Source organism: Amborella trichopoda, chromosome 6 (genome assembly GCF_054954075.1).
Source record: "Amborella trichopoda isolate Santa Cruz 75 chromosome 6, AtrichopodaSantaCruz75HAP2 v2.0, whole genome shotgun sequence".
NCBI classification, from domain to species: domain Eukaryota; kingdom Viridiplantae; phylum Streptophyta; class Magnoliopsida; order Amborellales; family Amborellaceae; genus Amborella; species Amborella trichopoda.
In genome coordinates this window covers 36,181,951-36,242,500 of record NC_142341.1, presented here as the reverse complement: position 1 = coordinate 36,242,500, position 60,550 = coordinate 36,181,951, and the positions used below count along the sequence as shown (strand labels likewise).

The 60,550-nt window shown below is 38.1% G+C and overlaps 1 protein-coding gene and 1 long non-coding RNA gene across 2 annotated transcripts; one reads left to right on the top strand and one right to left on the bottom strand.

Annotated features, from left to right (window-relative positions):
- Positions 1-3,693: 3,693 nt before the first annotated feature.
- LOC18435088 (putative carboxylesterase 11) lies at positions 3,694-30,531 on the bottom strand. The gene is made up of 2 exons (XM_006845141.4): positions 28,969-30,531; positions 3,694-4,607 (listed from the first exon to the last, which is right to left on the bottom strand). The coding sequence occupies exons 1-2, from the start codon at positions 29,967-29,969 to the stop codon at positions 4,070-4,072; spliced, it is 1,539 nt and encodes a 512-aa protein (XP_006845204.1). The 5' UTR covers positions 29,970-30,531; the 3' UTR covers positions 3,694-4,069.
- Positions 30,532-34,770: 4,239 nt separating this feature from the next.
- LOC148781726 (uncharacterized) lies at positions 34,771-35,539 on the top strand. Its single transcript, XR_016057009.1, has 3 exons — positions 34,771-34,939; positions 35,067-35,255; positions 35,344-35,539. It is a non-coding gene; the product is annotated as an uncharacterized LOC148781726 (long non-coding RNA).
- The last annotated feature ends 25,011 nt before the right edge of the window (positions 35,540-60,550 follow it).

The following is a 60,550-nucleotide window of genomic DNA, read 5'->3' as shown; positions in this document are numbered from 1 at the left end:
ATTGTGATTGAAACAATCTTAACCCTCCATTCAAAATAGGCGGTTGGATATAGGGAAATATATAAGTTTTATACCGTGAGGAAAGCATAGGAAGCTTGCCGTTCTTAAATTATCTCCGCGATTCTATTCTAAGGTGCTATCATTGGCCAATCCTCTTATACCGTACTATCATTGGCCAATTCTCTTATACCGTACTATCATTGACTTTGGTTATATTTAAAGTAGAAGTCCACCACACTACATGTAGCATGTTTCTTGTATAGTAAATTACACTATTTGTTCCATTGTCCAATCCAGCACCCCTCATCTCCACCGTCCATTCATAGAGGCAAGTAGTGGAGGTGGAGGCACAGTTCATCTCCGCGGTCTATCCATGTAAAAAGAAGCATGCAGGAGACACCAACATGTTGTGTAAAAATATTAGTAGTATACTATACGTAGCATTGTGGAAACCCCTAAAAAATAAGAGAGAATAGATGACCTGCTGGCCTTCTAAATTAACCATAGGAGTATGTAGCATTGTGGAACCCCTAAAAAACATGAAGTAGAGATAAGAGAATAGATAACCTGCTGGCCTTCTAAATTAACCAAAGGAGATGCCACCCATGTAAGATATTGAGAGGGAGGGAATCTCCTATCCTTATATATTGAATTATGGAGTGGTAGGGTTAGGGGGGAGTTGTTGAGTACATTGGTCGAGTCGATTTTTTAAATACCGTCTAACTCTTTTTTTTGTGAAAAAAGTGAGAGAGTTTGTGGATGAAGATGGCGATTCTGAGATTTGCGGGTATGATAGTAGTGGTGATGATGGCTTTGGCTTCTACTCTGGCCGTGGCTCACGATGAAATGGGGCCATCTCCCCACATGCACCACCCCGACTCCGGAGCTGAGCATCCACCCCTCGGCCTCACCATCTTATCTGCTCTCCTTTTCCTCTCGTTCTCCTCCCTATTCTGGGCTTGAGAGCCTCCTCTTTTAATGTTGTTTCTTGTCTTGTACTTGGCTTCCCTTGTTGCTGTCTTGTGGGTTCTAAATATCTGATTATTAGTTTGTCGCTTTACACAAGGATTTGTATGTTGTACAAGGGATGGGGTTCTTGAATAAATATGACACAGATTTGTGTGTTGTACCAGGGATGGGTTCTTTAATAAATATGAGTTTTTGGGATCTTTTCTAAGAAATTGGATTTCATCTCATCTCCTTAATCATCCAAATAAAGCTAGTACATGAATAAGAACCCCTTTGCTTTCCCGTCACAAATATAAGCAGCCCCACAAAAAGATCACATTGGCATTGCAATCCTTCTCTTAGAAAGCAAGAACTACATCTTTTTCGCAAATATTATAACACAATCCATCTGATATTCTTTATCCTCTTTGTCCAAATGCCTACAATTTGTGAAATGCATATCTTGAACTTGTAATTTTGGTCATGAGACCACCATATGCAGCGCCCATATACGTATAACCTCTGTAGTCTCTTCCTTTGCTTCTCTTGCATGCTTCATATTTTAACAATATCGATTTGCTTTTGAGAGTCCTGAAAAGTGCTTCCAGTGGCAGTAGGGTAGAGCTATGCCTTTTCATTTAACATTTGTGACCAATGTTTGAAATAAGGAATTGGTGACCCCGATCTACCATCCAGAAAACTGGTTTGGATCATAGTTACCAGGAGCGCCACCCTAGGGTAGCGCTCCTGCTTCGGAATATTGCTTTGGCGTTCCGGAGCAGGGATCTCGCATGGAACCCATTTCCATATTTTTGGGATCTTGCCCCAATTTTTAGGATTCTCGATCCTATTCACAACAGAGCCTGCTCCCGATACTGCACGGAACTTCGTTCCTTAAATTTTAGGATCTCGTTCTTGAATAAATTAGATATCTGCTCCCAGAATTTTAGGACTGCGATCCCTACATATCCGGAACTCCATCCCTATTTTCCCAAAACATCCTAAAAGAAAAATCTTAAATAAAATTAATTTTTAAAATAAAATAATTATATTTTAAGCCAACATAAAAGTGGAGTTCTGCAATGGGAGCGTGGACTAATCATGCACAGAATGGGATCCTTCCTTGAATGGAGCATGATCCTTTCCAAATAGGAATGCGGTCATTCTTAGATGGGGGCGCGATCCTGTTGTTGATAGGAGCACGATCATAATGAATATGGGAACACGATCCTATTTGACATGAAAAGCATTCCTGTTAAATAGGGATCTCGATCCCGATGTATTGGGAACGTGCTCCCTGTTCATACGAGATCTCAATCCGCTACTTTTACCCTCACCAGAACTCACTCCCCAAGATCCAGAGCTTTGGGCAGACGTCGTTCCGACACTCCCGCTCCCAGAAGCAGAGCCATTCCTGCTCCTGCTCCCAGTAACTATGGTTTGGATCAACGCATCAATGATCTGGATCAATGGAGTGGCCGCATCTCACCTTAAAAGAAAAATTTCAAACATCATTATAAAATGTTATTTGGGCTTTCAAGAAATAATTGGGATGATACATTATGAATTTTCATTTCGTTTCCTTTTTGAATGTTTGTTTATCAACATTCCGACCATGCTTTTGGGTATTATTTCATGAGGCTTTTCTCACTCTCTCTAGAGATACTAAGGGAGGAAATATTGGTTTTGAGGTGGGTCTAACCACTTTGCTCTTGTGATCTCAATTTCTATGTATTTCATGTTCTTTGCGATGTGATGATAGAGAAATTAATGTTATGAGGTAGGTATATGCGTATATGCCATTTGAATTTTGCAATAATAACATAGTGGCAAAAGATCTAGCCTACAATTTTTCGGTTTTAAAGGAAATAGAAAAATCTAGGTGATTTCCCTTTACTTTTTTTATAATTGGAATGTTGGTTTTGTTGTCCAAACTCTTGACAAAACTTACATCTTACTTGATTGTCTTTCTTAACTGTTGGTAGAGAGAGAGAGAATTATCTACGGAGAACAATTATATATGGACACCTGTTAAATCTAGGAATCTATAGAATAATATGTTGCATGTCAATTATTTATTGAACAATACATCGATAAGATATTGATGTTTGTCCATCAAAAATAGATTTTAAAGAGGTAATACATCTATAATAGGACTAAAAATGGGATGATTCAGATAAAAAATAATAATTTATTATTTCATCAAAAGATGTTAATAATAAGTTATTACCATATCACATTTGAGAAATTAGCGGAGCTATTTTATTTAATCGGTAACTTGATCAAACTCAGACGCAATGTCTCTCTCTCTTATGTAAAGATCACTTGAGAAAGAGAGCAAATATTCTAGGGAGACCAAAACAATGTGATTTAATTTAAAATAAAATAAAAAAATCAAAGTTTAAAAGCTTTTATACTTTGATTTAGTTTCACGTCTTAACCGTTTGTTTGGGAGAGGTGTCAATGCATGCCCAAAATTAGGCCTACTCTTGCAAATAATTTTCACGAAGGGAGCAGGAACTGATCCCCGACATAAATTAAACAAGGGAAAAGATATACCAAATAATACCCATGTTTTTAGTCCCACAGGGGGTTCAAAGAATAACTTGCAACCAAATGGACCGCTCTGCCAAAATGACACATACGGCTTTCGCGTTAGCCGTTGCTTCTTGCTTTTAAATAGCTATCAAACCAAATGATGGATCATTCCCGACGAGGCAATGTCCCAAATTAAGCAGAAAGAACTTAAGAATGTAAACGAATCAATATATTATTAATTGCCAGCTACCATATGAAAGGAATCAAAGAAATGGACACCTGGAAGAGTGTGAGAGAGAGACTACAATGAGCCCCATCCCATAAAGGAAGAGCGAGATAGAGGCTGAAAAGAGCCCCACCCCAAAAGGGAATTCCGAATATCAAATGAGTGTGATACGCAACTTCATCTCTTCTCTCCATATCATACAATGGAAACAAAAAAACAAACAAGAGCCTATAAACATTAAGTAAACTGTCCACCACCCATCCAACAACAACAAGAACATCTGCCCGTGAGCTAAATCTTAACTACCTCTTAACAGGATCAGGGTGGACGATAATAGAACTCAAAAGAGATTTCTTACTAGTAAGAGAACTCATGGCCCTTGATCGAAATATACTTCTTCGTCCATATAGCTATATCCTCGGCACAAGCCTGGGCTTGTGGTGACTTTACAAGCATGTCCAGGGTCGCAAACTCATGAACTGCATCCTTGTACTCAAGCACAGGAGCATCAATGTTCACTTTACGCAACTCCTCAGAGTAGGCAATTGCTCTATCCCTCATCCAATCGTGCTCCGCAACCACAGTGAGAGTTGGAGGCATGGACCTAAAGGGTGGCTCCCTTCCAGGCACCAAGGGATTGGCAGCTGGGTGGTCTAGACTGTACTCATCTTCTGGTAAGAAGAGTTTCCATGCTAGTATGCACATAGCCTTGTCGTAAAAATAGGAATTAGCAAGCTTAATCTCTGAATGCGTTGGTACACTCCCTATGAAGAAGGGATACAAGAGGACTTGAGCAACCACCTTGATGGGGTCCAACAGTTTCCCAGCCTCAACTGCCTTACGAGTGACGAAGTCTGCGATGTTTGCTCCACAGCTCACTCCAAGGAGAATGCACCTGTACAAGAATGACCCAGTTATACATCCATTTGAGAGAGAGAGAGAGAGAGAGAGAGAGAGAAGCACACATTATTTTTGCTCATAACAAAGAAAGATCAAAGATGGGAACAATTCATACATGATTTGTATAAGTGATTTTCCCAACCATTGAATAAATGTTGAATGTGCTATTTGAGATTTTGCAATGGCTTAAATGTTTCAGGTATTGAAAATTGCAGCACCAGTCCCAGGTTCAAATCCCACCACTAACCCATCGAGAAGAAGTAAACTAAACGTTGTACTTTTATAGGCCAACAAAGCCAATTCACACAGAATTTAAGTAAGCACCTGAATGCAACTTAAATAATTTTTTTCAGGTCAAATGAAGTGGAACCTTAAATAGGTAGTTAAGAGGGGAACTATCCTGCCTTAGCCTGCAAATAGTCTGACACAGAGCATAGTGTCATCTTAGTGCTGATAAAGTCAGATGCCTCAATCCTGGAAAACTGACTACTAAACTCGTGATCCTAACCCAGGGTAACTTGGTCCTTTTTCAATTTTTATCATTTTGAATGGTATGACATAAGGTATAAGGAAAAAGCAACAGCAAACACATCATGATCATGTTCAGAAAACAATTTACATGAAAATCAATCACCCCATGCCTCTTACACCATAGTGTAACCTACTACCATCTTAGGCTTGTTTATTTTTCATTCCATAGTCATCAGAGAGAACTTCACAAATTTCCAAATCAGTCTACTGGTTAGGGTGTATAGTGGATGCAGAGTTTGCCTAAATTGCAATACTCCCACATCAATGTTACATTGTTACGGCCTGTGTTCATGACAGCATAACAAACCTAACAGTTGTGTTTCGTCATCTACATGCTAAGAGTGAATGTGCAAAAGAAATTAACGCAGGATCATCAGTGTTTCATATGGAGTACCCAGTTTACAGAAGTGTAGCACATAACAATATTCAGAGATGATATAGGCAATCCCAACCACTGAATTACTTTACCCAGCTTTTTAAGATTATGAACTGTCCAGTAGGACCAGCTATATTGAACAAGCATCACACACTGTATAGCCCTCGGCAGGTGTGTAATGCACTCATTACAAATGTGAGTGCCTTTCAAGCCAAATCACCGCCTAGGCAGGTGCCTTGGCCTGCTCCTTAAAGGAGGAGAGAGAGAGAGCGAGAGCGAGAGCGAGAGCGAGAGAGAGAGAAGAATTCAATGATGTAAGAGAGAGAGTATTAATTCTACAAACCACAAAATACTGTCTAAATAATTTGAAAATAGAGGTGACAGTACTCATGGGAGTGTACTAGTTCAATTCGCCATCGAAATAAATAAATCAAGGAGCCCTAATTGTCTTAACAAGAGCATTTATTAATTCAAAAAACCCCAGTGTATGAGACCTAATTGTCTAAATGAAGGAGGGTCTTAACGCTATGAGCCCCTAAGTAGGACTCAAAAATTCGAAGTCTCACTGTAATATAATGAAACTACACTTCTAAAACACCATGTCTATGGCATTTGTATAACCCCAAATTTTGGGCACACTTTTTTATCCCAATAATCAATCTCAAAAAATTAAAATTCAATTTGCACCCTATATATGGTCAAAATAAGTCCCCTCTAATAATGAATCTAGACCATCCATGTGGTGAATTTCAAGATAAATGACTTTATCAATTCAAAATCAATTTTTTCTTTTTTAACATTGTTAATCTAACAAAAATAACGCATGTTAAAAAGGAAAAAGATCCTTCTAAGGCCCAAAACGAAGCATCTCACTAAAATGGATGGCCTATATTAATTGAGCTAAAAACCACTTTCTAAGTTGTGTTTTCAAATTTTGCTTTTTTGTGATTGTTCATTAGAATGAAAAGAATGCATATTTAAAATTTTGGGTTAAACAAGTGGCTCTAACATGTAATATAATGAAACTACACTTCTAAAAACACCATGTCTACGGTATTTGTATAACCCCAAATTTTGGACACTTTTTTATCCCAATAATCAATCTCAAAAAATTGAACTTCAATTTGCACCCTATATATAGTCAAAATGAGTCCCCTCTAATAATGAATCTAGAAGAACACACTCCTAAAATTTCAAGTGATTTGGATTTGTAGAAAAAAATTAAAATGTAAACATGAAATGAGGTCGTGACCATTAAATCGGCCCAGATTCAATCTGGGCCATTGGCGTTTACTGTAGCGGTCAGGGAGTGGACGTACAAAGTCCACTATATCTATATATATATATATATCGAAAGAGAGATTTTGAGAGAGAATTCCATTAGAGATTCTAGATAAAGAAAAAATATTTAGAGAGAGAACTAATTGCATTAGGCCCCTAATGCTAAGGTTTCAAATAAATCGAAGTGTAAGACTGTCTTTCTTTATGCAAAGTAGCAACACTCCTCTCTCTCTCTCTCTCTCTCTCTCTCTCTCTCTCACACACACACACACACACACCCATTTCTGCACTCTCTCATTATATATTCACCACAGATTCTCGACTGTCCTCCATCTCTCTACCACACCACACCACACCACAAACAAAAGAAGGGATTGTACAGTCATCACCCTTCTCGTCCTATACAAGTCCCCTCACTTACTCCAAAGCAGAGGAATAAGTTTTCGAGATAAAGAGAAGACAGGTAGAGACACAAGTAGAGAGAGAAGACGAAGACCTCTTGTGTTTTCTTTGCATGGTAGCCAACAATGTGTATGCATTCACTTTCTCTCTCTAAAGCCTTTCAACCGTATTGATTGAATGAGGCAAAGCAGCGTACATATGTGTCCACCTCTATTTATGCTTTCTTTGATCAGTTTATTGCCTGTTAACCCATAAAAAAGGCTTATGCATACAGTACTTTCTCCTAGTCTTTGACAATGTAGAAAATCTGGAGATTTTACAGGTTCATTCAAGCAAGCCCCAAACCCCCACCCCACTCCTTACTCTTTGGCCACCTAGGAAACTAGGCATCCACCTAGGCTGCCGAAATCAACATTTTTGAACATCGTATGCACCTATATCAACTTCATACATTCACTGGATTTGCTCATTGCCACCAAGAAAAAGAAATAGTGCATGTAAGGCAACGAGCAGAGTCCCCACTAGGAGAGAACTTATGATTCTTTTACACCATGTCACTTTTGACTATAGCAGAGGCAGCGAGGACACACCCTCACCTTGGAGCAAGTGCATGGAGAGAAACTCCCACATAGTAGTATCCCTATTCATGCATATGGTATTGTTATTCACATGGAAACAGTCGTCACTCACTAGGCCTGGACCTTGGAAAGATCACCGCATACTGATTGCAACATCACATTACTAGAGCCCGTAGGTCTGGTGGGGATTTACTTAATATCACATGCAGGTGGAGGAAAGGTGGCTAGGACAAAGGTAATATGGATGATCAAGGGATAGCTCGTAGGAGGGTAAATCTGTACAATCTCTCGTGGATGAAATTTCCTTTTCCCAATATCACCTACTGCTTTCAGACATCTCTTTAAATCTTCTAATATTTGTTCTATAACCCCCAATTTTAAAGATAATTCCTAGTCTTGGAAGGTTAGTTTTGAACTAACATGTTTCAAAGTGCCCTGTCTTTTAGAGAAGGATGGTCGGAGGAAATCTCAAATTTATAAGAGCTCATTTCCTAGTTCCTAGCTACTAATGCATTTTGTTGCCCAAATTCCACAATATACAAGTATGATAGAAAAGAACAACACATCAATAGTGTTTAAAAAAGCGGACCGCTCAGCGCCGAGGTGGTCCAGAAGGCCTGGGTGCATCGCCCAGGCCTAGGCGGCCAAACTGGGCGGCAGTCCCTGGGACCGCCTAGGCAGCCGCCCAGCGCCCAGCCCTGGCGGCCGCCTAGGGCCTGCACCCCGCCTATGGGCAGAACTATTTTTTTTTTTTCTTTTCTATTGATTGTTTTTTAAATATAAAGGGTTTCAAATGATGGGTTTTAGATTCATTTGAAACCTAAACCCACAAGAACCCTTTTTAGAGAGAAAGAAACCTCAAGAAAACATATGTTTCTGACTTTCATTGGATCGAAGTGTTTCTCAAAGTTATGAAAAATGGATCCAAAATCACCCAAGTAGATTTGATTTAGTTTTGGAGTTTTATAATCCTTATTAGAAGGTGTTTTTTATTATTTTAGCACCAGAAAACATCTCAGATGTGGAAGTTTGGAGTTCGAGCAATCAAAGTAACTTGTTTTATTTTGAGATTTTTTCAGGATCTAGTCGAAGTGGATATCCGGGTTGGAAATATGGATATAACCCGAATCCAAATGAAAAAAATTGCATTAGATGCAATTTTTATGAAAAAGATACAAAAGGGGGCATAAACCGGTTTAAGAAACATCTTGCCGGCATTAAGGGAAATGCTGCCCCTTGTAAAAATGTTCCTGAAGCTATCCAAGAGGAGATTAAGTAATATATGAGTTTTGTAAAACAAAAACAGGAACAAAATCCTTGTCATTTGAATAGATCTATTTTTGCAACTTCTAGAAGAAGTGATCCGGGTTGGAAGTATGGTTATAACCCAAAACCAAATGATAAAAATTGTATAAGGTGTAATTTTTGTGAAGAAGATACCAATAGGGATATTAACAGATTCAAGAAACACCATGATGGTATTAAAGGGAATGTTGCCTCTTGTACAAAGGTTGTTGAAGCTATTCGGGATGAGATTAGACAACTTTTGAATTATAAAGAACCAGAAAATATCATGAAAATGAGCCTTGTTCTATGGAAATATCTTCTCCAAGTTCTTCTAAAAGTGGTGATCCGGGTTGGAAGTATAGTTATAACCCAAATCCGAATGACAAAAATCGTATTAAATGTAATTATAGTGGAAGGATACTAATGAGGGCATTTACCGATTTAAAAACCACCTTGCCAGTATTAAAGGGGATATTGCCCCATGTAAAAATGTTCTTGACGCTACCAGGGAAGAAATTATACAATATTTGAGTTCAGGGAAGCACAAAAAGATAGAAAAGGGTAGAGCAGCCAAGACTCCTAAGGTCTCATCTGCACAGACTAGTAACAGGGAGGTAGAAGAAGAGGAGGAGGAAGAAACAGATTCAGAAGAAACAGAAGAGGACAAGCGTTATATTGAGGAGGGAGATGACTTTGATGATGATGGCCTCGATTCTTATGCATATGATGAAGCTTACCCTTTTCTTTCTGATGATGATGATGACTGAAGACTCTTAGTGTTGAGTATTGACTAATGTGTCATAGTCGCATAGACTGTATAGTTTTTGAATTTCCGTATATTTTCTCTTTCTTATTTTTTGTTTCTACTTTCTAGTTTCTAGTTCTACTATCTAATTTTTGTGTGTACAGTCTACAATGTATCAAACTATCAGTGTATGCTTGTATGGTTTTACTGTTTTAGCATTGTATAAAAATATGGATTATCAAAAATTCAAAATTCTCCTCACGACTTCAATCTTCTTTTTTTTAACTAAGATCATGGTCTTATGGATTATCAAAATTCTTATGAATCAATCATTATTAGTCATCAGTTTTTTTTTCAACTGGGCCTCAGCCCTCAGTTTGTTTTTTTTTTTTTTCAACTAGGCCGCCCAGGTTTTGGGCACCCGCCTATGCGGCTGCATAGGTGCTGGGCGGTCTGGACCCCATGGCCGCCTCGGTGCCGCCTAGCGCTTTTTGAAACACTGCATATCAATGTCGAATTCAAAAAGATAGTCTCATTGAAGCCACCTATCAAGCTATCACTAGCCATATCTCAACATAATCTAGTACACTAATGATAAGGACACCCATAATTTTAATAAATATTTACGAGTAACATCCATAAGAGTAACAGCTACATTAGATACTATCCAAATTAGAGTGCTATCTCCCCATGATATACAAGTTTATACTTAAGAATTTGGATTTTATATCACATTTGTATTAGTTTGTAAATGACCCCATCATCATAGAGAATACACAGCAATGGGAGGACTTGTTTTACAAGTGCTGCTGAACTCATGTTTAATAAGCTAACGTATAGAAGTCTTGGGCTTCAGCAATTCAAGTGTAGACCCATAAGTCCATATGGTGCATTGAGGAGTAATCAATGTAGTAAGTACTCAAAATTATTGGATAAACTCCAGGCCCCCATAGGGTTTTAGGATTGTTCATGGCAGTATTTGCAATACCACATCTCACAACGTTGCAATCCCCCATTCCAGCCGATTCCCAGAGTAACCTGATTCAGTCCTCATGCATGGGATTGTTTCTATATTTCTCATGCATTTTTAAACCAATCATCATCATCATCATCATCAAAGCCTTTTCCCAACTATTTAGGGTCGGCTACACAAATCCTGGTCCGCCATTCTGCTCTATTAAGGGCCATAACCTCAGTAAGGTCATGAGTCCCTATATATTTTCTCACTACTTCCAACCATGTCTTTTTGAGCCTACCCCTTGCCCTTTGTTAACCTTCCACTTGAACTAACTCACAGCTCCTAACAAGTGTTGTAATGAGTCGACACTGCACATGACCAGCCCACTTAAGTCTATTTTTCTCATCTTATGGCCTATTGGAGCCACACCTAAGTTCACTTGAATGTATTCATTTTGAATTATATCCCTTCTTATCTTGCCACCGGTTCTTCCTAAATCTTGCAACTTGCCCTTTGACCCTCATAACTGGATCCTGCATAATAAACCTCGGAGGCGTCGATATTCTCCTCTCTAAAAGTGTTTTACTCTATAACTTAAAGAAACAAAAAAAGAACTATTTCTAAAAATAGGAGAACTTGGTCTGAAATGGCAAATTCGGCTAGGTCAAAGCAGACCAACACCTTCGCAAGTTCAGCATTCAATCCATTGCTAATAACATTGACTGCCAGAACACCACAAACACGCCTCCAACCCCCATAGCTTACCCATTACAGCTCATCTCCCTATAGGTCTCTAACAATCATTAATGCCCCTGGCAACCACAGCTATTAGTTAAAGCTTCTTTGACAAACTAAAACTCTGAATAAGCTCTATGTGCCTTCATGAAGTTTTAAAAGTACTACTGCTTGTATGAGAGACCTCTCACAGCCTTCGATATCCAGAATTTGTCTTCACGGCTCTTCCTTCTTTCATCTCCTAACAACTCAGAGTTACCATCCACAACCCTACAGCATAGATCTTCAATCTGACAACCATCTACATTCAACCTAAAGGAAGACCCTAGTCCTCTGATCCTCACTTTTCCCACATCTCGATAATTTTGCCCACATTTCCTACCCCTATATGCCAAAGGTGAAAACCGGCACTATGCACCGTTCACTAGTTTCTCATGGCAACCACTTCCAAAGCATTTTATCAACTAATTCATATAATCTTCATTAACAAAACCCATGGCTACTGGATAAACCAGCTTCCCGTTCTCCCCAACCAATCTTTCTAGAAAAGATGTCACAAGATGGAATTTTCCTACCAAGCAGGGATATTTAGGCCTACCACAGTGCCATAATGGCTTCAAAATGCACTGGTAGAGAAACCATCTCCTCCAATCTCACAACCAGCACGCTTTAGTATCCATCTCATCTTCCAAGAATACCCTTATCCATGTGCCCAAAATCTAACCACTTCTGGGTATCCCACTCATTTTTCCATCTTGTACCTATTCTTAAACCTTCTCTTTCAAGAAGAGAATGCCCTTCCAATTTATCAACCTTTCCAAACATTTAATTGTATCGATGCACATTACCTCATCACCTGTGCACGCACAAACTCTTCATATTACAGAACTCCCTAACTCACGATCACATCTCACTCTTGATGCACACCTCCCATATTCTATGGCTGAATCCCTTACTTTTCTGCTTCTCCCTCTTAGCACATGCATTCTTCACAGTCACAGCTCTTTATACCACTCCCCCCCCCCCCCCCCCCCAAAAAAGCCCCAACCTCCTTCAACACTTAATGGTTAGGAGGTGCATGTGCTGGGGCCTAGCTGATCAGCATAATAGAGGCACCCATTCAAAACCTCATCGCATGTATACATTTGTTTCTGTAGTGTTGTTTCATCAAATTTTCCATCACAGAAATAAACAAGTTAATCAAATGATGTGTATGTCTTGGTTTAGCAATTTCTTGCAGCTATTCCATATAATATATTTTTAAAAAGAAAGAAAGAAATGGTGGGGTTAAATTCCCAAAGTTTACCGAATCTTAAACTATGAAAGTCATTGGAGAATTATTGCAATGTAGTCATTGATACCTTTTGAAACCCAAGATGGAGCTTCAATACCATAGTTGTTGGAGGCAGAAGTGGGTTCCGGAGTGGTATCGGTTCAAGGAACGCCGAACTGCTATAGGTTGGAAGCTCCCTAGGTTTAGGATCAATGTCCACACATTCAACAAGTTAAGAAGTTAGATCCTAGGATACCTAGGAGCGAGATCCACATGTCACTAGGTTCGAGGTTTTAACTTGGAGGAATATAAGCTCAAGTATACATAAAACGAGATCAATTTATAGTAATATACTATATGATAAAATTAGGACCGTGCCAACACCCACTCGAGCCACTAGCATATACCTTAGCTTATTACCAATGCCATAGCTATAGTACTCCAATTTACTACAATAATACAGTTTAATAATATCATAAATTCGCTTAAATGATATTAAACTGTAGTTTTTTAATACCATAATCCTAGTATACCACGATGTGACATGCACTACATTTTAACATAGGCTAAAGAAATAAAATTTATAATACTAAGGAGAGGAGCAGTAGTTCAATTAATATTATAGCTCCTCTCCTTGGAGAGATCCTACAAGCATGTAGACCTAGATACCATTTTATAGGGAGCGAGATCCCTATTTTTCTAAACCCAGCCCCCTCTAAGATCCCTTAGAGGAACCGCAGGATCGAATTCCTCAAGTGGGCCGTGGCCTTACCCCCAAGGTTCCTACAACTACGTTCAAGGCAACCTTGCATACTCTTGTCACTATCTAAATTACAAAAAGATAACATGAAGATAGAGAAAATCATATTTGACAGTGACAATCGTTTTCTTTTATATTTTTTTTTTTTTTATGTGTTAACATTGTATAGGAGTAAAAAGGAGTTACATCTTCCCAAAAAATTGGCTATCCACAAGCGGAATCCCCATATACAAAGAGCCCCCAAAGGCGGTTCAACAAGAAAACTGTATTTTTATTTTTGTTTCACTCTAAGGTGTTTGAAATAAAATACTCAGATCCTACTACTGTTCATTCTTTGTTTGAAGTTTTGAACAAATTCATAAAAAAGTAAATGCATGTGAATACTCATGAAGATGGTGGATGAGAGATCCGAGGAGAGAAAGATAATATATAGCAGATGAAGTGGTTTATTTCTTTAGTTTATATCTCCAAGTATGGAGCTTAAAAAATTGCTAATGTAAATCCAGACATTAAATAATGATTCGACGAGAGAAACTTATGTTAAAAAAAGCTCTTCAAGAAGGAAGAGTGAAACAAGATTCAATCAGATCAGGCAAGCTTAGGTCGACAACTTCTATGGCTTATAGTTTGCTTCCTACGGAGTTTTAGAATACTGATGCTGTCATGGATGTTCAAGGAATTCACAAATGGACTAGGATGATTCAATGAGTAAATGTTGTCAACATCACCATTCTTCCCAAAAGGGAGGAGAAGAGCAATAGAAAGGATTTTAAGGCCAGTAGTTTGGTGGTGGCTGGAAGCTCCACATAAAATGCATAGGTCAAAAGAATATTGATGTAGATCATGTCATCAATTATCTAACCAACCTACCCGAATCTCTCACCGAAGGCCGTGATTCCGATTCCGACAAGGAATCTTCACGGAACCCATTTCTGTGAAGTCCAGAATCTCTATTACTTATCTTACGAATCTCGATTCGAACACTTACATAAGCTCGTTTTCAATATTTACTAATTCTAGATTCTACAATTGGTGAATCTCGATTCTACACTCGTTGAAACTAGTATCCACCTATAGATACTCGATTCAGATATTTCGAATCTTGATTCCTGAACGACAAGTACCGTGTTTCATAGATGCAAGAAATAATGAACTAAACAAACATCGAATCTTGTTTCCACCCTCATAGAACCTTGATCTTTTTTCTTAAAATCGTAATACCACAAAATCAAATACCAATATTCTAGGTGCATAAATATGTCACTAATGAATTGGTCGACAACATCAGGGCTGTCGTGGGAGATGTATAAGAGCGTATGGATACTATGCTGGGCAAAATTGCAATTGCCCAAAATGATGATCCTATGTTATCAAAGAGCGAAGACTTCAGTTGTGGCTCGTTGGGATAGGTCGAATCTTCCACTGCATGGTTTGGGGTTCCTTCTCAATCCCTAGTACTATTCTCGAGAGTGGTTGGCAACACCAACCCCTAAGGGGGGAATGAGGATGAAGCCCCACTACGATCTAGAGGTTTCTACCTATTACCATGCAGCTCTTAATGTATTGATTCCAGAGGATGCAGATCGGGGTAGGGTGCGGCAGCAAATTAGTGAGTTTGTAGGCAAAAGAGGGGTTCTTTCTCCTAGCATCTATACTTGATCAAGGTACTATGGAAACTGTGTCCTGCTAGGACATGAATGATGGTAGTACTCCTGAATTACATGCACTTGTGGTAAAGGTGTTATCACAAAGTGTGATTTCTTTCTATGCGGAGAGACGTTGGAGCACATATTGAAATGAAGGCGGCTTAATGTGGAATGATCAAAGTCATTGGTATATGTTCATTACGATGACAGGCTATTGAGTAGATTAAGGGCAAACTATGAAGCCAGATACAAGGATTGGGACTCTATCCTAATGATGATCACCTTGAGGATGGCGTAGAGGCTTTGGCAGAATTGGCTGCACACCTCAAAGTTGATGATAATAGATGTATGCCCAACATCTTACCACCTTTAAGATCTATCACTCCGTCGAGTACTTCAAGAGAGGCACCAAGTACTCTAAGAGACGTCGATAAATTGGCAATTGAAACAAAACCATCACTGAGAGCGAACTAAGCCAACCTTTACCTAGACTTGCCCCTAGAGTGTCTCCATCTTATGCGCACGAACGAAGCTATCCTTCACCTAGACCTGGGCCCCCCTTCTGTCTCTGAGCAATATTCCCATTATTGTGTAATGAAAGTGGTGTATCTAAGAAATTGTATCTTCTATCTCTTAATTACACGCAATATGTAATTTTCAGCTATCATTTAATGTCAAAAAACTCAAAATCTTTGCTGACTTCTAAATCTGTCATTGTCTATCCATGCGTTTGCTTGACGCTTGAGTATAAGGGGGTTACAAATCTAGATTGCCAGATGGATCGAAACTCGAATTCAAACTACTATGAATCTTGATTCCAATCTGCTCAATTCCAAACTGGTATGAATCTCAATTCAAAATGCTTAGGAATCACAAATCCATCTACGTAGGGATCTAAATTCCTTTTTACTCAAATACGGATTCCTGTAAAATAGATATCTCATTTCCCACTATTCCTCTTGTATGGACACTGATTCCGAAAATAGGAATCTTCTAACCAGTCGCAATTCCGCAATTTCACGATTTTGATTCCTAAAATGATTTGGATTCGGAATCGTTTCCAACAACTATGGACCAAACTAGCGAAAGCTGCATGGGGGAAGTAAGTATTGGATGATGTTTTTGTAGCGCACAGGTTCCTAGCTAATATCCAACGTACATGAGTTCACTAACAAGACTAATTTAGGTAAGCTTGTCATCAGGTTAGCTAGAGTTTTTTGGAGTATATTTTCAAGCGTGTGGATATCACGAGCTTGGATTCAGTGGATGAGGGCTTTCATCATTGCTACCACTTCTTTAAAAACCAATATACACAGAGCTCCTTTGAAACCAATATAAACAAGATATATTAAAGGAGTTAGTCTTAAGCACTAGATGCCCAAGAGATCTTTATCTCCTTTCTTGTTCCAGCCGTATGACGAGGATAGCAGTATCCATAGGTTATTGTGGTACTCCCCAAAGGCAAGTATGTCTAAGATATCCCTATTTGCAATTCATGGATGATATAATCATTTCCAGTGAACTTCAATTAGTTAGAGCAATGCCCTAAGATTTGTAATGGTTATAAAAGTTCCTCTATGAAAAAATCAATAGGCAGTACATATGAAAGATAGGAGTATAAGGGATATTTCTGAAGCTGTTAGTGATATCATCGACAGCACCAGCAAACGTAGCTAGACATTCCTTTTGTATTCAAGCTTAATGAAGCTTATAAGGAAAGCAGTTAAGAAGAGGACTGCCCAAATTAAGGAACGTCTTCTAAAAGAGCGATAGCACCAGCAAACGCAGCCAGACATTTTACGAGTCTCCTTCTACAATCAAGGATTCCCCCCAATCCCCATTGTATTTTTTGATGCCTTCTAAAAGAGCGATAACTTCCACCATGGTTGAGTTAGTCATGCTTGTGACCTGAGTACTAAAGGAGGCTATCGCTTTCTTGGTTTCTGAACAGCCCTCCAAAACCTGCAGGACCGGGGTTGCCTACAAAGCAACCATCAAAATTGAGCTTAACTTGGTTGATTTTCAGTGATCTCCAAAGAGAGGAGGCGAGATACAGGCGGGTCTAGTGTCCAAGACACCTTGCAAATTGTTAAGGAAATAAGAGAACAACCTGCCTTTGAGGTGTTTGTGGCTTTGAGCCCACGGGATAATCATAGCTCTGGTACGGTCAATTATTGTGTTGGGGTTTGCGTCCAGGTACTCAAATATTCTCGCATTCCTCTTGGTCCACATGGTCCAAATTGTAGCTGCCAAAGATGTGCACCACATAAAAATAATCGCCGCAGGAAAAGGAGGCAAGTAGAAGGCTTGGTAAAGTTGGAGGATTGCTTGAGGGACCACCAAATGCCACCCAAAAACTATGAAGAACTGGAGACACAGCAAAGTGGCAACCTCACAATGGAGAAACAGGTGGGCATTAGTTTCTTTGGCAAACTTGCACATGGGGCACCTGTTAGGAATAGCAAACCCTCTGAGGGACCACCAAATGCCACCCAAAAACCATGAAGCACTTGATACCAGAGCAGTGTGGCGACCTCACAATGGAGAAACAGGTTGGCCTTAGCTTCTTTGGCAAACATGCACATAGGGCGCTTGTAAGGAATAGCTAACCCTCTGCTTTGTAATTTGTCCATTGTGAGAACTTTCATGAGAATAGCACACCAGCAAAAAGTATGGCTTTGCGATGGGATTGGGTTGAGCCAAGCTATTCTTGCCAGAGTTATAGGGGAGGGGGAAGAAGTGGTGGACTGATGTAGAAGGATAACGTAAAAGAAGAGACTAAGAGTTGGCCAAATGGGGTAGAAAGTAATTTTGGAGGAGAGCCAAAAGGAAGCCAAAGGTGACGAGTTCATGATCCTGTAGTGGCCTTTTGAAGAATGAACTCACAACTCTAGTTTCTCCCAACAGCTCAAAGCATTGATCAATGATGGCCTCTGGGCTTACTGCCAGTGGGAAGAGGGAGGGGAATTGGACTTGTAAGCTGGTATGGCCAATCCAGGGATAGGACCAAAATTTCACCCCCCTCCCCTCCCTGGCAATGAACCTTCTGTTATGCTTGAAGTGGTCGAAGCTGGTCCAGATGGCCCATCAAGCCCTTGAAGGTCTACTTGATGAATGCCAGGAAGGGAGCCATGCAGAGGGGCTCATTTGGAACTTTTGCCTCAAGACTGCCTGCCAAAGGTGGTTAGATTGGATGGAGAAATGCCACCACCACTTACCCAACTGGGCTAAATTTGCCAATTTGAGGTGTCTGATCCTGAGCACCCCAACCCCCCCCCCCCCCCCCCCCCCCCCCCGGCAAAACATTTGTATGGGTTGGGTAATCATAATCATATTCCAGGACACCAAGTGGTTTTCGCGGTGATCTTCCCCTCCTGTCCAAAGGAAATTCCTCATCCCTCATGAGTTTCTCTAGACGCTAAGCTATAGATGCTGGCATGGTGAATAGGGACATCTGATACACCGGCAGGTTGGAGAGGGTAGCCTTAATGAGGCAGATATGACCAACTCGAGAGAGGAATCAACCCTTCCAAGCCACGAGCTTGCGGTCGAATCTTTCAACTATCGGATGCCACTGATGCCTGCTGGGTTTAATGGTGCAAAGAGGGATGCCTAGGTATTCATTGGGAAGATTGTTAATACCACAGCCCATTCTGCTGGCTAGGACTAAAGCGGATTCATGAGTTGAGGCAATTGCCATTTGTTTAGCTTTCACAAGGTTTACATTGAAGCATGTTGCGAGTTCAAGACACCTGAGGGTGTCCATCTGCAGATCAGTACCCCCAATGAAGATGAGGGTATCATCTGCATATTGCAAGTGCGAGATCGACGAACCTTGACTACTAGCTTTGGAGCCCTCAAGTAATCCATTTTGATATAATCTATCTATGGACCTGCTGAATATGTCGGCCACTAAAGCAAACAAAACAGACGAGAATGGATCTCCTTGGCTGAGAGCCCTGGAAGAAGGGATGAGTCCTTTGAAGTGGCCATTAATAAGGACTGAGAAATAGGGTCCCGAATGTACCCTTTGATCCAATACCCCCATTTGGACCCGAAGCTCATCTTCAACATAACCTCATCAAGAATGGCCCAATCTATGTGGTCATAGGCTTTCTCAAAATCTAACTTAACCACAATCCATGTTACCTGGGCTGCGTGTCTAGAGTGTATACATTCATGCCCAACGAAGGCTCCATCAAGGATTTGCCAACCCAGTTCAAAACTTCTTTTAGACGAGAAGCAAGAACCTTAGCTAAGATTTTGTAGGAACTGTTCAAAAGACTCATGGGTCTGAAGTCTTTGAGCTACTCACCTCCACCCACTTTGGGGACCAAGGCTAGGAAGTTGGCATTCAAGGCCCTGTGGATTCTACCTCTCCCATAGAACTCATTGAAGATGCCAAGAAGTCTGGCCACAAGGTATCCCAACAGTCGCTAAAGAAGGCAACCAGGAAGCCATCAAGTCTGGGAGCTTTGTCTTAACCTAAGTCTTTAATAGCTTTCGAGGTATCCTATTCAAAGAAGGGCCATTCGAGCCATGGAGCCCTATATTGGGGTAGGAGAAGAAAACAGAGATCCGACATGGTAGGCCTAGATGCAGCCTTCACAGTTAAAGAATTTGATGATAGTGCTCTCAACCACTTTTGGCTAGGAGTAAGAGTGACCACCAACTATGATATGGGTTATTGCGCTCTCCCTAAGCCTGAGAATAGTTGTCATATGGAAGAATTTTGTATTTCAGTCTCCAAACTTCAACCTAGGGGTGGCGATCACATCGGGTTGACTTGGCAGGTCAACCCCAATGGGGTCCAGGTACAAGTTTTGGATCCAGCAAGACATGTAGAGGTCCAAATGACTTGGTGAGCCATGTCAGTCTGGATCAGGGCCCGACTTGGACCCTAACGGTTCGGGTCAGGTCAACCCGACCTGGCGTGGTATACATAAGTATAAAATACATAACTATATTGAAAGTAAGACTATGTGAACCGGGCAAGAATAAACCGATAAAAAACTTCTTTCTTTTTCCTTATTTTACCACACGGATCACTTACAAATATCCAAACACAATATATGAACCAATAAAAACACAATACATGCAAGGACTCAAACTTGCTTTCCATCAAAACAAATTTTCATTCAAAACATAAATCTACAAAATACATAGCACTTTGAATGAATTCAAGCAAGCATGAAATAAAACAATATTGCACACCTTGCCTCAGGTTACCCCCAAAGACTCTGCAAAACCCACACTGGGTCTCCTCCACCAATGGCACATAGGATCTCGGCCTAGCCTCGTCCCATAACTCGAGAAGCCTAGGCAAAACCTCTTGAGAGTATGACATGGGATAGGGCTTTGATCAAGGCTCAACACAAAAATAAATCTCAATGCACATAGGCTAGGGCGTGCAACCCTTGTGGTTGGGTGTGCCCCTTAGGGTTTCTACCTCCTACCAAAAATGAAACCCTAACTAGGATAGAGGAAATAAGAGAAAGAAAGAGAGGGCCAAATCAAGGTGTAGAGAATAGACCCGCATAGAGAGTATTTATACGATAGAGACTAGGGTTTTGGGGTCTAGAGTTTTGCCATCATTATGAGACTCAATCTTGACCTTTGATCATGGAAACCTGTGGGGTGAAGAGATCTCAACCATTCATTCACTAAATCAGTCATCATGATCAAAAGGAATGAGGTGGAACCATTATCCCTCAGTTTGCATAACTCTATTCCTATGAAAAATTGTGTAGCGAAAATATTATGTTTTTGAAAATAAATTTTCAATCAATCTCTACACTTGCTTATTTAAAATTAATCAAATCCATATCATAACACTTTCCTTTAATTTTAAAACAAGTGGGTGGCTTTCATCAAAAAAAGAGGGAAAGGGGCACCCCACACATGGAGGGCCATGTGGGCCCCATGCCCCTCTCTAGTAGGCTTATATATGGTGGGCCCAAAGCCCCAATGAGCCCCCATACCCAAAATTTAAATTTAAACTAATAAAAACAATTTTATAAAACCAGTAATTATTTTATTTTCCACTCTGAATTAAATAAATCCAGAAAATTGATTTTTTTACTTAAAAGTCCTTTTTCAACAAATTCAAATATCCAGAAAGGTCTAAAAAATCATTTTAATTATCTAAAATATAATTAAACATATTTCAAAAGATTTGATAGAACTTGGATCCAAAGAGTTAGGAATATAACAATATACTGAGGACTCCATCCTTTCTAAAAACCACACCTCACTGCATCTTCTCAAACTGACTCATAGTTCCCATGACCCACAGCCCTTCACATAGGTTCATGATTGGACTATCAAAGTCAGCCAATAAATGAAGGAGACACGAACCTAGTCCATGGATTACAGGTCCTTCCTTGAGGGCAAGTCCAGACCCCATTCTTAGCACGATACCACATGGGTCCTTGTCCTTCCAAGTTCCAACACAGTCTAGTCTTGCAGTAAGTCATCTGTTAGGCACATGTACAGAACAAACCCTCATCCAAAGGGCTTCTTCCTGAACGATTATCTATTGTACATGCCGTGTGATGGTAATTATGAGGATTTCGGCCCTTGTCTTATCCGACCAACCATCACACACAAGGGTCACACCCAATCCCCTGACCAACCACTCTAGGCACAACTCCAACCTCATCAAGAGATAACCCCACATCGAAACCCTTATCAGTTGTGCACAAATGCCTAAGGTTACAGGTTTTCGATATCAATTTGAGCCATAGCCAGCCAAAGCTCAGGTGAGTCAAGGCATTAGCAATGCCTAATTGTCCAAACTGGACCACACTCCCACTAGAGCCAACATTTTATTATAAATAATTTATGTACATGTTGTCATAAGGCCTTTAAATGGCCACAAATTTCCAATATCCATAAGTTAAATCATCAATATCAAAGCCTTTTTCCACCTATTTGGAGTCGATTATAACTATATAGTTAAAGGGTGCGGTTTGTATAGAGCCTAGGCTCTAAACAATCAAATTAGAGCCTACCTTCAAATAGTATCGAGAAATGTGGTTTCAATACTGAGAATATTTGTAATAGCCTTAAAATTTATTTTCATCTTTATTTATAAAGCTTAAAGCTTAAAAAACAGTGTGGATCGATAGATCTATGAAAGCTTTAAATCTTGAAAATTGACGGTCCAAAAATGCGTTACAAAATACACCATTTCCAAAAGTTGAAATCCATTTTTTTCTCATGTCCATGCATCTTGATGTCAAGATGATCAATTTGAGGATATTTGGGTATCAAAACATATTTCAAAAGATTTGATAGAACTTGGATCCAAAGAGTTAGGAATATAACAATATACTGAGGACTCCATCCTTTCTAAAAACCACACCTCACTGCATCTTCTCAAACTGACTCATAGTTCCCATGACCCACAGCCCTTCACAGAGGTTCATGATTGGACTATCAAAGTCAGCCAATAAATGAAGGAGACACGAACCTAGTCCATGGATTACAGGTCCTTCCTTGAGGGCAAGTCCAGACCCCATTCTTAGCACGATACCACATGGGTCCTTGTCCTTCCAAGTTCCAACACAGTCTAGTCTTGCAGTAAGTCATCTGTTAGGCACATGTACAGAACAAACCCTCATCCAAAGGGCTTCTTCCTGAACGATTATCTATTGTACATGCCGTGTGATGGTAATTATGAGGATTTCGGCCCTTGTCTTATCCGACCAACCATCACACACAAGGGTCACACCCAATCCCCTGACCAACCACTCTAGGCACAACTCCAACCTCATCAAGAGATAACCCCACATCGAAACCCTTATCGGTTGTGCACAAATGCCTAAGGTTACAGGTTTTCGATATCAATTTGAGCCATAGCCAGCCAAAGCTCAGGTGAGTCAAGGCATTAGCAATGCCTAATTGTCCAAACTGGACCACACTCCCACTAGAGCCAACATTTTATTATAAATAATTTATGTACATGTTGTCATAAGGCCTTTAAATGGCCACAAATTTCCAATATCCATAAGTTAAATCATCAATATCAAAGCCTTTTTCCACCTATTTGGAGTCGATTATAACTATATAGTTAAAGGGTGCGGTTTGTATAGAGCCTAGGCTCTAAACAATCAAATTAGAGCCTACCTTCAAATAGTATCGAGAAATGTGGTTTCAATACTGAGAATATTTGTAATAGCCTTAAAATTTATTTTCATCTTTATTTATAAAGCTTAAAGCTTAAAAAACAGTGTGGATCGATAGATCTATGAAAGCTTTAAATCTTGAAAATTGACGGTCCAAAAATGCGTTACAAAATACACCATTTCCAAAAGTTGAAATCCATTTTTTTCTCATGTCCATGCATCTTGATGTCAAGATGATCAATTTGAGGATATTTGGGTATCAAAACATATTTCAAAAGATTTGATAGAACTTGGATCCAAAGAGTTAGGAATATAACAATATACTGAGGACTCCATCCTTTCTAAAAACCACACCTCACTGCATCTTCTCAAACTGACTCATAGTTCCCATGACCCACAGCCCTTCACAGAGGTTCATGATTGGACTATCAAAGTCAGCCAATAAATGAAGGAGACACGAACCTAGTCCATGGATTACAGGTCCTTCCTTGAGGGCAAGTCCAGACCCCATTCTTAGCACGATACCACATGGGTCCTTGTCCTTCCAAGTTCCAACACAGTCTAGTCTTGCAGTAAGTCATCTGTTAGGCACATGTACAGAACAAACCCTCATCCAAAGGGCTTCTTCCTGAACGATTATCTATTGTACATGCCGTGTGATGGTAATTATGAGGATTTCGGCCCTTGTCTTATCCGACCAACCATCACACACAAGGGTCACACCCAATCCCCTGACCAACCACTCTAGGCACAACTCCAACCTCATCAAGAGATAACCCCACATCGAAACCCTTATCGGTTGTGCACAAATGCCTAAGGTTACAGGTTTTCGATATCAATTTGAGCCATAGCCAGCCAAAGCTCAGGTGAGTCAAGGCATTAGCAATGCCTAATTGTCCAAACTGGACCACACTCCCACTAGAGCCAACATTTTATTATAAATAATTTATGTACATGTTGTCATAAGGCCTTTAAATGGCCACAAATTTCCAATATCCATAAGTTAAATCATCAATATCAAAGCCTTTTTCCACCTATTTGGAGTCGATTATAACTATATAGTTAAAGGGTGCGGTTTGTATAGAGCCTAGGCTCTAAACAATCAAATTAGAGCCTACCTTCAAATAGTATCGAGAAATGTGGTTTCAATACTGAGAATATTTGTAATAGCCTTAAAATTTATTTTCATCTTTATTTATAAAGCTTAAAGCTTAAAAAACAGTGTGGATCGATAGATCTATGAAAGCTTTAAATCTTGAAAATTGACGGTCCAAAAATGCGTTACAAAATACACCATTTCCAAAAGTTGAAATCCATTTTTTTCTCATGTCCATGCATCTTGATGTCAAGATGATCAATTTGAGGATATTTGGGTATCAAAACATATTTCAAAAGATTTGATAGAACTTGGATCCAAAGAGTTAGGAATATAACAATATACTGAGGACTCCATCCTTTCTAAAAACCACACCTCACTGCATCTTCTCAAACTGACTCATAGTTCCCATGACCCACAGCCCTTCACAGAGGTTCATGATTGGACTATCAAAGTCAGCCAATAAATGAAGGAGACACGAACCTAGTCCATGGATTACAGGTCCTTCCTTGAGGGCAAGTCCAGACCCCATTCTTAGCACGATACCACATGGGTCCTTGTCCTTCCAAGTTCCAACACAGTCTAGTCTTGCAGTAAGTCATCTGTTAGGCACATGTACAGAACAAACCCTCATCCAAAGGGCTTCTTCCTGAACGATTATCTATTGTACATGCCGTGTGATGGTAATTATGAGGATTTCGGCCCTTGTCTTATCCGACCAACCATCACACACAAGGGTCACACCCAATCCCCTGACCAACCACTCTAGGCACAACTCCAACCTCATCAAGAGATAACCCCACATCGAAACCCTTATCGGTTGTGCACAAATGCCTAAGGTTACAGGTTTTCGATATCAATTTGAGCCATAGCCAGCCAAAGCTCAGGTGAGTCAAGGCATTAGCAATGCCTAATTGTCCAAACTGGACCACACTCCCACTAGAGCCAACATTTTATTATAAATAATTTATGTACATGTTGTCATAAGGCCTTTAAATGGCCACAAATTTCCAATATCCATAAGTTAAATCATCAATATCAAAGCCTTTTTCCACCTATTTGGAGTCGATTATAACTATATAGTTAAAGGGTGCGGTTTGTATAGAGCCTAGGCTCTAAACAATCAAATTAGAGCCTACCTTCAAATAGTATCGAGAAATGTGGTTTCAATACTGAGAATATTTGTAATAGCCTTAAAATTTATTTTCATCTTTATTTATAAAGCTTAAAGCTTAAAAAACAGTGTGGATCGATAGATCTATGAAAGCTTTAAATCTTGAAAATTGACGGTCCAAAAATGCGTTACAAAATACACCATTTCCAAAAGTTGAAATCCATTTTTTTCTCATGTCCATGCATCTTGATGTCAAGATGATCAATTTGAGGATATTTGGGTATCAAAACAACCTCTTCTAGTGAAATTTTTGAGGTAGGCTCAAATTTGATTGTTTAGAGCCTTGGCTCTATATTAGTTAAATGATATAAACTATATACCATAAAAGATATAAAATAAATTATTTAATTTTTTTATTTCTAGGCCTAGACGCGACCTGACCTAGTGGATTGGTTTGGGTCCAAATGACTTGGACCCGACCTGGGCCTAGGTCCAAGTTAGACCTAGTCAGATCAAGTCCTGGTCGAGGTCGAACCGTACCCAACCTGTTGCCACCCCTATTTCGACCATTTGATTATAAACCTTCGTTATCATAAGATCTCATCTTTTCTAAGGACTAACTGAGGTCTAATTTGTCTTTGGTCCTAAGCTCTCTCTCTATTTGGGAAAGTAGAAATCTCTTCTAGGGAATCAAACTCTTCGATTTGAGCTAAGATTTCCCTCTTAATGTGTTTGAAATTTCCCTCTTAATGTGTTCAAAAACTCCTTCTCTATTTGGACGCATTGCAAGTTTTATCATCCCTCTAAGTAAAGAAATTACGTAATGGGAAATTAGAAATCAGTTCACCTTTGCAACTTTGTAGGGAGTGAAGGAAAGAGAGCTTAGCACGAGTTTTTAGGTTTTTATAGTTAGCTACTTAGCTTACAAGGACAATCTTCACGTTATTGATCACTTCAGCATAGATTATGCATAGCATTAGCCAAGTTGTGTGATCTACTTAGGGCAGCAGAAGAAATAGTGAACAGCCTATTTGTTCATTTTAACTACGGTTAGATGGTGTAATCAAGTATTCCTAATTTACCATTATATCTCTTGTTGCAGTAAGGCTTAGTAGGAATTGACTGTAATGAGAGGGGCACCGGCACACATTGTAATGGCATGTCTTTTACAACTAAGCAATGTTGTTAAGATCAGAATGGTGGTTGACCTGGTGAGGACACCTCTCTGGAGGACTGGTTCACTGGTCATAACGATCAAATAAATTTAAAATAAAAAAGGAAAAACACAAAAAGATTTAAAAATAGAGAAAATTATGGAAAAAATAAAAAAAATCTTAGAAAATAATAGAAGTTTCAGAAAATTATTAGAAACAAAAAATAAAATCATAACACAAAATTATAACTAGGGAACAATCCTCCTATATGAACACTTTCCATATTTCAATTGAAGCATTAAACAACCCAAAATAAAAATAAGACAAATAACCAGGTTCAAAAAAAAAAATATTAAGACATTTGTGTCTATTGGTTGGTTCCTGTACTCAAAGTTTCTTGAAGGCCTAATATGTTTTGGTTTCATGCTTGAAGTGTAAGGCATAAAAAGTTCTCAAGAAGTAAACCTCGTCAAATTTTATGTTAGTTATTTAAGAACAAATAAGACAAAAAATAAGTTATGAAATAAGAAATCAATATGAGTATTCAATTCATGCAATTCACAACCAAATTTTCTAAGATATTAATAAACTGAACACCGATGACAAGATTCCACCAAAAAAGATAGTCGCATCAAAATTTGGCTAGTAAATCTCGAGGGTGACATAAGGACTACAATGGAGCAACCCTTAAGTATCATGTCAATCTCCTTGGTATTATACTATCAAATGTCACATTTGGAGTGAAATTTCCACCGTAAATTTTCTCGACTTGAGGGATAGTTAAGGGCACTATTTCCTTCTATATAGGCATTATTAACCATCAAGAAGTCAATATTCTAACAATCGCTATAAAAGTACAAACCTATGCAATTCAGAAGAAATTGGCAATTGTAACCATAACCATCATAGCAACATCTAAACAGGCCCATGCATCAAATTGCTCTAAGAAATAGGCACCAGAATTTAGCAACAACATCAAAAGAAATATAAGCTCTATGGAGCTTCAAGGAGTTACTATCAACAATGATAAACTCTATGGAGCAATTTAACGCATAAATAGCAACAACATTCCAAAAGATGCCAAATATATGGGCTGACAGGAGGTCAATAATGATTCTCATGGTGATATTTATATAGACCGACAACATTAAAAAAACACAGATAAGTCACTTCTAATGGATGCAACAGAGAGCTACAATGTGGAATACAAACATTGTGCTACTGGACCTAGATCCTAAGGATCGACTAGAAATGTATAAAGAAAATATAAAGTTTGTTTATCATTGTAGTTGTATCTGTAATAAATGGAGTCAAACTTGATTTTGAAAGTCATAGTTACAAGGTAATTATGCGGGTACTAGGACTTGTATTGATACTGACAAGCTAGTTCCTAAAATGTTCCAAGTATGTTGGATTCGAATAAAATTCAGGACTGGTTTCTAAGAACCTGGTGCTGATATTCTATGAAATTAGTGCATGTTTTTTGTTTGGGTTCGATAAAGTGGAATTCAAACCTGGGTTATAGGACTGCAATCATCAATACTATAATCAAAATAGGAATACAAACATCAACACTTCCATATGAAAAAAGCAAAATTTACCAACTCAGAGATGAACCTAACTAACATTATGATACAATAAAGTGGTTTAATTGTGACCAAAGAGCCAAGGAGATCAGCTACCAACTGTATGTTTCAAACGAAATTCGCATCAAAGGTAGAACAACAAAAGTACGTCTCTATAACGAGTTAACGACTTCTACCATGTTTAAGGTTTTGATTTCCAACTCTATTAAGATCCCAGGATAGGTGAATAAAAGAGCAAAGGAGATCAGCTACCAACTGTATGTTTCAAACGAAATTCGCATCAAAGGTAGAACAACAAAAGTACGTCTCTATAACGAGTTAACGACTTCTACCATGTTTAAGGTTTTGATTTCCAACTCTATTAAGATCCCAGGATAGGTGAATAAAACTCGCATAGTGTTCAAGCACTAGGACCAATATCTCTAGCATCTAGAATTCAAAGAAATGCAGTTCAACAAGCGAGATGTAGAATAGCTAATGGGGAAAGAACAATATGAGTTAGGACTGAGACATGCAACAGAAATGCAAACTACAAGAAGCAAAAACAATCAGAGGATGCTATAGCCCAACTCAAAGATTTTTTGGAAAAATGCAACAAAAAACTGGGGAAAAACACAAACAAGAACAACATTCATTCTAACAATAAGAAAGAATACGAGCAAAAAAAAGGCAAGAAGAAGAAGAATCATAGGAACAAGCCAATACCTTGACGGGTCTCCATGAGCTGCAAGCCAAGGCTCTACAACAGATGCCCCAAATGTGTCCACAATGTGCCTATGAGCATCAGCCTTTCGGAGTTCAGCACGTGGATTCCCTAAAGACTTGTTACACTCTGCAAGATTAGCCTGTTTCGCCAACCAATGCAAAACTTTCACCCCATCATCAAAAGCAGCAGGGTACCTATTCTCCGGTGCTAATCGATAACCTACTGCAATCACAATTGCATCACATAGCTTTGCAATTCTCCGACAAAACACATCATTCGAAGCTGAATCCTTGCTTCCTGCCACAAACCCACCTCCATGAAACTGCATAATAATTGGAAGCTTTCGGCTTGAAACTGATATTAGATCTCTTGGCAAATATCCTCTATACAAACCCCCTTCTCCATCTTGTCTCTTCTCTTTTCCAACTGGATCAACGCCTGATCTCTTTGGAATCGATGAATCGAGATTGTAATTCAATTTTTTGGATTCAAATCTGGATTGAGAAACACCAAATTCTCGCCGTTGGCCGTCGTCTGAGTACAAAGAATTCGCGGATGAATCAGATCTCGGGCTCATGAATGCATCACCATTTGCCAAAGCCGAATCGAGATTGGCTTTTCTTGCTGATTCTAAATCAGCAGAGCCATAGCTGCTCCTCCGATTGACCTGTAAAGCCATGGGCCTGGAGGCCCCTCCTCCTCCTCCATAGCTGCTCCTTCTCGTCTCCGAGTTGGAGGATCTGGGTTCAACGACAGGAGAGAGAGATGAGTCAGGGAGGAAGATGCGGATAGAGAGAGAAGTGAAGGGGTCGATATGAATGTCTTTGGTGGCGACGCCATCGGTGAAGGAAGCGTTCGCCGGCGCAACGCTCTCCCCCGGTCGGGAGGTAACCCCAAAGGAGGCGTCTTCGTGGGGCAGGTGGAGGCTGTTGTTCTGGAGTCTGTGCTTCAATAAGAATTTGAAGAAGACGCTGTAGAGTTTCACAGCAACGCTAGGCATGCCTCTCTCTCTTTCTCCCTCTACCTGGAGGAAAGATCAGGGGCCCCTTGTACCAGATGCATTGATGGAACTGCAGAAACAGAGACTTGGGTTTGAGAGAGAAAAAGAGAGGATTGAGATGGCAGGTAGATGGAAAGGTTTTTGAATTTGGAAGGTGGAAGGGGAGAAGGGGTCTAAATTCACGGAAGATGAGAGGGAGCAAGGGCAGAGGATGAAAAATGAACTTATCATCTGTGTATAATGCAACGCCCAAAGATTTAGAGAGAGAGTAACGGATAAATATTTAACAGAGAATAGGGATTAGAGCGACAAAGTGGGGTAAAACGTAAATGGTATGCATCACAAAACAATCTTTTCATCCGATATTTGCCACCGACACAGAGAGCTACTTTTACGTGTTTGCGCGTGCCACTTGACAGCACATCGGATTTTGGGCGTCTTAAAGGAAATTTGTTTCATGCGGGCTGGACCGCATTTCTACATACGCGGTCCAGAAAGTGAAAGTGTAAAGTTAAGATGTATGCAAGTACGTGTTTTATCTAAAAATAATGGAAACTAGCCGTCTAAATGTTTTTTTATTTGAATTATTATTTTTAACTTTTAAAATTTATGTATTTTTCATATTTATGATTTTCATATTAAAGATTATATATCTTTAAAAATTAAGTCTTGAAATCTATCTAAAAAGTAAATTTATTATACGCGGTTGCATAGAAATCGGGTCCCTTTTCAAACAAATGCTCTTTTTCTCTCTCTAAGTGTTTTTTTTTTTTTCCAAAAATTACAAAGAACCCCAAAGAAGAGATTTCTTATACAATTTACTCCAACTAAACTTTTTTTTCTATTTTTTGTCCCAAAATATACTTTCCTAACAAATACTATCAAACAAAAAAAAGACTAAATTACCTTTCTTTACTTCTACCCATGCCTCTCTCTCCTCTAGTCTAAAGCGCACTCCGGTAAATATACATAGCGGTCTGGCACTATTCTTTCTAGATAAACATGCAGTCCGGCAAATGTACATTGCAATTTAGCACTTTTTTCCTGGATAAAATACGGTATGGCAGATCCCTATGGTGGTCCGGCACTTTTGTTACTGGACAAACATGCGATCCAGCAAATCTATATGGTGGTCTGGCACTTTTATATATGGGGTCCGACAGATCTATATATGTGGTTCGGCAGATCTGTATGCAGTCATACAGATAATGAAGGTGGTCCAACATTTTTCTTAGTTTAATAGGGTCCAACAATTGGTACATCGTAGTCTGGCAACCCATGTAGCTTTTGGTACTGTGCATAAGCCCACGTGAATATTCGATCAAAATTTATTTTTTATGTACAAAAAAGGGTATTTTCAACAAAAAAAAATGCACATTTTTCTACTTGGGGGGTATTTGCTAGGAAATTATATTTTGGGTTAAAACGTGGAAAAACAAGTTTGGTTGGAGGTAAGTTGCATAAGAAGTCTATTATTAACGGTTTTGTAATTTTCTGTCCCTTCTTTTGTTTTTTTGTTATAAGGCCAGCGAACTTTTATTACTTAAAGAGATAATAACATCAGCATTATACTTCAGAAGTAGAAGTAAAAATGATAGGAGGATGATGAGCATTATCTTTAGCTAAAGAATATGCTTTATCATTAGATTCTCGATATACATGTTGAAATAAATAACTCAATGTCAATAAATGTCAAGAATTTTTTTCTATCAATCTCTCAGATTCCACTGTGGTCCCCCAATTCGATTGTACCAATTGGTAACATTTAAGACATCCCCTTCCACCACCCAACATAAATCAACACATTTGTTCTTCAAAAATTTTAAGCCTCCTAAGAGAGTCATGATTTCAGCTTTATTAGCAATCGCTTCCTCACAAGGTCTTGGAAAAAAAAAGGTATCTCGCCATCTCAATTTGAGACTATCCCTCCAACTCTTGCTGTTCCCGAGTTTCCAAAAGAACTTCTATCAAAATTCAACTTCACACTTCCATGTACGGGTGGAGACCATCAACCACACGGCTTAACTTTCAAGAAATTTTTGCAAAACTAAATTTTTAAGATTTAACAAGACATCGTCTTTGGATACTCCATATCCTTCCTTCATATTAGAATACCATAACCAAACATCATGAAGAATTCTCTCCTTTATTCTAATCATATCATAACCATTCCCATCAATCTATTTCTTTCCAACCAAACTTCCCATAGCAAAGAACCTCGGATAATATTCCAAATGACCAAACCTTTCTTTGGCTAGATAATTAAACTAAGTTGCTGCACAATGTCCATATGTCGTGCAAGCAAAGGCACTACACATCCCACTAAATTCATTGCTCATAGCCACTACAGATATGTTATAGGACAATGCAAAAAAAAGTGATCTCATGTTTCATCATCCCCTTTTCATATAATACAAATGTTAACAATCACCTTGCCTCATAACCTCAAATTATCTACAATTAGTTCTTTATCTAAACCTTATGAGGGATCTTCCACTTCCAAATCTTGTTAAGTTCAAGCGAAGATCATCGAACACGATCATTAAAAATTAGCCGATATGCAAATTTAATTGAAAAGAGATCATCATTAGATAGTTCCCAAATAACTTCATCTTTCTGACACATAAACTTCCTTTAGCTCTTTCATCAAGTTCATGAATTGCGAGATTAGTACATCTGGAATTCTACTATAGGGAAATTGCAAATTCCTAACTCCCCCCATGACCATCTTGGTTAAAAGCATCACATACCTTCAAATTCTGAGAAATACATCTATCAAAAAGTTCTTCATATAGTATTTTAAGTGATCCATCCCCAGCCATCTAGAAGACCAAAAGTTAACTCATTCGTCATTACCAATCACTCATCTAATATTTCTCAACACTATTTCCCCAATAGCAAATATTCATTTCCAAGTTTGTGATTGGTAACAACCTCCTCTACCTTTCTTAATGTAACCATAATTATCCGCCCTATACATCGCAACAAAGCACCTCCTTCTATAGCTGATCATCATTACCTATAAATCTCCACCACCATTTAACTAATACGGCTTGATTAACACTCTTTAGATTCCTAATACCAAAACCCCTTTCTAATTTTGGAGTGCAAAACTTTCTCCCAACTAACTAAATGATACTTCTTTTCCACATCCAAGGAGCCCAATAGAAAATTATGCATAAGCTTCTTGTTTCTTTTATCTCTGGTTCAGGCATGTGAAGGAAAGACATTAAAAATATAGGCATATTAGCTAAAGATGATTTGATTGAGGTAACTCTACTTCCTAGTGATAGGAACTTAGTCTTCCAAAGATCAAGCTTCACATGAATTCTTTTCAACACAGGATCCCAGATAGAGCGTGGTAATTTTGTATCCAAAATAGCAATACCAAGGTATTTTATGGGAAAATAATTCACAACACATCCTACCACCCGAGCCAAAGCATGCACAACATCATCCCCACAACCAATCCCACACCATAGAGGCTTTAAAAAAATTTACTTTTAGACCCAAAGTAAACTCGGAACACCTCAAAAAGTTTTAAATAGCATGTACCTGATGAAGGTCAGCCCCACAAAAAATGATTGTGTCATTAGTATATTGTAAATGTGAAATTACAAGTATGTTTTCAACAATTTGAAAGCCATTAAACCATCCCCTACTCACCACATTTTTCAGCATCAAACTAAAGCACTCTGCCCTTAAGGTAAAGAATAAAAGCGATAAAGGATCCCCTTGTATCAGTCCCCTAGATGCCTTAAAAAAACCCTTCGGACAACCATTTATCAAAATTGAGAATATGCTGAGGAGAGACATCCCATAATCCATCCACTCCCCTTATGTCCAAAGCCCATGGTTCTCATAATTTCACCCAAAACCTACCACTCCATCATGTCATACGCCTTTTCTAGATCTAATTTCATATGAATACGCGGTTGCCTACTTAAGGCTCTTGAGTGTAAACATTCTTGAGCAATAAGTATACTATATGTGATAATTCTCTCCTTAACAAAGGTAGATTGAGGACTAAAAATCACATCAAGAAACACATATTTTAACGTGTTAGCATGGACTTTTGCAATAATTTTGTTTAAACTCGTAAGGAGACTAATTGGGCATAGGTCATTCAAACCTATTATTGAATCTCTCTTAGGAATTAATACAATAAAAGTAGAATTGATGTTTTTGTCTATTATTCAACGCTCTCATAATTCCCACACCATATCCCATGCTCCCAAAATTCCCACACCATATTAAAAAAACAAAATTTACGTATGGATCACATTTAAGATCCATTATAACGAAATTGTCCAAAATTTTGTTGTTATTACTCAAAAGGACATAATCCCAATTCTTTTGGACGTGTTTGATAAGTGAAAGTTTCTAGAGGTGGAGTTAAATGTCCCATTTCAATGTTTGATATTACAGTGTGGAAGCTGTAAAGTAGAAAGACGACCTTCCATACAACCTTTTTTTAGTGTTAAAATGAGTTCATTTTTGTAAGACCTATCTTTCATAAAAAAATGATGGAAGAGCGGTCTTCTATAATTTATGGGAGAGTCCCCTTCCCCTCCCGAATACTAGATGTGTCAAACACACCTTTTGTTTTTTGAAAGGTCCGCCCCTGTCTGATTCTTAACCTTAGCTATTAACCGTTTTTTTAATGCATCTCTTTTTTTTGGACGGAAACACAATGCCAACGGTGGTGAATCCATCTCTCTGTCACTCTCTCTCTAAACCAAGAATCTAGAAAAGCTAATTTTTGTTTGAAGTGTAATCTAGAGAGAGAGATTTTTATGGATTGTTTGTTGCAGGGGTGTGAGGCATCGGTTTTGCTTGATGAGGCACTGGATGGTGGGCCTCGGAGAAAGAATCGTGTCCGAACAAAGGCTCACTCAAGGGCCTCGATTTGATAGACATCATTAAGTCCAGCCTTGAAAACTCCTGCCCTGCTACTGTTTCATGCGCAGGTATCATTGTCCTCAGTGCCAAAGACGCCGTTGTCTTGGTCACTTTCTCTCTCTCTCGTGATTCTAATTTTGAGGGCTTCTCTCTCTCTAAATTGGTGCTGGTCACATTGTTGTATCTATGTTTCAGGAAGGTGGAGAAGAAGATTCTAAGTATGATTTGTGGAGCTGACATCTGTGCTTGGTCCCCGTTGCCTGCACCCTTCATGTGGCAAGTCAGCAATGGCGCTCATTTATGGGCACCAGCCATGGGAAGCAACTCCCCAAATACTGAAACAAAAAAGTCAATAAAAACCAAGGAGATTAAAAATTCAACATGGTGGGTTCTTTTTTTCTCACCCCTCTTTCTTTTCCTAGTAAATGGTGAGTAAAATTAAGAATACGGTGTCTTTCCCTTTCTGTTACAGCAATGTACCATGTAGAGAGAAGAGAGAAAGAGCAAAAAGCTGCTGACACCCGACGGTCATGGCCTTGAATTTTCAGGCGAGTAGTTCCGGTTGTACATGTTTGGGAAGGGGTTAAGAAGCAATTCGATGTTTAGAACATCGGACTAATGATAAACTTGCCAAAACAAAAAAGCAGAAAAACAAAATTAGGATTCTTAATAATGAGTCAGTATCATTTTGTTATAACGGATCTTAAATCCTTTTTGTACGTAAATTTACCTATTAAAAACGTCAACTTTTAAGACATCCCAAAACGCTTAGAAAAAAGTCATACAAAAACCATTTAGACCAAGAGCTTGATCACCTACCAAGAAAAAGCAAAAGCCTTAGACTTCCTCGAATGAAACACAAAGTTCAAGTTCTTTAGCCTTAATATCACCAAGTCTTTTAAAAGGCATCTTGGGGACTTCACCTCAAATCGCCGCTCACTCGTGATGCCTTTTCAAAATGACTTAGCAACCTTACTTTCCCACCCCACAATATCATCCTCATCAATATCGAGAAAACTAATAACAAATATGTTATTATGTATTCTTCTTGTATCGGTGATTGCATGAAAATACCCAATATTTAAATCACCTCCTCTTAGCCAGTTTACTCTCGATTTCTGTTACCAATAAATTTTCTCTAGCTTTAACCAGGCCAAAAAAATCCTTGGCTTTTAATCCTACCAAAGCTGTTGGGATGGGCCGGGCTGGGTCAGTTAAGGTCAAATAAAATTGAAAGAAACAACTAAAAAGAAAACACAAAAAGCGCTAAACCAGACAAACGGGGCCAACCTTGACCCAAGCCCGATCGAGACCTACTCTCATGCTATAATTGCTTGCCGCTAGCCCAGCCCTCGGGCTGTATTTGGTAACCCATACCGTACTTTTTTAGAGCCCGGCCCTCGGGCTGTATCTCCCTTTCTCTCTCTATGCTTCTGTGTTGTGGCTACTCACGCGTGTACAATTCTACCGTTTACCCTTTCATAGTAAATAATAATTAGAGCTTGTAAAGGAGTACAATGGCAATCCTCGTTACAATATAGGGTAAGGTAGTCATGAGGGGTCATCCATGTCCATTAAATTGATGGACGGTCATGTATAGAATGGGACCCAGAGTGTTTGTTATGTTTAGGCGGGTACATTAATGATTGATTGATTGAATGATGATGATTTTCATGATTATATGAGGATTGTAGTATACTTTTCCTCCCTATATAAAGAAGCATTGTATGTGAAAGTTCAATGGTATCTAAGGGCACGTATAACTTCTACTCCCTCAGCCAAAAGGACGATTTTTCAATTTGAAATTTTGGGAATCATTAAAAAAACTTAGATCTCACCATCTAAATATTGTATGGTCTCTATTCAATATTTAGAGATTTTTTCTTTCAAGTCAATAGAGGGTACAATTAGAAAATCTTCTTATTGAGGTTAATCTATGGGTTACAGAGGTTACATCCCCAAAATTTAGTGCCTTAAAATTAATTTTAGGTGGGGCTTTACCCGAGAGAGTAAATGAACAGTGTATCCCTCGAGAGAATAGAATATCTTTTGGCCTAAAAGATATCACTTGATGTGTTTTTATAAGGCTAATGCCCTGAACAATCAAAATAAGGGGACCTTCAAATAGCGTCGAAAAATATCGTTTTAGTAACGAAAATCTTTATGACAGCCTAAAAATTTATTTTCATCTTTAATTATAAAATTTAAAGCTTGAAAAATAGTGCAAATCAAATAGATCTATGAACACTTGAAAATCTTGAAATTTAATGGCCTAAATAATGCATTACGAGATCCACTCATTTCAAAATTTGAAGTTTTTTTTTTTTAAGTACATGTACCTCAAGGTCCAGTTGATTAGATTTGAGGGACATTTTTTTGCATCGAAACAATTTCTTCTACTGACTTTTTGATGTGTGCGTAAATTTGACTGTTTCAACCTCATATGAGCTTTTTCCATGTTTGAAACATAGTAGTCTGACAATTTAATCATTCAACGGGACATCTTTATAACAAATTGATAAAAGAGAAAAAGATAAATTTGCGTGTGAATCCTTAAATTTTCCTTTTATTGAAAAGTTCTCATAAGTTTTTATAATTCATGTTTGGGTGTGGTTTGTATATTGTCGAGGCTCTAAACAATCAAAGTAGAGCCAACCTTCAAATAGTGTTAAGAAATATAGTTTCAATCCTGAAAATCTTTATAATAGCTTTAAAATATATTTTGATATCTAATTATAAAATTTAAAGCTTCAAAAACAGTGTAGATCGAGCGGATATATGAAAATCGTGAAAATTGACCGTACAAAAATGCATTAGAAGATGCACTATTTCCAAAACCTGAAATCCATTTTTTTTTAATGTCCATGCATCTTGATGTCAATCAATTTGAAGATATTTGGGCATCAAAACAACCTCTTTTAGTGAAATTTTTGAAGTAAGCTCTGATTTGATTGTTTTGAACTTAAGCTCTATATAAACTTTTTCCTTTATGTTCACACCCAAAATTTTTGATTTTTTTATTTGTTTCAAACTATCCGAACCTTAAATTTATAGAACAGGTGGGGCATTGACGGGACCTTAACCATGTTATTGAAAAAGTACCCCCCCCAAATTAACCTCTTTAATTTTTATTTTTCTTGTTTTTATTTTTTTAGAGATTCAAGATTGCGGAATTTGGGATTTTCAACATCCAAATTTCCAATATTTTTGGATGTTGAAAATCTGTATTTTTTCATGGTCCAAGTGCATGAGAAAGTCGGCACCATTTTGGGTTATCAAAATCTGAAAATATTGAAAATTTCATATGTTAAAAATACAAAAATTTTCATATATTCAAAAACCTAATTTTTTGTTGAAATTTTAAAAATTATAAATTTTTTAGGACCTGAAATTTTAAAATATAACTTGTTTCCTAAAATGTTTATTTTCAGAATCTGAAGGTCCGAAATATCAACAATTTGGTCATTTAAAAAAGGGTGCGGTTTGTATAGAGCCTAGGCTCTAAACAATCATATTAGAGCCTACCTCCAACTAGTATTGAGAAATGTGGTTTTAATATTGAAAATCTTTATAAGAACCTTAAAATATATTTTTATATCTATTTATAAAGTTTAAAGCTTCAAAAATAGTGTAGATTGATTGATCTATGAAAACTTGATAATCTTGAAAATTGATGGTTAAAAAATGGATTACAAAATACACTATTTCCAAAACTTGAAATCGATTTTTTTCTCATGTCCATGCATCTTGATATTGAGATGATCAATTTGAATATATTGGGGCATCAAAACAACCTCTTCTAGTAAAACTTTTTAGATAGGCAAAAAATTGATTGCCATAAAATTGCCAAAAAAAAAAGAAGAAGGTATGAATGTAATAACAAAAAAATTAGTAAATTTTAAATAGCAAAAATCTTAATGAGATTCGAATAGAATTTCTCTTATAAAAAGTCAAACTAAAAAAATAATATATTTTAAGGTAAAAATTCTAAGATCAATTGGTATAACCAATGGTTCTTGAGTCAAGATTTAGAAAACTAATGTTTTTTTAACCTTGAACATTTAAAAGGTCATCCATCGCACTCATAGGAATCCCATCGAACTACCAATAACCCAAAGCTTAATTACCCATTTTTTTTGGTGGGCTCAACTCCTTAATTAAGTTGCAGCTAAAAGGCCTAGGCTTTTATTTGAACTACACTCTCAGAAACGTAATTTAAGTTTCAGCTAAAGGATTAGGCTTTGGGTGTACGCAATATAATGGGGGTGCACTTACATTCAGAAAAGGATAGGTTTCTATGAGTCAGCCGCCTCATTTGTACATGTGCACCCCCTTCTAGAATTTATCTTAAACATGGATTTTTTATCCAAAAATTTAAAGGTTCATGATCTAGGCCAAGCTGATTATGAATATGGAAAAAAAAAATTCTCGTTTGGGGATTTTTTCTGTACCATCCAATGTTATTTGATTCGCTGTGCTTGACACAATGTCTATCTTCAAAAAATGTTCATGGGTCAGTAGGCTCTTTGGCCTGACTCATAAAAAACTTCTCCTTCAAAAAAAAAAAAAAAAAAAAAAAAAAGAAAGAAATAAAGAAGGCGCATGGCAGGGAGGGATGCCACTACATATAATTTGGTATTATGAATAATAAAAAAAATTGGGGGTTACACTTTACACTTGCTTGTTTTGCTGGTGCATTGATGGAAAAGAGAGTGTTGAGAGAGACCTACATGTGATTGAAAGCAGTGTATTAGAGGCTAATTGATTGTTAAGATAATTTAATGGGGTGCATTGCCTCTCTTCAAATCCTCCGCACGAGACCTTTTAGGGGTCCTTTGGATACCTGGAAATATATTATCTAAAAAATATATGAGTGACGTAATATATCACTACCTGTAAATGGATTGTTACTGTTTGGGTAATATCTAGCTGTAACTTGGAAAATACATTGCTACTGTTTGGTTAGGTCTATAAGAAATCTGATAGATGCATTATCACTATTTTGGCTAAAAAATATTGGCTTAATTTTATCGACAGTAAGGAGGTTTTTTTGACATCTTAAAAGTTTATTCCTTCTCTCTCTGACTGTAAACTCTCAAAGTTACAGGCACTCGTCATCAAATTTTCTCTCTTCCAACCAATTTCTCTCTCTAAAATCTACAGGACCATAAACTCTCAAATTTACAGGCACTCATCATCAAATTTTCTCTCTTCCAACCAATTTCTCTCTCTAAAGTCTACAGGAACCAATCATCAGAATCCCATCTCTCCCCATAACCCATTATCTTTATCTCAACTTTATAGCACCCATCTTCATAAACTTCTCTCTGGAATAGTGGCGAAGAATAATGACTTGTGCATCACGTCCCAACCTTCTTCAATCGTCCAATTTCATTTGACATAATGAAATCACCTGTGAGCCTATGCACTGGAGTCACCTGCACTCGATCGAGCATCCAAAAATGGCTCGACAATGGCAACAATACTTGCCCTGCAACTAACTAAATCCTTCAAACAAAAAATTCATCCAGATATTCACCCAAGCCACAGTAAATCGCCACTCTGTCATCTGGACCACACAATGGATGTCCCATGTTTTATTATTTGACCATTGAAGATTGATGTGTTGCATCTAAAACTATGGCAGTGGCTATATCCTGTCGCTTTGGCTACTCTTCAACGCCTTATCCAATTTGGATGGAGTCGAATCAGAACCCTAACCCTAATCGAATCAAACCACTTTATTTCTAGTTCAGGCCTTGTTGAACCACACCAGATCCAAGGCATCATTGGAGTCATGGTTTCTTCTGAGATCTTGACTAAGCTTGGTTGATTTGCTACAAAGAGAGAAATCAAGAGTTCCATGTTAAAGCGGGTTGTATACCTATTCTTGCTGGTATTTTAATGGAGGCCAAGCGCTTGGAGATTTGGGGAGAAGCAGTTAGGGTGGTTTTGGCTCTGGAAGAACATTGCTATGGATGCAGAGCTCAAGCTTTTAGTTGCAGAGAAACAAGGGATCTTAGAAACCCTAACAAGGGGAAATTAGGGGTGAGGTAATTTCATGCTTTCAGGGGAAGGGGGGAGAGAGGAGGGGAACTTGAAATTTTGAGATTTTAGCCGGGGATAGGCTTTCTTTTTATTAGAGGACGCATAATGGATTACCCGTCGGGCGCGTAATAGATTTTTTTAGCCACCCTACGCGTAATGTGCTTCATGGTTTTTGAAAAAATCTCGGGTAATTTATTTACATTTACTTATTATTAAAGTATACTCAAACAGTGTAAATATCATATTTCCTTGTAGTCTATTTTTATGTAATAGATTTGTAAGTACCCAAACTGCCCCTTAGTATCCATCCTTATCTCTTGATATGATCTTTATGTAACGTAAGGTTGCACATGACCTTTTAGTATCCACCCTTATCTCTTGATATGATCTTTTTGTAATATGAGGTTGCAACCTTGCTCGTAGAAGTAAGATGGTAGGAATATACAACATCCATTTTTAATAAGGGTGTGGTTTTTATAAGGTCACAACCTTAAACAATCCAGTTAAGGCACACCTCCAATTTGTAGCATAACATATAATTTTGGTGAAACGAATTATTAGGATTATCTCAAAATCTATTGTCATATCTATTTATAAAATTTCAAACTTAAAAAATGGTTAAAATCAAGTAGATCTATAAACATATGAAAATATTGAAAATGGACGGTCTAGATAATATATTGTAAGACACATTATTTATGGGACTCAAATTCTTTTTTTTTTTTTTTCATATTCATACATCTCAATGTCGAGATGATCAATTAGAAAAAATTCAAGATTAAACAACCTTTTCCGATAGATTTTTGAGGTGCATCTGTAATTCTACATTTTAAGGTTGCAACCTTATGTAAACTTTTTCCTCTTAGTAGACGGTGTATATTTATCACTATTTTGAAAGTCATGCTATATTTGACGATTCTCAAAAGATCTATCAAGAGATAAATTTCTCCATATACTTTAATTTGGCATACCATTTCCCAGTAGAACCACAAGTTTGAAATGTATCTAGCGGTATTAATTTTTTAAAAAATCTATCTTTTAACCCTCTAAACGCATTTAACCGCATTTTATGACATATTAACATCCCAAAAAATTACCAACATGGCACAAGGCACTCTCTCTCTTGTTACTGTAATCTTTTCCCCCTCTCTCGATCTCCCTCTCCCACCTACCAAAATGGCATGACAGGGCTATCTTTAGAGAGAGAGAGAGAGAGAGAGAGAGAGCCTCAACGGTGTACCCTGTCTCTAAAACCAATCAAATTCATTAGAACTCAACGACCCATCACTGTTAGCATCAAATAGCTACATTAGCTCAATTCCATCCTGTTACTCAGTACCTAGCTCTTTCATCACTTCTTTGAGTTCCGCGATATTGATCCGACCATCTTCATTCTTATAAAAAAGATGAAATATTTGGTTGTTATGTTGGTCATTCTCAAGTAAACTAGTGCCTTGTGAAGTGGGTTGGTTGTGAGATGCAGTGTCGAAAGTTCAGCAGCAACCATCATTATGGCCTTCAAGACACTTTACCAAAGCATGAGGTTAGAATGAGAAATGTTTTCAGTTTGGATTTTTAACTAGGCTTCGCACGATACCTAAATTGTTTTTGCAAAAGTAACAGTAGAAACATGAAGTACATTAGAACTAAAACAATATTGGAAAAAATGAAAATGGGGATATGACAAAACCAGGATGGAAATGATGGAATGGAGGAGTGTGGAACTTTTTCTCTGAAAATGGTTCGCAATGAAGTGAACGAAACGTAAAGGTGCTTCTTCTAGTATGATTCACATTCAGAAATAGAATGGGAAGTGTGTCAAGAGTCATATGCAAAGAGTGGATCGAAACAAGGAAATAAGATTCATAAAAGCTCAGAGTCTCCTTGTTGGGTGTAATTTTTAGTCACCTACAAGGCTAAATGCATTTTAATGAACACTTGATAGAGATTGAGGTGATTATAAGATAAAGGTGCTAATACACGACAGATAAAAGCCTTAATGATGGATGCTTGAAGATATGCCTTGGGTTGAGTATGCTTCCAGTCCTCATATGAGGCTAAGTGTATTCTAATTAACACTTGACAAAGATATTTATATGGAAAATGTTTAACTGATGCTTGATGGAGGTATTGATAAAAGTGTGAACAGATGCAGGATAAGTTGTCTTAACAAATACTGGACAAAAGAGATATAAGTTCGACAAGCTTAGCCTTTGAAGATATATCTTGAATAGTCAACAAGTTTCTTAGTCACCATGTGAGACTAAGTGTGTTTTAACGAATGCTTGTTAGATTGAAGATATCAAATTTATAGCAAAGTATGTAACACACGCAGGATAACTTTCATAACAGACAATTGATAAATTTCATAACAGACAATTGATAACTTTCATAACAGACAATTGATAAAATCTGAGATAACATAGCAAAGTATGTAACACACGTTGGATAACTTTCATAACAAACAATTGATAACTTTCGTAACAGACAATTGATAACTTTCATAACTATGATATGAAGATATGAAAAATATGACATGCCCAATATTCATCATATAGAGACCCCAATATGCCTTTAGAGTCTAGACTCGTTAGTCAACCCTTATATGTCTTGACTTATGACCGATCAAAGATATGATACCAATTTCTCGTCAGTTAAGCATGTTCAAGTCTAACTTATGGTTGATGATAGAAGATATGAAAGCCATCTCATTGTGAGATAAGTTCAAAGATACATATACTACTAAGTCCCCAATATGCTTATCCATGTGATATGTGGAGGAATATGATGCGGTTCGATGTACATATTTTCCTGAATACATCGTAAGTTATATATAAGCATCATAACTTACGGTCTACTATATGAGATCATAAAGACGTTTCAATTTAAGATGAAACTCTGAGATACATATACTCTCATGGCACATGGATGACTCTCCACTGCCATCGTCAGTTAAGATATGCCTTGACTGACGCCCCCAAAGCTTTATGCATTAGGATTGATCTAAGAATATCAAAAAATCATATTTGAGGCATTATATCCCTCACTCTGAAGTTACATATCATCTGAAAGTGAATTAACTCATCATTCGCATACCCCGGCAGTTAAGCCCTTAAAAGTTTTATACTTAGTGCGTAACAACCAGGTTGACGCCCGGTCACCAAAATTACGATTTCTCTCTCGATATGAGGAATTTTCTCATAGAACTATGACCATTGGATTTTTGAATTTATGCTTTATCATTCTAAACAGGTGTGACATTGTTTGATTTACATATTGGAAGTACTTGCGTCTACAATTTCTTGGTTTTGCTGATGTAATTTCCAATAGAAATAAAGTGACTTGGATGGACCATATCTCTCTCATCTGTGATCCCTTGTCAATGAGACTTGGACCATTGTGTTTGTCTTTGAACTCTCTTTTATCTCTCAAAGTTTCATAATTAAAGGATGTGCCATAAAAAACCGATTGAAGAACTACAAAGATTATGCCAAACTGTGTCTTAACAAACGAGTGATAAAAGATATCAGAATCAGTGATACTTCTCAAGTGATAACTCTGCTAATTAAGTAATCTGTGAATTCAAATTGAAGATAAGTATTGACTATCATCATAATACACTTGTGCAGTAATCCATGTTAATCCATAAAGTCATCAAGGTAAATAGTATAATTATCATAAACGCATATAAATTAACTTGAATACAAAAATCAACGCGAAGATAAGGGTAAAGATGCAAATTGATATGAAGATGAAGATCAAGACACATATCAAATGAAGATGAAGGGTATAGATTAAAAGATCACGAGCGTGTGATTATCAATTTAAGATTGATGTTTATCAACTTGTGAAAGCTATATAGACCCATCTCTCAATTAAAGAAGGGTTCGTAGATTTTTGGGTTAAGAAATGTTTTAGCTTACATTTTGTTTTAATGCCTTTGCCTTAGTGAGAGTGAGACTAAGAGAGACTGATTGAAATACGCAGAGCGCAAAAGAGACAGTTTCCATATATGACTGTTCTCTGAGCATGACTGAGATACATAGAGAGAAGTTCATTTTTCATGATCCACTTTTTGGGTGTGTTTTTAGCCACATGTAAAACTAAGTGTGTTCTAATGAACGCTTGATAGGCTGAAGATGTTACCTGTAGCACACGCTGAATAACTGTCATAACAGACAATCGATAAGAAATGAGCATGGTTTTTTATAATACCTTCTTAGTTATGCCCCATGATTTGTAGATATGAAAGATATGATATGTCCAATATCCATCCTACGGAGGCCCCAATATGCCTTCAGAGTCTTGACTCATAAGTCAGCCCCTATATGTTTTGACTTACGACCGATAAAATATATGATACCAATAGCTCGTCAGTTAAGCATATTCAAGTCGAAATTGCAGTTGATGATAGAGGATATGAAAGCCATCTCATTGAGATAGGTTCTAGGATACATATACTCCTAAGGCCCCGATATACCTATCCATGTGATATGAAGAGGAACCTGATGCAGTTTGATATACATATTTTCCTGATTCCATCGTTAGTTATATATGTGCATCATAACTTATGGTCTATGATAAGAGATCATAAAGACGTTTCAATTTGAGACAAAATTCATGGATACCTATACTCCCATGACATATGTATGCCTCTCCATTGGATATTGGATGAGCTTTGGGTGAAAAGCGATATGACTCTTTAATCCATTGTCAGTTAAGAATATGGGGCTTAAAAGACCAAGCATAAGGGAAACCTCGCTATATGATAGATTGAGGTAAACTCTTGAAGATATACATGTTGATGCCTTATATGCCTTAAAGTCCAATAATGATATAACTTGGGCAATATTTGATTTGAGCTTAACCCATTTCCATATCCATCGTTGGTTAAGATATGCCTTGACCGAAACACCAGCACATCATATTTTGGAATTGAGCCAAGACTCTCAAGGACCCATGTTTGAGGCATTATAATCATCACCTTAAAGTTTCATATCAATTGGAGGTGGCTTAACCCATCATCCGCATACCTCAGCAGTTAGAGCCTTAAAGGCTTTATACTCTGTGCGTTCCAGCCAAGTTGACACTTGGTCACCTCAAAATTTGGATTCCTCTCTCGATATGAGGAATTTTCTATGAGTCTAGGACCATTGGATGCGTGACTCTAAGCTCTATGACTATTAAAAGGTACAACATTGATTGACTTGTACATTGGAAGTGATTGTATCCACAATCCACTGGTTATGGTGACACAATTTTCAACAGAAATATAGTAACTTGGATGTAATATATCTCTCTCATCTGAGGTCCATTGAAGGCAAGACTTGGACCATTGTATTCGTCTCTGAGTCCTCTCTCATATTTTTTAAGTAGATTAAGAATTAACTTTTTGAAGGCATTAGTGGGGTGGTGTTAGGAGCGGGAATGGAAACCACAATGTGATGACTAAGGTGTGGGGTACTACCACCACGACCCCAGCCCCTTTACAAAAAAAAATAATGTCCGTCCCCAATATATGATATATAAAACTTGTGTTTCTATGATATGGAATACATGCACGAATTTGGCCTAGAGTGTGATGTCCTCTAGTCTTTATTTGGGGTCTAATGTTTGTTTAAACATTTTAATGAATATAACCATCACATTTTCAATGCGTCCAAATTTCTAGCAACTCTATTGGGAACAAGTTCACCCTTCATCTCGGGTTGGGTTTAAGAAGATACATAGATTCTCTCTCTATGAATAACCCTGCGGACAATCACATCCTAACCACAAGTTGACCTTGTCTTGGGTAGAAGGCCATTTCGAGTAGTCCTGATTTATCCCAGTTCTTACTGACAAACTATGAGTGGTAGCCATGGTCTCAGTAGGAGTAAAGCGAACAGTGTCATCTAATGGTGCCAATAGGCTAGCGATTAGGGATCTTCATGATACCAACACGCCTAGCTTGTTTGTTGTTGCTCATAGGCCATCAGTTAGGAGTCTTTGTAACACTAACATGCTTGGCTCATCAGTTACTTCCCATAGGCTGATGGTTAGACATTTTCGTGACTCTAGCTTGTTTGGTTCGTCAGTTATTGCCCAGAGGCCGGCAGTTAGGAGTCTTCGTGACACTAACATTCCTGGCTCATCAGTTCCTGCTCATAGGTCAGCGGTTAGATGTCTTTGCGACTCTAGCTTGTTTAGCTCGTCAATTGCTACCCATAGGCCAGCGATTAGAGGTCTTCGCGACACTAACTCGCTTGATTCTCCTTTGCTACCCATATGCCAGTGGTTAGAGGTCTTAGCGACACAAACTCACTTGGGTCGCCTTCTATTTCTCATTGGCCGACAGTTAGGAGTCTTCACGACACTAACTTGCTTGGCTTGATATCTGGTGCCCATAAGTCGGCAATTAGGAGTCTTCACGTTACTAACATGCTGGGTTTGCCTTCTGCTCTTATAGGCAGGCAGTTAGGACTCTTCATGACTCTAACTCACATGGCTTGCCTTCTACTGCTCATAGGATGGTAGTTAGAAGTCTTCACGACAGTAACTCTCTTGGCTCGTTATCTGGCACTCATAGGCCAGTGGTTAGGAGTAGTCGTGACACTAACATGGTCAACTCGCCTTCTGCTACTCATAGGCCGACAGTTAATTGTCTTTGTGACACTAACATGCTTGGCTTGCCTTCTGCTGCTTATAGGTTAACAGTTCGGAGTCTTCATCACTAACACGCTTGGCTCATTATCTGGGGCTCATAGGCTGACAGTTAGGAGTCTTCGTGACAGTAACATACCCAGCTCGCCTTCTTCTACCATTAGGTTGGTGATTAGGAGTCTTCACGACACTAACATGCTTGGCTTGCCTTTTAATGCCCATAAGCCGACAGTTAGAAGTCTTTGCGACACTAACTCACTTGGCTTTCCTTCTAATGCTCATATGCTGGTGGTTAGAGGTCCTCGTAACCCTAACTCATGTGATTCATTATTGTCCCATTGCAAATTGACCTTTACCCCTGAGGCTGAACCCACGAGGTTTATACAAACTCATAATATGCATATAAGGACAATCCTTAGGCAAGCACATGAGGCCCTCAACCAGTATTCTACTGTCAAAGTGCGAGAATCCTTTCAATCAAACATTCCCCCACGGCTAAATTGTGGTTCGAATTTGCAAATCTGGAACCCCATATGCCTTGAAAAGAGGTAAGATGCGACATATGAGGTGGTCTTTTCGAGATATGTTCATGTAACATGACTACCACCAAGAAAAATGATAAAGATATGGCACCCATGGAGGACAATATTGTATTAGGCTTTGACGATCTATCATCCCTCTCCTCCAATGAGGGACCTCTGCCTATCAAGCTCCCGAAAAAGAAAGCAGTTAAGCGCCATCAAGCTAATTATGACCCGCACATCACCCGTAACATGATCAAGGCCCAAAAGACCCGATCTACTCCTGTAGACCCCCAAACTACCTCGTTCAACTCGTTAGAGTAGATTATATTAGTCTCAGATAACGCGTCTTGTGGACCACCAATGAAGGAGCCTATCATGAATGTAATGATGGTGGGAGGAGTAAATAATCTCCTGGTAGAATCGGATGAGATGATACACCTAAGGGCTATGCTAGCCCAAAAAGAAGCCAAACTCCAAACACAAGGAGCTAAACTTGAAGCGCTACGGGAGGCTCATGCGACAGCCGCCTTTGCTGATCCTTCAGGACAACAGTCTTCTAATCTCATCTTAAAAAATCGGTTGACTCGTGAGCCTATCTCACAATTGCATCCACGACTTACAAATAGTGCCTTGACTGTTGAGACTGTGCGTGATCTGGTGATCGAGAGTTTACGATCACTACATCTTCCTGGTGAACAAACAATTGACACTTATCAAAAACCTTATCCATTGTATGTTGACGAGATACCCTATCCCATGGGGTATCAGCGCTCAAAATTTTTGAAGTTTGATGGGCAGGTTTACCTCGTCAACATTTGACCCACTTCGTATTGGTCTGTACAGATACTGCCACCAATGAATATCTCTTATTGCAGTCCATACTCACATGGAGACAAATGCAGGAAGCCTTCCTGACATGCTTCCATAGCATTGTGAGGGATGTCTATTTAGCCGAGCTTGTGAATACTAAGCAAAAAGACCATGAAACAGTGCAACAATATATTGACCGATGGCAGAACCTCAATATGAGTCAAGACACGTTACTGCCTGAGCTACAAGAGGTGTATATGTGCATCAAGAATAAGATGCCGGAGATAGCATTGTATTTACGAGACTCCAATCCTCGGACTTCCAACAACCTGGTTTCTGGTGCTATGAATTTTGAATGTCTCAAGGAAGGGCTTGGGCTTGGTCCAAAACCCTCAATTATACGACTGGGAGCACATACCCGATCCAACCCTCAAAGATATATAATTCTAATCCATGACTTTAAATTGCATCATATATAGTCTATTTTGCACGACCTTAAACTCATATATATATATATATATATATATATATATATATATATATATATATATATATATATATATATATATATATATATATAGTCTTAAAAACTCCTATAGGCGAATTGATACAGTGCTTCGCCCCTGTCACGGATATGCTACGTCCATGACAATTTTGCCTAAAATCGCGACGGACCAACGGGGACCGTGGCGGTCCTTGTATATTTTTTGCATCAAATTTATATGAAAAATATCCCATCACGGACATGTTATATCCGTGATGCACTGCCACAAACATACTATAAACTGCGTCAGATACAGTCCATTTGACATGACCTTAAACTACCATCAATACAATCCTAAAGTATTGCATCAGCAGTCCGTTTGGCATGACCTTAAAACTACCATTGATTTAGTTCTGATACATGACTATAAACTATTTCAAGATATGGTCTGATTGCATGACCTTAAAACTACCATCGAAATTATCCTGATACATGACTATAATCTGTTTCAAGATACGGTCTATTTGGCATGACCTTCAACTACCATCGATTTAGTCCTGATACAAACTATTTCAAGATACGATTCATTTAGCATGACCTTAAACTACAATCGATACAGTCCTAATACATGACTATAAACCATTTCAAAATAGGGTTTGTTATTGATATAGTCCTGACACATGACTTTAAAAGGCTTCACCCGTAGTCCATGATATATGACTTTAAACTATTTATTAGTCCGATATATGACTTCAAACTATTTATTAGTCAATGAGATATGACTCTAAACTATTTATCAGTCTGTGATGTTTGACCCTAAAAGGCATGTCAATAGGTCAATGGCGTATGACCTAAAACATCGCCATATAGTCCTTTTTGTATGACTATAAACTATAGTACCCTCTTAGGATCTTATGGCTCTAAACATTGGGCCACCTGTATCCTTTTATAAGGATAAGGAAGGCTTTTATATATAGTCCTTCATGTATGACTATAACCTGCAGTATCCTCTTAAGGTCTTATGACTCTAAGCACTGGGCCCGTATCCTTTTATAAGAATAAGGAAGGCGTTTATATGTAGTCTTTCCTGTATGACTTTAAACTATATTACCCCTTAGGGGCTGATGACTCTGAGCATTGGCCACCCATATTATTTAATAGGGACTTGGAAGGCTTGAATATAATTCATCCTTATGCGGAGCCAACTGATGTTCTTCATATTCCTCTCATATAAGCCTAAAGCTGCTAACCTACGATAGATGCTTTCATGGCTCAGGTCGAGGTTTGATCCTTAGATCCATATATCTCATGTAAACTTGAGGTTCCTAATCTACAGCCGACACCTTTGTGGTTTAGGTCAATGTTTGATCCTTAGACCCATATATCTCATATAAACCTGCGGTTCCTAACCTATAGCCAATGGATTCGTGGCTTAGGTCAAAGTTCGATCCTTAGACCTATATATCTCATATGGGCCTAAGGTTCCTAACCTATGGCTGATGCCTTCGTGGCTCAGGTCGAGGTCCAATCCATGGACACATCTCATATATGCCTAAGGTTCCTAGCCTATGGCAGATGCCTTCATGGCTTAATCCAAAGGCTCGACCTTAAATTCACATTCCTCATACATGGCCTAAGGCTCTGACCAACGACGGATGTCCATGATATGTCTTACGTTGAGACTCCGACTTAAGCCACATTTCCCATATGTTTTTCTAAGACTCCGACAGACAGGTTTGACCTTAGATTCATTTCTCATATATTAGTCATTGGCTCTGACAGATGGTTGATGCTTGTTATGGCTTAAGTCGAAGGTTTGACATTAGACACATTTTCAGATATATTTGCCTGAGACTCTAACTAGCGGTTGATGTTGTCTTGGCTTAAGCCAAAGGTTCAACCTTAGAATCATATTCCTCATACATGGTCCAAGGTTCTGACTAATGACTGATGCCCATGATATGGCTTAAGTCATAGGTCCAACTTCTAACTCATTTCATAATATATGTGAGCCACCCAGAGCACTAGACATAACATGCTTTTGGGGTTCTCCTACTCGCACCAGGCCCGACGAAATTTGTTGGGTTCGTTTTTAGTCACATGTAAGACTAAGTGTGTTCTAATTGATGCTTGATAGACTGAAGATGTCAAACATATAGCGAATCCTATAATGCACATTGGGTAACTTTCTTAACAGATGGTCGATAAGAAATAAGTATGGTTCTTAATAATACCTGCTCAGATAAGGCCCATGATATGAATATATGATATGCCCAATATTCATCATACGGAGGCCCCAATATGCCTTCAAAGTCTTGACTCGTTAGTCAGCCCCTATACATCCTTACTTACGATTGATAAAATATATGATACCAATAGTTCGTTAGTTAAGCATGTTCAAGACAAACTTATGGTTGATAATAGAGGATATGAAAGTCGTCTCATTGTGAAACAGGTTCTAAGATACATATACTCCTAAGGCCTCGATATGTCTATTCATGTGATATGTGGAGGAAACTGATGCGATTTGATATACATATTTTTCTGAATTCATCGTTAGTTATATATGTGCATCATAACTTATGGTATATGATAAGAGACCATGAATAGGTTTCAATTTGAGATGAAACTCTGAGATACACATACTCCTATGGCATATGTATGCCTCACCACTAGATATTGGAGGAGTTTTGGGTGATATGCGATATGACTCTTCAATTCGTCGTTAGTTAAGAATATGGAGCTTAACAGACATAGCATAAGGAAAACCTCACCATATGTTGATATATTGAGGTAAACAATTAAAGATATATATGTTGAGGCCTTATATACCTTCAAGTCCAATAATTATATAATTTGGACAATATTTGGACTTGGCTTAACCCATGTCCATATCCACTGTTGGTTAAGATATGCCTTGACTGACACCCCATAACTTCATGCTTTGAAATTGAGCCAAGACTCTCAGGGCCTATGCTTAAGGTATTATAATCCTTACCCTGAAGTTTCATATCAATCAGAGGTGCTTAGCCCATCATTTGCATACCTCGGCAATTAGAGCCTTAAAAGCTTTATACTTTGTGCGTTACATCCAAGTTGATATCCGGTCACCAAAATTGGGATTTCTCTCTCAATATGAGGAATTTACTCATGGGACCAAGACCACTGGATGCGTGACTCAATTCTCTATCACTATTAAAAGGTACAACATTGATTGACTTGTACATTAGAAGCGGTTGTATCAGGAATCCAGTAGTTATGTGACGCAGTTTAAAAAAGAAAGATAGTAACTTGGATGGGCTATATCTCTCTCATATGAGGTCCATTTAAAGCGAGACTTGGACCACTGCGTTTGTATCTGAGTCATCTCTCATCTATCCAAATATTATGTTCAAAGGATTTGTCATTAAGAATCGGTTGCATCCACAATCTACTAGTAATATACTAATTTTGTTAATGTAATTTCTAGCAGAAACACGATGACTTTGAGATCTCTCTCATCCGTGATCCATTTAAAGTGAGACTTTGACTATTCTGTTCGTCTCTGAGTTTTCTTTCATCCCTACAAATTTCATGATCAATGGATCTATCATTTGAAAGTGGTTGAAAAAATACGAAGATATGCCAGGACTGTACTGCAGAAGCTTAATAAATGTTGATGAAGAATAACAAAATCTCTGATTTTTCTCACGTGATATCTTTGTTGAATCTAGAATCTGCGAATTCAAAATTGAATATTATGAAGATAATAATTGGCTAGAATATATGATTATCATCAGAAGACACCTGTGCATGCATTCATACTCATTCAAATTACATGCTTATTGTCTTAAAGATTAGAGCGTGAAGATAAGGACATAGATCAGCGAGAAGATGAAGATTGAAGATTTTATATTATTATAAATTGACGTTGATCATTATCCACTGATAAAGATCTATACAAATATCATTCCTTGATGCAGAGAGGAATTCAAAACTTTTGGATGGAGAGGATCGAATCAGCGTGATAATATATTAGAGAGAAAGAAATAGAGAGTGACTGAACTTACAGTGCATTCAAAGGCAGTCCTATATTTGACTCTTCTCTTATTCGCTTTTGAGATTGATATATATATATATATATATATATATATATATATATATATATAGTATACGGGCCCATATGCCTATGGTATTGTTTCTATTTATATATGACTGCATATTTTTTTCCAAGAATCCAATGTATAAGTTTCAAGGCTTGCATCAAGGGTATTCCACCTTTTTTTTTTTTCTATGGCTTATGTAAATTATTACAGATGATTAAACATCTGAAACTTGTCTATTCTTAGTATATGATAGATAAAAATCTATATTTCTATGAAAAGGAATGCACGGGAGAATTTGGTCCCAAGTGTGATGCCCTCTAGTCTTTGTTTGGAGTGTAATATTTGTTTAAACATTTTAATTGATATAACCATCGTATTTTCGGAGCATGCACCACATGAAGCCCATTCTCAAAGGAGTAAACCTAGGAAGGAGTACCCCTGCGTTTAATCTTTGGTATACTGGTTGATATGCCCATTGGTGTTATTTCTTTTTTTTATATGTCTATATATTTATATTCTTAGAAACAAATGTATAGGTTTCAAGGCCTGAATCGAGGGTATTCAACTTATGTTTCTTTTTCTTGGCTGAATGTAAAATGCAACAGATGATAAAATTTCTGGAACTGTTCCATTCCCAGTATGGAATATACATCTATATTTTTGTAATGTGGAAATACACGAGCGAATTTGGCCTTAGATGCAATGTCCTCTAGTTCATTGCTTGGAGTTTGATGTTTTGTTTAAGCATTCATCTATGTCAAATGATTTGAAAAAGCATCACAATTTCAGAGCGTCCATTTCCTGATGCCGAAGAAAAAATAAAATTATGTTTTATGCCAAAAGCAAAGGCCCCGAAAAATTCCCAATAAGAAATTAAGTACTCACTTCACTATTATTATTCAAAGAGAGAGAGAGGGGGGAGGGTTACGAAAGAGAGAGAGTGGAAGAGGGAAAAGATGGTACAAGGAGAGAGAGTCATGTGATATCATTTTGATATTTGTTTAGGATGTAAATATGTTGTAAAATAGGTTTATGGGTTAGAAGATAGATTTTTTGAAAAATTAATGACGTTGATACGTTTCAAAATTTGTGGGTTTAATGGGAAATGGTACATTAAATTAGGGTGGATGGAAATATTTTTCCCATCCATCAAATCTTCAACGTCTAACCAACGGATTTAAAATACATTGTCTGTGTGTAATTTTATATAAGGAGAAGGATGACACATTTAACATAATGTGCCGCATCAAATTGATGAGCAGCCATCCACTAACCCACACTCTCCTCCATCTCTCTCTCTCTCTCTCTCTCTCTCTCTTTCTCTCTCTTAGTCTCTCACGCCAATGGGGTTAGTCATCTTTATGGCCTTTCATTTCTTAAACATTAATTCAGCAGGCACCTTTAGCCTAAACTTTCTCTCCTCGCTCCTTTGCTCTGAGCGGCACAGCTCCACCACAAATCCCTGTGTGTGTGTGTAAATCTTATCACTATTCTTGTACACATTAAAAACCCTAATGAAATAGCCAAGACTAGTCATAGCTTCAAAGAGAACCCAGCTTCACCCTTAGCCGAGCCAACCCTGCAAGCTCACCATGAGCTTGGGGCTCTAGACAAACCACTTGGTCTAGTCCTTTTGGATTCACTGCTTCCTCGTTTTGAAACCATACTCCGCCTTAACCTAAGACGTGCTTTCTCACTTCAAAAATCATTGCTTTCTCACTCTTACGAACCAAAAAAAAGCCCCTCAGACACTTGGGTTCGTGGCATCCAGGGCGCCCAAGCTCGCCTACAACTCATGCAGACAGGCAAAATAGACGTTGGCAGTCGTTGCTACGACGACAAGAAAACTGGTGCAGCTGGTTGCGGCCTTCCAAATGTTGCAAGAGCTGCTTTGGCAAGAAGTGGTTGAATTTATATATACTGATGTATGATTGCAGCTTACTATTATTGTTGTGCTTCTTATACTCCTTGTTTGCTGAGAGGAAATTTTAGTTGTTGTCGAGGCATTTAAGAATCTGGTTCCTATACTCCCAATTTCATGAGGGGAGTATTAGTTGTCATCGGGGTGTTGAAGTGGGGGAATATGGGAGGGGACATGGTGATAGTCTTGCTGCAGGCTTCTTCTCAATGGGGTTTATAGGCTGCAATTATGAGGCGGTCGTCAAGCAAACAAAAAAATAACATGTAATTTAAAAATTTATAATTCAAAATAAAGGTTAAAAAACCTTTATACCTGGGAGAGCGGTCAGGCTCCAGCTCACCATGAAGAACAGGAGGAGCCACATGGCCATTGTAGGAATAAAAAAAACACCTTTTTTTTATATCAAAAGAACCACTCTTTGTTCCTTTGCGCTTTGTTGGGGTTTTCAAGCCAAACCTTCGCCGTTGCGTCTCTAGCCACCACCACCACCAAGCCAGTGCCATCACTGTCACTTCCATAACCACCACCTTTGCATGCTCTAGCATTGTCAAGCTCCAGCGACCATTCGACCTCGCTTCCTTCCTAGAGAAAACCTAAGCAGATCTGCCCAGCCTCTGCCACCACCAGCCACCTCCTCTGTCTAGAGAGAAAGAACCACCGCCTACAGCAACTGCCACAGTCAGTTGTTGCATATGAGCCAATTCTTATCTCCTGGGGGCCAGATCTTGACACCGATAGGTCAGATCTAGCCACTTTATGAGCCACCATATATGTGCTTCCCTTTGTTTTGAGTTCAGTTTTCTCTCCTTCTATCTCTGTTATGTTCTCTTCCCCTATTTATCTTCCTCTTATCTTATCTTTTTTTGTTTTTCCCTCTTTGTTCTTCCATTTGCCTTCTATTTGATCCTTCTCTCCCCTCCCCCTCCCTCCTCTTCCTTTTATTCATCTCCGCTTTCCACCCCTCCCTTTTCCCTCTCTTTTCTTTTCCATCCCCTTCTGCCTCTACCCTCTTTTGTCGTTGATATCTTAGTGGCTGTTGTTCTTCTTGCCTTTCCCTCAACTCTCTTCTTCTCAAAGTGGGTTAACTCCCCTGACGTGATCTCCCTTCGGTATTCTGTCGTCGATCTTTTTGGCCTTGGGTTGTTGCCTCAGGGTTCTCATAGGCCCCTTTATTTGACGGCCTAGGTTAACACCTATATGGAGCCTGGCCTTTTAGCAGTCCCAGGGTGTCGTATTGTTTTCTTATCGATAGTTAGATGCGATTTTGAGGGTTTCTTGAGTTGGACTCCTTCCTGTCTTTCTTTGTTCTATTCTAAACTTATATTTTTCCCTTTTTTGGTTCTTGTTGCGTGTTGCTGCTGCCCTACCCAACACCACAATGTTTGGGTGCCGGTTCAAAGGAGCTTATGCACCACCCCAACCTCGACCTTGTGTTTCTTGCAAATGGGATGTGTGTGTTTGTGTTTGTTTTTGGAGAGATTGGGGTAGTAGCGGCTTGAGATGGTTGTCCCTGATTGCCCTTGGAGTGGTTTAGTTTGACTTTGATTGCTTGTGTGGGTTGTTTCATTCAGGTTTAAGTTTTGTAGTGGTGACAGTTGAGTGGACTCTTCCCTCGAACTAGGGAGTTCTCCTCTATTTCTTCCTTTGCTTATGCTTATGTAATATTTTAAGGAGCTTTGCTCTTCTATATAATGAAACTAAACTGTCATTTAAAAAACAAAAAAGGGGCCTTTAGCATATTTGGAATATAGACAATCCTCCCCTCTCTCATGTTTTCTCTATTTGTTATCACTTTCTCCATTTTTATTTATTTATTTATTATGATATTATCTTCTCTTATATTTAGCTTTGTGTATAGGTAGAGTTATGCTATAATTAGAGTATCATTTCTTAAGTATGTTTTAAACTATAACCACCCTTAAGTTGCATTCAACATAGGTGAACATTATTTTTATAGTAACCTAGGTCATGAGTGTTTGTCTCAAATGTACCAAACTAAAGATTATGTTTCTTATTATGGAATAATAGAGAAAACTAACACAAATGAACAAAAAATTTTCCCGTGGTCGTATAAATGATTGAGGGGTTTTGTATTGATCAATGGGTAGGGGGAGTTCTAGGCACATCAGGTAGGCTATTTCATTTACTTCAAATATATATAAGAATTCAATACCTTTGATTTGAGCCTCAAAGCTTATACAAATATCAGAAAAAGCAAAGAAGAAAGAAAGGACAACATCAAAAGGCTTATGACGCCCCTATCCCCAGGTATAATGCAAGAATGTTGGACTGCCTTAATTCCTTTTAACTCATGCACTCCAAGTTGAGTGTAAAACTAAAAGAGTTATGGGAGTAGGTTCTAACCTCATGGATGATAAAAAATGTGTGAGGAACATTCACTTCAAATTTTATCCAAAAAAACGATCCTTATATATTAAGAGAAATCTCAATTTTACTAGTCAAATGTCATCTTGTCTAATAAACAGATGTTTGACATTCGTGAACATGAAACCCGACCACCTCTAAGTATGGAAAAGGGGTTAAATCATCTCCAAATGACTAGAACTTTGGAAACTTGATTATTATGCCTTAGATTAAACCTCTAGATTAAAGCTCCAGCAAGTTTCATGTTGGTCTGAGATGATTGCATTTTAGGACCAAGATTCAAGTCATACAAGCAAACGTAGAGATGGTGAATTTGAAGGTGCATTAAATGACATCTAAACTTCAAGAGATTTGGATTTTTAACACCTTAAGTAGAAGTACCAAAGTTTTGCCTCATTCTGATATCGTTGGTAGGGTTTCAAATCGACCAGTAGCAAGGACCTCTTGGCAAATTGTGATTCTTAAAGATATACAGATCTCATATAAATCTTATCAAATTTGGGTTCATAACCTTATAATGGCATATGATTGAGATCCCAAAACTTTAATCTCATTCCAAAATCATTTGATAAGGTTTTAGAATAACCGGTCTTCAAGACATATTTAATGAATGGTTATGAAGCCTCTGAAAGCATATCAAACACTCGATGATAAGGCTCAAGCATATAGGCTTTCTTATCATGGTGAAGTATTGGTTCAAGGATTCTAAGGATATAATTTTAATATAGATAAGACCTTAGGCCTATGAGAGCTCCCTCTTATAAAACTCGAAGTTAGCCAGCTGCCAAACTAAGGACTAAGTCTTGCAGCACAGTGCCCAAGAGATGGGCCTATCCTGGTCAGTTCTTCCTGGGGTTTTAGGTCATAGGTTGATCATATCTTTATTAACCCAACCTTCAAATTCCTCCAAAATCTTATTTTAGTACGACCACATTTAGAAGACCCATGGCCAGGCCCTTCTTTGACAGCTAGTGGATCCCTTTCCTCCTCTATAGGACTCAAGTATGATTATTTGAGTGTGTTTGGACTTCTATGATGATCCAAAACATACCTAAACATTAGGCATTGACAAGGCATTTTTTATGTTTTGAGGTATCTTAATGCTAAAACAGTGTACAACTATACCCAAATCTCTTACATAGTGGAGATCCCTTATTTTGGGTAACTAATTGGGTAGAATATATTTGTGATATATTTAAGAGATTTGGGGGAATCCATTTCTATTTTATTGAAATCTTATATCAATAATACTTAGTGAATGGAATAAGGGGCACATCAAAATAACCCTTCAACCGTGGGTGCAGGTCCAAGAGACCCAACCATGTAAACATTGTCTTCTTCTTCCCCTTCTTCTCTCCTTGACTCCTCTTCTCTACTTTTAATATCTCTTTATAAATCCTTCAACATGGTATCTGATCACTGATCCAACTGCCTTTATGCTCTTTCTTTTACAAAGTAGTACATTGGCATCAAAACATCTTGTTGTCCATAGAACTTAGTCACAGTTGTGACAATTCTTGTTGTGATTAAGTTCATAAAAAAAATGCCTGCTGTCCACAACTTTCATTCGCTGATGTTGTCAATTCTTCTTGCAACATTAAATAAACTTTTATTCACAGATCTTGCTGTCTACGATTGCTGCCAAAATTTTTTTACCTAAAATTAGGTAATCTCTAAGTCTCTTTTCTTCTAAATTGGGGATCAAATTTCCTGTTTAAACATTGTATTGCATGAGGGCAACAACCCAAATCTGAAAATTACTCCCATGCTTCTTAATGGAACTTTGTGTAAAACTTGGTCTAGAGCAACAACCATGTATCTCAGCAGCAAAAGTAAGTTGGGTTTTGTGAATGGAAAAAAATCATCCTCAAAACCCGATGTTACTACCTATGAAGCGTAGGAGTCTAGGGACAACCATGTCAAGTCATGGCTAATAAACTCAATAGAACCATGACTTGGTGAAGAGATGTATTCCTAGCCTACTGTTGAAAAATTGTGGAAGTCTCTTAAAGATATTTATGGATAAAAAAATAATGTAGCTAGGATTTTCTAACTTAAACAAGATATATTGTCAATTCAAGCAACAATGAAAACTATTTAGTGATACATTGGAATGCTTGGAGGCATGTGGGATGGGTTGTCCCAGTACACTCTTATAACTGCTGATATAAATAGCAGAACAAGTGAAGTTGAACAAGATAAAACCTTTGCTAAGTTGGTAGCCCTTGCTCTTGAGTATGAGGACATTAGAAGCAAAATTCTAATGGCTTATGAATTTCCTTCCTATACTTTTTGCATGCACCACTATTCAAAAAAAAGAAACTACGCATAAGGTTATGAACCTTGCCTTTAAAAATAAGAATCTCAATGACAACATTGAGAAATCAGCTTTTCTTATTGTGTCTCAAAAGACTGAAAACATTACCCCCTACCGATGACAAATTCAAGAATACTGGTCATGGTGGTGGTCACGATCGACCTTAGTGCACTCATTGTAAAAAGTTGGGACACACTAAAAAAAAGTGTTAGGATCTCCATGGAAAACCTCTGGTAGGGGGAAAAGTTGTTGCTCAAGTTGTTCAAAGTGAGATTCTCATCTCTGTTGACAAGCTCAAAGAGAAACTACAACAAATTGGGAAGGCGAACATTGCTTCCTCTTCTGAAATACCACCAACTACTCAAGGTAATTTTTCTGTTGACCTATCGTTTAATTGTCATACCTGGAACATTGATACTAGAGATGGGTCTCATATGACTAGCCATTGTGAAGGACTCGAAGG

Bases quoted from the DNA above. Each gene is read 5' to 3' on its own strand.
- LOC18435088 (XM_006845141.4), bottom strand. From the start codon at position 29,969: ATGCCTAGCGTTGCTGTGAAACTCTACAGCGTCTTCTTCAAATTCTTA. The intron at 4,608-28,968 runs GTATTGGCTTGT...ATTCTTGTACAG, and splicing joins GCTCATGGAGACCCGTCAAG to GTGCATTCTCCTTGGAGTGA.